This window comes from Heloderma suspectum, chromosome 5 (assembly GCF_057233095.1).
Source record: "Heloderma suspectum isolate Gila_16-S chromosome 5, 16-S_ref, whole genome shotgun sequence".
NCBI classification, from domain to species: Eukaryota; Metazoa; Chordata; class Lepidosauria; order Squamata; family Helodermatidae; genus Heloderma; species Heloderma suspectum.
Window position 1 is genome coordinate 50,920,854 of NC_139462.1, and position 60,948 is coordinate 50,981,801.

A 60,948-nucleotide genomic window follows, 5' to 3' on the forward strand; every position below is an offset into this window, starting at 1 on the left:
ACCTGACAGCTATCCACTATTGTTTGTCTCCAGCATGTGGTTTTCAGAGGTATATTGTCCCTGAACATGGAGGTTCCATTTTGCTAACAAGCGTTTAATATAGAGGTGTTGAATCTCTTTCAGCCTGAGGGCAAAATTCAGAGAAGAGTTTCGGAGAAGCTCTCAGGGGCAGCATTCCATTGATGAGCCATGCCAAAGGCAAGGGGGGATGGGGCCAAAGGCGAACAATTGGTTGGGGAAAAGGGAGGGGGGATACCAGCATATTCTGGCTTAAAGCTCCTAGTGCCAGGAACTAAGTCTTAGGAGAAGCATTTCAGCCTTTTAGAATGGGAAAGGCCCACACAAAACCCAGGAAACCACCAAACATTTGGTAGTCAGGAGAAAGGGGGTGGGGCCATCTAAGGACCCCTGGTAGTCTGGATCTGGCCCCCAGGTGGGCTGGATCTGGCCCTGGGCTTGAGGTGCTGCACCCATTTTAATAAGCTCTGTCCATTTCATTTACATAAAGGGCATGTCCCAACTGATGTTTTTGTGCTGTCTGCTACTCATAATCATGCAAGGTGGAGATGCTGTTTCTACCCCATCCATCCACTTGCTCTGACACTGATTGTTCAAATTCCTTCTTTTTTTTTTCCTGTGTGACATATTTCAACATTTGTTTTGGTGGGGACATCCTGCATAAATCCCTCCTCAGCTCTAAACCTCACTGGATAGCTTTGGGCAAATCACTTTTACTCAGCCTTTCCTAGTTCACTGGGTTGCCCTATGGCTAAAACACCGCTCTGAGCCCCTTGGAGAAAGGACACAATACAAAATGAAATAAATAATGTCCCCTCCCCCCACCCCACTCCACTCCTGTTTTGGCACACAATGTATCACATTTATTGAGATGATTTGTATAGATCCAGGAAGGCAATTATGCAAATTCAGCTTTTAAAATCTGATGATTGCTGATTTTTTTCTCAGAGCTAAATGCATGCAGCCATTTGTGTAGCATCTCTTCCTCAGCTAGCTGGGGATATGCATGCTAAATAAGTAGACTGGGCTGATAATCTTTGCTGACAGACCCAATGCCATTGTATTAAGAGGCTAATTACTTGTGATAAATTATTCTCTCAGTTACAACATTGGACTTTTACTGAAGTTACAAAAGTTATAACTAAAGGCAAAACTTGTAGGACTTCATACATAAGACCTAGATGGAGATGGTACATTTATGCATCATTAAGTTGAAGAGTGCTGGTTCCCTGCCACAGATCAGGCAACTGATAAATCCAACACTTGCACAACCTGTGTACACCCAATGGAAATATACAGTCACGCACTGCACCCCATACAATACAGTATACATATGTTTCCCTAACTCAGCATACATTTTCTGCGTTAGACAGCTGGAGAACATCAGAATGGGGAGAAAGGAAAATAGAATTGGATGGTCTGGATGGAGTGTGTGTGGGTGTGCATGGATGTTGGGGGTTGGACTCGATGGTCTTATAGCCCCCTTCCAACCCTACTATTCTATGATATGTTTCTCTCTCCGTTCGTGTAGCATCTGTTTGCATGTATGATGTTATTCTGTTTATAAAATCTTTGAATACCTCTTTCCGTTGGCTTCTAAGGCCATACAAGTTACTGCAGTTCCTGCATGAGCTTCATGTACTTTAACTACAAGCTGTCCATTTTTAAGGTTCCACAGTTTTATAACCTAGAAGGAGAAAAAAAGGAGGAAAAACAAGAACTGATCTTTTCCCCCTTTTGCTTAAAAATAGTGGGGGAAGGTGGGGGGAGGAAGCATAAAGCCAAAAAGAAAAGATACCTATGAACTATGGGGGGAGGGGCCTGTGGGGGAGGAATCAGAATAAAATTAGTTTCAATATTAATGACCCCAAAGCCTCAGCTGGGACAGCAGAACTAGGAATACAGTGAAGGCCTCAAGATCAACCCTTGTGCTACACTTGGGTGTGGTAAGAGTCCCCAGAGGGTGATTACCACATGCATTTCTTAGGAGAGCCAGTGCGGTGTAGGGGCTAGAGCGCTGGATCGGGAGTTGGGAGATCCAGGTTCTAGTCCCCACGTGGCCATGGAAGCTCACTAGGTGACTTTGGGCCAGTCACAGACTCTCAGCCCAACCAACCTCACAGGGTTGTTGTTGTGAGGATAAAAGGGAGAGAAGGAGGATCCTTGAGATCCTTGCAAGAGGGAAAAAGGCAGGATATAAATGTTTGTTTATATATATATATATATATATATATATATATATATATATACACACACACACACACACACACACACACACACAATATATATATATTGAACTAGTTTTCAACTGCTTAATCTTGCATGGTAAATCTCATTCTCTGACCTGGTTCACACGATTGTAGGGTGGTTAATAAGCCATGGTGGCTTGTTAACCACCCTGCATATTCCAGTTGCATGCTACCTGATTTATATAATTACCCTCTCTGGACATGGCTTGTCATGATGTCTAAACCAAGTGAGGGTGGATGGCTGGGGTGGTTAATAAACCATCCAGAACCCACGGCCTGTTGTAAGGTTCTGAGATGGTTTCTTAACCACCCCATCCAACCACTCTCACTGGGTTTGGACATTATGACAGGCCACACCTGGCGAGGGTAATTATGTAAATCGGGCCACCACAAAACCAGCATGCACCAGGTGGTTAACAAGCCACCGGGGCTTATTAACCACCCTGCAATCATGCAAACTAGCCTCTGATCTGGTTTGCGCAGTGGGTTATCATCTTGGGTGGTTGTAGGGTGGCTTAGCTAGATGTCTGAACCCTTTTTCTATGGTGGATCATTTTTTGCAAATAAGCCACCTTGAGGACCCATGGCTTGTAATAGGGTTGTTTAGGGTGGCTTGTTGTGACAGCTGAACCAGGCAGAGCAATTTTATTGAGGGTTTCGGGAATGGCTAGAAAACTGCCCAGTAAAAGCGTCAAAAACCTCTGCCGCTCCTTGCAATCTTGTGAGTGCTGCTGCCATTACACCTGAAATGGGGAGCTGTGGTTTACAGTTGGTTTTCTAAACAGGATCTCAAATCATAGTTTGATTCTGGTTTAAAATGCTAATTAGCACACTAATATTGAACTGTACTTTCCCATTTTTGACAAATGGGGACTGTAGTTTAACAGACCTGGATCAAAGCTCTGAAACTGGCACACCCTGGAAGCAATGGGAAGAATGAGGAAAGAGTGTAATAAGGTATGCTTTAAGCCAGGAATGTTACATCCAAGCTGGGCCACAGTCTCAGTATTACTTACAGAATCTTCTGAGCAACTAACCACATGCTGCAACTGCTTGTTATACTGGCAGCAAAAGACAGGTTCATTATGGGACATGTCTGAATCATGGATCTGATTCTCCCTGAAAAAGAAAATAACATGAGAGGAGGATCAGACTATGGCTACGTGTGGACAATTGTCTAAGGCTTCATAAAAAAGCACTCTGCCTGCACACTTTTCCCTAGCCCCTCTGCTTCCCTCTTTCCACTGCATACCAGCTTTTGTGCAAAAAACCTGGCTTGCATTTCCCAGTTACATGCAAACTGGGGAATTCTGGCTTAATGATGGTTAACAAACCAGGAAAATAAGTCAGGATCACATCCTAGATTATTTTCCTGGTTTGTAAACTGACATTAAGCCAGAGTTTCCTGGCTCAAACATAATGGTGAATTCTGGCTTAATGTAAACCAGGGATCTTCAACAGGAATAAAGGAGGAGAGTTGAGGGAGGAGTTCATAACTGTGGTGTTAGTCCATGATCATCCACATGTGGCTTGGATGTGTGAATATGTTATAATTTCAGTGTATTTGCAGGATATACATTTACAATCCTTTTAGGGTCATGTCTGTCATGCCCCCACCCACAGAGGAATCCTCATCTGAAGATGATCTGGAGCCTTTTTGCCCATTTGCTGACTTGCTATCAGATTTGCCTCATAGTTGGCCTTAGAGCTGAGCTTGACCCAGCCATAGCAGAACAATGGCTTGGGTAACTACATGTGAAGATCTCTCTCTTTTTTTTATCAAAATGCAAGTGAAATATCTTTAGGGATATAATAATCAGCACTTCGTAGTTTCTTATGATTAATAGTTTTGAGTGAAATTCTCTGTGGTGAAATTAGAATTGCGTATGTATCTTTATTCTAGGGTAAAGTGTGATTTACATAATGATGTTGGAATTCCCCCTTGACTAAGGTATGTGTATTTGATCCCTCTTCTAGATGGAGCAATGTATTGTTCACCCATTCAAGTTTATGTGGTGAGACTGCCAATATGGGATGCTCTGTCTAGACTGTACTTCACTCAATGCCAACAGAAGAGCAATAGATTTTTTTCACCCACCTATGTTGGAATTGCAGGAGACCAAAGTTTTCAGCTGCAATGTAGAGGGCTCGCAAGTCCGGTGAAAAGTAACAAGTTTCCATCTCCCCTCTGATTTGACTGACTTTGGGTATGACTGTGAGGAGACAGGAGTGGTCTTCAATATCCCAAACCTGTGTGTGTGTGGGACAGAAGGATTGAGAAAAGCCATCACTCACATATCCATTATCTTGATAAGCAAGAAAACATGACAAATGATGTTCCATGGCAAATGATTACGCATAAAAATACCACTGTCATCTCTTGAGGTTGTCAGTATTTCCCTCTGCTGCTTCTTGCCTAAATATTGGGACATTAAGATTTTTAGTTCTATGATGAGGCAGAACTTCAAAGAAAAGTGAAATGGTGCAACTGTCAACAAACGTTGGACCTCCTTCATGACTGACAAGCACTGATCAGCACTTAGAAGCTGTTCAACAGCACATGTGAAAATAATTGTGAGAGAAAAGTATAGATTCACCAAACACTTTAGGTTGCTTCCACCTGTTGCTTTCCTCCAAGCAATCAGAGCAGCGATCACATTGCCACACTGGAAGTGGATGATTGTATCTCCAGGAAGAGGTACCTACCAGTGCAGGGGTTTCATGCTACAGCTAGGGATGTTGGAGGCATGTATTTGGGGGGTGGGGGTGGAGCTTGACGACCTTACCTTGGTTTTTCCCCTCCCACCCCTTGCACTTTGGTCCATTTTCCATGAACTGGACCAACTTGATCTGCATCGAGTTGGGCCAGTTTGTAGATTTTCCATATTTTCTTTATTTGCATGAATAGAGATCTGCTCAAATTGCAGTCACAATTTGCTCAAATTATGCAAACTGTGGTCAAAATTTGCGCAGATCTCTATTTGCGCGAATTTAAAAAAATACAGGAAATGTTCCCAGATTTTGGGAAAAACCCATGGGTCAGGCCACAAATGCGAGCCAAGTCAGGCATGCCGGGAAACTCCATCAAGCCAAAAATGAAACAGATTTCCCAGCAACAGACATCCCTAGCTATGGCTACTGTTCTTCCTGCCCCTTCTTGTCTTCCTACTGCAGCTGCTGATCACCCTCTCTGAATGCTACTAAACTTTGGCAATAAGCAGAAGGGATCACCACTGATTCTGTATGGCCTGAGGATATTAGGTGCACTGATTAAGCTGCTGTATTCTATGTCTAACTATGCCACAAACACTTGCAAAACCTTACATTTGTCACCATGCAAGCCATGTGGAAGTTGCTTTTATAGGGAACAGCACATGCCTTACATGCACAAGGTCCCAGATTCAGTCCCCACAATCTCCAGTTAAAGGATCTCAGCAAGGCTGTGAATGACCCCTGCTAAAGACATTGGAGAATTGCTGCCTGTCAGAGTAGTCAATATTGGGCTAAATAGATCATGACACGACTCAGTATAAGATAGCTTCCTATGTTCAGGGAGGTAGGGCCTTCTCAGTAGTAGCCCCTACCTTATGGAATGCCCTGCTGGGAAATATTACTGCTGGCTCATCTGTGGCTGCTTTTAAAGGGGCTTTAAAAACATACTTTCTTGCTCAAACCTAACTGAAAAGGTTTTATGGTATTTGCTGTGGTAAGATATTTGAAATTGTATTTTATTTTAACTGGCTTATTTTTAAATTATTTGAATTTTATAATTCAAACTTTTATAATTTGATACTGAATTTTATGGTTTAATTTTGTAAGTTGCCTTGGGAAGATCAGTCTTGAAAGGCAGCTGAGAAATATATTTAATAAGTACTTCTTAAAAAAATGAAAGTTCGTATTTGCAAAACACTGAATGTTGTGCCTAAGATCAAATTCCTCACTTCTCACAATTGGTCTATACGTTTATATGTACCAAATGACTACATTTGGTCTTCTAACATCTCAGAGTTCCTTGCAGATGAGAAAGTGAACATCCTTGCCTTGATGGTGCTGTCCAGAGACACTGAGAAAATCTTTGTACTTCTGTGAGCAATGCATACGAAGCCAATTGGAGAAGTATGTCCTCGCAGTATGCCAAGAGCCCATCTAGTGTAGTGGCAAAAATATCTATGATTAGAAGTCATTTTCTCAGCTGCCAATTTCTTCAGCAAAATAAAACACTTCTGTTCACAGTAAGGGTGAAATGCAGTTGTAAATACACTTTCCTGCATTGCTGTCTATCAGTTTTAAAAGCCTGTCACAAGTGCATTTAAAACTGCATTTCTGCCAGTCACACATCCGCATGAAGAGGAGGAGAGAAGCTCAAAAGCACTTTAGGTTGCATGTGTGAAATCCATCTAAAAACACTTGGTCACAAGGAAGGTTTTAATTGCAATGGAAACAATCACATATTGCTCCCTTTCTGTTTACTCCAGCCTCCATTTCCCTCCCTTCTCTGTTGTTTCCCCTGTGTTGAAGTTTAGATTGTAAGTTCCTCTGGGCAGGGACTTTGTCCTCTTGCACACCGTAAAGCGCTATACACATTGATGGGGCTAAACAAATAAATAAACATCAGAAGGCCTTATTTTCATTTTTACATTTGTTTAAGACTGTAACATAAGAGACTGCAGCTGCAGACATTTGCACACATATACAATACTATCTTTAAAGTCTTGTTCTTCCGGGGAGAAAATGGAGGTGTGTACTGAAACATCACAATGATAGTTTAAAAAATGCATACACAACAGCAAGAACCCCCAAACCATTAGCCAGAAAATTAATAGAAAAAAGCTATTTTTGTCCTGTTTTGGAGTTCTTACCCAGGGACATATGGATTCCATAGACGAATATTGCGGTCCAAACCACCAGTCACAAGAATATTACTTTCTGTGCAGAAGTCAAAGGTCTTAACTCCCTTGTGCATTTTAAAAATGGATTCATCACAGGGAAAACGTCTTGGTGGACAAGAAGTAGCTGGTATGGGGAATTTATTCTGGTTAACACTGGTGGGACCCATCAGAGTTTTCAAGCGATGCTTCAAATTTTTGGTTCCACTAACACAACCTGTGTCATAGGAAAATGGAAGAGGTGCGTGAGAAGGGAAGAAGAAAGGGAAAGACAATAAACTGAAAACCCTTGAGGTAAAGACTAGGTTGTTTCCGTGTTCCTAGCATACTGTTTTAAATAACTATTAAGCAGCAGTAATAGAACATGTTTTTCATTGATAGTGAACCACCATCACTGCTTAGTGAAGATTAGCACAAGAGACCCTGCTCCAAATCTCTTTGTTGGTAGAGGTGCCATCTAGTATGAGCAGGACCTTTTCAGTAGTTGCCCCCAACTGGCCCCTTCATAGCTAGGACAGAGGGAAACAGAAACCTGCATTATAGTAAGACTGTATGGGCTCCCTGCTCCCCACTTCCCCCCCTTCAAATCTTGGGATGTTGCTTCAAGACCCAGTCTAGCTTAGGGGCTGGCATGCCTTTGACACACCCAGGATTCAAGGTTGTCCTACACGAGTGGTGCAGAACCTCAGGCTTGGGGGCCAAATGTGGCCCTCCAGGGATCCCAATCCAGTGCTCCAGGCTTCCCCAGATGGCCATGCTCCCCTTTCTCCAGCCACCTATTGTTTAGCGATTTCCCAGCTTTTGTGTAGTTTTTTCCCCATTCTAAAAGGTTGAAATGTTTCTCCTAAGGCTTAGTTACTGGCAGTATGTATGTATGTATGTATGTATGTATTTATATACTGCCCGATAGCCAAAGCTGTCTGGCAGTAAGTTGTTGTTGTTGTTGTTGTTCAGTCGTGTCCGACTCTTTGTGACCCCATGGACCATAGCACGCCAGGCCTTCCTGTCCTGCACTCTCTCCCGCAGCGTGCTCAAGTTCATATTCATTGCATCGGTGATGCTATCTAGCCATCTCATCCTCTGCCGTCCCTTTCTCCTTTTGCCTTCAGTCTTTCCCAGCATCAGGGTCTTTTCCAGAGAGTTTTCTCTTCACATTAGGTGGCCAAAATATTTCAGCTTCAGCTTCAGTATCTGTCCTTCCAATGAGCACTCAGGTTTGATTTCCTTTAGGATGGACTGATTTGACCTTCTTGCAGTCCAGGGGACTCATAAGAGTCTTCTCCAGCACCACAGTTCGAAAGCATCAATTCTTCGGCGCTCAGCCTTCCTTATAGTCCAGCTCTCACAGCCATACATTACTACTGGGAAAACCATAGCTTTGATCTATAAGCTAAAACATGCTGGTATATTTTGAATTTTTGGTTTGTTGGCCCTGCCCCTTTTGCCTTTAGCCCCACGCACCACTGGAATGTGGACCCTGAGAGCTTCTCTGAAATGGGGTTCATCCCTTTGGCTGAAAGAGGTTCTGCACCCCTGGCCTATCGTATTGGTCAACATGGTGGTGGGTCTTAGCAACTGATGTACATAGGCATACTGCCTGTGATATTGGAGGTAGCATATAACCATCAGGAGTAGTAGGTATTGATAGCCTTATCCTCCATGAATTTGTCCAGTCCCCTTTTAAAATCATCCAAATTGGTGGCCATCACTACATCTTGTGGAAGTGAATTCCATAGTTTAACTATGCACTTTGGGAAGAAGTACTTCATTTTATTTGTCCTGAATCTCCCACCAATCAGTTTCATGGGATGACCCTGGGCTATAGCATTATGAGAGAGGGAGAAAAATGTCTCCCTATCCACTTTTTCCACATCATGCAAAATGTTGTAGGCCTCTACCATGTCTCCCCTTACTTGCCTCTTTTCTAAGCTCAGCTCTCCTCCTAACCTATATTATAGGGATTTTGCAAAAATAAAATGGGGACAGGGGAGAGAAGAAACCATGTACTGCCCCAAACTCCTTGCAGGAAAGGTTGGATGATGTAATAAATAAAAATAAATGTTCATCTTTCAAAAGTAAAGGGGAAATGCCATCCCTCTTATTAAATGTTATTTCAACTTCTAATTCTGATATATTTGTTCTGCTAGAGCAGTCTACTCCAGCACAGTGCCCTCCAGATGTGTTGGACTGCAACTCCCATTGGCCATGTTGGCTGGGAATGATGGGAATTGCAATCTAACACATCTGGAGGGCACCAGGTTGGGGAAGGCTGTGCTAGAGAGCTGCCACTTACCTATAACCAGTGCAGTACAATCATCATTTGAACTAGAGATGATGGATTCCATAGAATGGATATATTTGATCTGCAATGACAAATGCACAATGAAAAATCCCTGTGAAGGGCTCCTTGGAGGGCTCTCTCAGTCTAATCCAGTAGCCAAGTCCAGACACAGACAAAGGGATTCTTTTCAAAGCTTTATTCTTCTTTTACAACCTACAACTCTACAGGTAGCAACTAGATCTGAGCAGCAGCATCCCTATGCCCTAAGTTGGAACAGTTGGTCCCCGTTTGAAAAGCAGTTACTGGCAGACCCCTGAATATAAGGACTAGGGAGAATCCCTCCCCTTTTCCCTTGGATCCTCTGGGCGCAACCGTTCTTTGAGCGCCAACCGGGCGCTACGCCTCCTTTCTGCGCTCTCCATTTGGCGCCGCTCTCTGCGTCTGCGCCGCGCATCCAACCAGTCTGCTATCGGTGCTGGGTCACTCCCTGGACTGCTTTCTAATCTAGGAATGTGGGTGGGAGGAATCTCTGTCAGCTGCGGGCCCTGGGAAAAAGGGGCACGCTCCTCTCCCAGGAGCGACTGCTCTTCCTCCGAATCAGAACTACTCTGGGATTCTATGGGCTCAGTGTCCACCCTGACAATCCCATGAAATTCAGAGTGTCTGCAAGATACCCAATATAACCTTTATATTAACCTCTAGAACCTTAACTCAAAGGAAGTGAGGTAAACTGTATTGCAGATGTGACCATAACAAGTAATATGGTGGGTTCTTAACATGAGAGTGTTTCTCACAAGTGTCTTGAAGCCTGATGCAAACAATCACAGTGCTTGTGGTTTTATGTGTTTGCTCATAGAACATGATTGTCTGATTCCTCCACAACGAGCAGAAGGATAGTTATGGTAGAAGACACCAATGTCTAAAATTTGCTTACCTTTGTCACCCAGTCACTGTGAACCTTCCAGCGAATGAAGGTGATATTGTCACTGTCAATAATAGCATTTATGGAGACTGTCGGGATTTCTTCCACAGATGGATATTTTGACCAGTTCCTATCACCATGAAATATTGTTAGGATGACTAGATGAAAGGATAGATGGATGGATGGCCAGACAATATCAGATTCCCCTAATATGTTCTTCAGGAATGTATACATTATTCTGGATGAGCAATGCATGCCTTGTTATAAAAACACCCCAATAGAAATGTTTGTTTTAAAGGACCTTTAAGAAAGTGTGTCATCAAATGTACTTAGGGGGGCACAAAAGAAACCCAGATATGGTTTTTCATACTTCACTCAAGTGAGCATGAAGAACTTTTGTCAACTGAGACAGGTTCATGGACTAGAAACCAATGATGAACTGAATCATCATGGTCTAACATATGTTAACATCCTCTTGCCAGAATGATGTGCATAAGAATATCTGAGATTTGTCTTAATCCTTAAACTTCATTTTTAGAATTGGACTACAAGGAGAGTTCCTGTAAACTAAGCAAATAAAAAAAAAAGTTGGAACATTGGTAACTGCCTTCATAAGCCACTTAGGGCTGCTGAAACTGTCACATACCTTAGTGTTTCTGCCACAGAATTGATCAACAGGATATTAATACAGCCCTATCAGACAGAATTGCATCATATCAGCATCCAAACTTAAGGGGTATAATACAAATTCCCAGTATTACAATACACCTTCCAAGTGCATACTTGGTTTCAACTACTGGTTGAAAAGAAAGGAGGAGGGTACATTTCCTGCACTGAATGCCCAAGTGCAAAATGATTGTATTTATGCAAAATGATTATATTTATAGCTATATTTCAAGTCAATCCAAGGAATATAAATTCTAGCTCAATATTTAGCTATTGCAAATCATGGATAACTTTTATGGATAACAAACAGCAACATTCACTTATTTAAGAGTTTTGTATTAGGTTTAAGAGACAGATGTGCCATTGTCTTAGTTTATACCTGAATTAAAATATACTGGACAATGGCATTAACATACCTGTTCATCACCATATGATATTGCACATTCACCTTCTCCCCGAACACTTTAAAGAAGGACAAAAATAATTATGTAAGCTGGCATTTGAGAAACCAGCCATTCCCACAATAGCCAAGATTCTGTATGTTAAAATATTAATTATAAGTAATACTCTGTATCTACAGTCTGAAAATTACTGTGTGTGAGAGAGATTACATATGTGCTTTAAAAGCTGCCTGTGACTGGGGCTTAGGATAACTCTCTTCTAAAAGTGATATCCTTTTAAGAAACTGTGATGATCCTGGCGAGGAGGGGTATGAGTGATGGAGAAGCTGGAATTCTTACTCTGAATATGCCAGTACCCTGCATTCCTGAAACTGAGTGCCAGTTTCTATCTACAGCAGCCTTCCCCAACCTGGAGCCCCCCCTCCGATATTTTAGACTACAGCTCCCATCATTCCTGACCATTGGCCATGCTGGCTGAGGATGATGGGAATTGGAATCCAAAACATCTGGCAGGCGCCAGGTTGGGGAAGGCTGATCTTCAGCTGAACATAATATGTTTGCTGTTCACTGTTCTTGCACCATTCCTCTATACCTTCCAACATTTCACAGATAAAACATTGGTATATGCTCGTAACACCGCAGTTCTCATACCAAGGGTCACTGCCTGAGCCCTCCCCACAACTCACCTTCCATTTCAGAACATTTAAAGCCCTGCTCCACCTTCTGTATACCATATTTATATTTACTCTGGTATTGCCTGTCTTCCACCATTTAAAAACAGGAGAGTAAAAACATAAGAAGAGCCATGCTGGATCAGACCAAGGGTCCATCCAGTCCAGCATTCTGTTCACACAGTGGCCAACCAGCTGTCGACCAGGAACCCACAAGCAGGGCATGAGCACAACAGCACCCTCCCACCCATGTTCACCAGCAACTGTTGTACATAGGCTCACTGCCTCTGGTACTGGAGGTGGCACATAGCCATCAGGACCAGTAGCCATTGATAGTCTTCTGGCTACTAGTCCTGATGTCTATATGCACTTGTGTTCTGTTTATGTGTGTTCTTTTTGGTTAAAGGTATCTTAGAAAAATACAAGTGTCCTACCATATGTACCAGCAGTTAAAAATATACATCAGCATCTGCAGGGTGTGAAAGAGCTGGCTGTGCACTGCATGAGTGGCGGTGCCTTTGTGTTCATGCATGTACATTTACATCAGGGGCGCAGAACCAATTTTAGTCCAAGGACTGAATCCCATATCAGAGACGTTCTCAAGGGATGCATTCCAGTAGTGAGTGGGGCCAAATGCAAAAGGGGCAGGGCCAAAAATACAAAAACACCCAGCATATTTTAGCTTAAAGTTTTTACTGCCAGTACTTAAGCCTCAGGAGAGGCGTTTCAAACTTTTAGAATGGGGAAAAAACTGCACAAAAACTGGAAAACTACCAGATGACTGGTGGTCAGGGGAAGGGGTGTGGCCATATGGGGAACCCTAGGGGGCCATATGGGGACTCAGAAGGGATGGATTTGGCCCCCGAGCCTGAGGTTCTGCACCCCTGATTTACATGATTGTGCACAAAAGGCAAAGATTAATTCCCCTTCCCCCTCTGAGATTTCTAGAATGCCAAAGAGGGAGCTGCAGACTCTTGGAGAATGACACCAGCAAAACTCCCACTGACCAAATGTTGAACAAGGCATCCCCAGAGGCATAAAAAAGGGACAAAATAAGGACAGTGATTAACCAGGGACCAGAAAATAAGGACCCGCACTGGTAAATAGAGACAGTTGGGGTGTACGTTCTTCACTGATATTAGAACTATAGTTCAGCAGCTTACAGGCCTGACATCAGCACCTGGCATCCTGGAGCAGCTGCTGGGGCCCCAGTGCCCTGGCAGGGCCCACCCACACACCTGCCCCATGCCCTACACATTGGGTAGCTGGGTCTGGGAGACTCCATTTTGATTTCTGACAATGCCCCAGAGTGACACTACTGTCAGGGTGGAAACTGAGCCCATAGAGCCCCAGAGCAGTTCTGATTCTGAGGAGGAACAGCAGTCCGTGGGAGAGGAGCTCGCTCATCTCTCACAAGCACAGCAGCTGGCAGATTCCTCCTGCCAGCATTCCTGGGATAGATAGTGACCCTGGCAGTGAGAGAGTGCTGGAGGGGGGCTTGCTGGACGCTCAGCGCAGACGCAGGGAGCGACGACAGATGGAAGACATGGAAAGGAGGCGTTGCGCTCGTTTGGCGCTCAAACAACGGTCACATCCCAAGGACCCAAGGGAAAGAGGGAGGATCTCTCCATAGCCCATAAGTTCAGAGTCCTCCCGTGGTTCCCCTTCAAACGGGGACCAACTGCCTTACCTGGAGCTTAGGCTACTCTGTTATCATTCCCCAGTGCTGTTCCTTGCTTTGTCGCTAGTGATTAGTATCTGAAAGAGTCATATAGTAATAAAGACATAAAGTCTCAGAAAGAATCCTCGTCGTCTGTGTCCTGAGTTGGCTATTGGTGGGGACTGCAAGAGGCAGTTAGGGCGCTCCCAACAACTACATACACTGGGTGTTCCAGGGCATTGTGGGAAATTAAAATGGCAACTCCTACCCATTAATGGAGTGCTGTTGCTGCTGCCACTGCCAAATAAACCTGAGGGGGGCCATTTACATTAGAAGGGGCCACCAGAAGGCACTTTGCTCAGGAGCCCCTCAAACCTGGAACCAGTCTTCTGCCCTGTTACTTTAGAGGTTAAACTTCAGGCCAGTAGGCAACCCCGCCATAAGAATCATAAGCAGGAACACTCATCACAAATAAAACCAGGCTTTGTTTATCTTTGGCTTTTAAGGGACAATGCTCAAGCAGAGCTCAATAGGTCCAGCGGTGAACAAAACAAGTGTCAGAAATATTTTATTGCCAAGCTGACTCCAGATGCATTTCTAGCAGGATGGTTGTTCCTGAGGGAAAGGTTAAAATAGAGAAGCAAGCTTTTCTCCTGATTTGCTCTCTTCAGAATTCCTGCCAAGTGGATAGACCTGTTTCACAAAAAAGCAAATGCCAACAGAGATTCACAGAAAAGCTGCTACCTCCAAACTTGGCTTAGGTACCGCTGTACGAGAAAATAGGATCAAACAGCTTTAAAAGTGAAACAATGAACAGAATCTTTTGAAAGACTAAAAACTGTAGATAAGCAAATGCTTTTAATGTTATACACTTATTCCCAAATGGATTTTATTCCCTTCTGGTTCCGCCCAGTCCTTACACGATTCTATTTCCACAGGAACAACAACAATACTTGCTTTGGTTATAGGAGTTTGTCTAGACTGTACCTATAATCCAAATGAAGAGGCATTGTTTCGAGGCCAATAATTTGGCAATACGGCTCCAAGTTGGAGAGCTCATAGAGACGTATTTCTCTGTCACTGTAAACACAATTTTAATTAAACACTTTAGAAACCTTGAAGATGCTGAAATAAAAAAGACAATTTAGAACTTTTGTCAAGCCCTTCAGTCATGTTAATGAATTACGATTTTCACTCTCTGGCTATGATTTTTCAAAAAACAAAACAAGATTCTTGCAGGGAACAAAGCTAAATCACCAAGATTCATTTAGGATGAATTCAGATTAACAGTTGTGGTCAAACTACAATGAATTATTTTCTTTAGACATGCTGACCATATGTGATGTGTCACATACCACTGTTTGCTCTCCCCACATATCTAGCGGTTCTGGTGACAATTTCATATCAATTTCATTCCCAGGAAAGGGCACTTACAGGGCTCATGGGACATCATTAAAAAGGAGAGTGGAAAATGGACTTCCACACTTCAGGTGAAGCTTGGGGCATATCCACATTATAAACATGGATCAGTTTTATACCAGTTTAACCGTCATGGCTTCGTTCAAAGAATACCGTGAAATGTCATTTGGTAAAGCTCCTAAGAATTATCTGTTCGACATTCCTCAACATAGAGACACTCACGCAGGACTATATTTCCAGAGTTCCCTGTGAAAAAGGCAATTACTATTAAACAAGCTTAAAGGTGTAGCACAGATATGGGGTTCATTCTTCTCAATGAGATACCATGAAAGACATCAACATTTATCTTATTACAAAGACAGCCAGAGCTTTTAGGATTGTACTCTCTAGTACCAGATTGCTGCTCCCTCACCCTGTCTTAAAGGCACTGCATCCAGCCCTGCTCAAAAGCAGAAAGCAAGCACAAACCAACTGTATTATAATAAATGTCCATAGGGCAAGGAGCGCATTAGAAAAAAAATTGAGGTGATGAACAGCTAATCCAGATTATTGGTCAGCCATAGGACTCTAAAACCTTCACCCTCTTGAATCTCCAAAGAGACCCAAAGTTATGAAATGGGCACTGCCACCTCAAAATCTACTGTACTAGTAGGAAAATCTGGAACGGCAACACCAAAATAGCAGGCTTGTTCTTGTAGTGAACTAACACTGGAATTCAAGTTTGTGGCTGCAATCCACAGGCCACATCTTCTGCAGTTGACTCATACATTTATATAGGGGTTTAGTGTGGCCACCCTGCAATAGTAGTTTACAGCCTATATATTAAATTAGACTATTTATTTTGTATGAACCACTGGGGAGCAATAGAAAGCAACGTGAGCAAGATTGGTTACTGTCTTCTCATCTTTGCTTGCTATCGGATTTCTTCACATGGAGCTTTTATCCTGCTATTGAGATGGGTTACTCACGGAAATGTGTGGGTCCTTTACATGATGTCGTTAACCTCCAGGAATCTCCCACACTAAATGACCTTCATTCCATTTGTAAAAAGATCAGAGATAATGAGCTATCAATTTACAGTGCTTGAGTTCCCTCCATGAAAAGAGAAAAACCCGTAATAAGAGGAGCTAGACCACAGCAGCATTTAGTGGCTGCATAATGAAACATATGGAAGGCTCTGATAAGGGAGGAAAGGAGGGGGAAAGTGGGGGAAGAAGCACGTGAAAAGGGAGTCCATCGTGGTCCTGCACTGAAAATGGAAGCAGAAAGTCCTGTTTTAAATGTGGGATTTTAGGCTGCTGTAGAGATGCTCTGCATCTTTTAAACAAGGCAACAAAGAGTTGTAAAGTGATAGCTCTGTATTCTGAAGCACTTTCCCCAATAGTAGCACCCTTGTCATACTAAGAAGCCCTACAATGTATTACTTACCAGGTCCCAATAATTAGCTTGTTATAATGAGGCATCAAAATGGAGTCAGAAACCCATTTCATCTTCCTATTTTGTAGCCTGTTTTCATTTTCATCCTAGATTACAAAGAGAACATTATCAAAAGCCTTAAATCTAGATTGAAATACATTTGCTTGGATCTAGGAAAACACTTCCACACCCTCAAGGCACTTCTGCTTACACAAGGGAGTGATCACCAATTTTCACTGACTTTATCCCCCTCCAGTTGCAGCCACCATGCAACATCAAACACCCTTCTGAAGGGTCTCCCACTATTCAGGAATGGCTATTCAGGGCAACAGCAGGAAAGGAGGAGAGGGAACCCTGACTCCACAAGAAAACCTCTGCCCACAATTCTTAGGACCTAAGCCAGGGGTGCAGAGCTGCAAGCCCAGAAGTCAGATCAGTCCTTCCTGGAGTCCCAATCCAGCCCCCGCTCCAGGTTCCCCAGATGGCCTCACCCCTTTCCACCAACCATTGATTGTTTGATGTTTTCTTGGGTTTTGTGCAGTTTTTTCCCATATTGAAAGGCTGAAATGCCTCTCCTAAGGCTTAGTTACCGACAGTAAGAGCTTTAAGCTAAAATATGCTGGTTTTGGTTCTGCCCCCTTTGCCATTACTGGAATACGGCCCCCAGAAGTTTTTCAGAAATGGAATTTGGCCCTCAGGCTGAAAGAGATTCTGCAACCCTGATCCAAGCCATTGTATATAAAAAGAAGATACACAGAATTGTATCATTGTATATAAAATAGAAGATACATTCCGGTGACAGGTAAAGCACTTGACCATATAAACATTCCACACATGCCCTGCCACATATAACCACAGGTATCAGAAAGAGCAAGTGCTCCACTGGCAAGCTAAGTCTTCATGCAATGGGGAAACTCACATGATAAGTCTGTTTATATGTGGTGAGCACATATGGAACACTTACATGGGTAAGTACCTCACCCATCATCTCAGTTTCAGACCGCAGTCATGGACATGCCAAGAATCTAGGAACAGCCTGCCAGGACTGTGTCTGACTGGTAAATGTGGATATGTATATAAATTATTGCTAACTTAGGGCTTTCTTACAAGAATGACACTCAGGAACACTTCTGTGAGTGAAAATAATGACATGAAAATTAGTTCTAAGTTATGACACCTTGGGGAAAAAAATATGTGCAGCCCTGCTAAAATTAATAAAATACAATGATGACAATGGGTGATGTCTTTTCTAAGAACTCCCATGGTATTTTACTTCAGCCTTCCCCAACCTAGTGTCAGGGACTACAGTCCCCATCATCAGCCAGGCACCAGGTTGGAGAATGTTGTTATACTGGGGCGTTAAGCACAACTGAATAGGGCATAGCAGGCACAAGTACATATTTACTCAGGGCCTGATCTGAAGGAAGCAGCAGCAGCAGCAGGGGAGAAGAATGTGTGTTGACTGGCATAGTGGTGATCATCTCTCCAACCTCCCAGTCAAAATGCAATCCTACAGTTGCAAACAATGAGCACATAAAAAGTTAATCCAATGAGGGACTCTCAAACTGTAGTACAACAAATGTTCAGATAAAGAAGAAAATAGCTCAAGGTCTCTCTGGCAATAATTGTTCTTTTGAAGACAGTACATCTTGGAACATAAAGATTTATTTTTATTTATCCAAACTAAGCAGTACCATCTATTCACTTTATGAAGGGTTTATGAAGATATATGTAGAACATTTCACAGTGTGTGGGACCCTGATTAATGTCCCCATGTCTTTTTTTTTTAAGGGTTTGTTTCCTTCTGCCTTGCTTGATAGTTTCCTGTTTACTGTGTCTTTTATTTTTGTCTTTCTGCATTCATTTTTCTCCAGTTTCCTTTCCTACCTTCTTCCTCTTATTAATCCTCCCCTACAAATACCAACTGAGACTTATTGTCCTTTGATCTGTCTGGACCTAGGTAGAGACATTACCAAGTGGATTGTCTGCATTAATTTTATCTTTGTGGCTGACATCATTTTGAGAACTCTCGTGTGTGAATGTGATGATAATGATAATTACAGCAGCAAAACAATCTGCTTTTCATTTTAAGCTCAGTGGGAAGATCTTGCATCTATTACCAATGAATAGCACTTTCTTTAAGCAATGCTTACTTCTTCAACTCACAAGTATAAGAGAGCTTCTCTTCAATTTTAAGTTTGTGGTCCAAATGGAAACCAATCCATCTTGGCCAACAGCTATGATGTTACCGTCCACTGTGGAGGAGATGTAGAGGAGTGGCTCTCTATGTGGTGTTTCTGTCACTCTGGATGGATGGAGAAGTGATGCGTTGTGCTTAGGCCTTAGGTAGCACTCTTCCATCATAGAAATCAGCTAAACAAAGCAGAATTCAAGTTTGGGTAATGCCACCCCAAAATGGAGTAAAGGAACTTTGACAGAATGTGGGCTACTTTTCCTCAGTATACTCCTTGCATACAGATTCACTCAGAGATGCATTCTCCCCCACCCCTCCAAATTCATGCAACCTCCTCCTCATCAGAGACTGAGAAAATAGCTACATGCTTACCGCTTTTGCACCATGTCTGCATGTTTAGTACAATTGCATCTCACGGAAGCTATTTCAAACGTTGATTCCGTTTTCTTATCTACTACTGTCACCCTTTGAAAATCCATCCATACACATGTTTTTGATTGCCTGACTGCTACTAAAACAAATAAACCAAGAGAACCTGGTCATATATTTTAGGCCCAAAACTAGATGAGACACTGGAAAACTCTGCTCAGAATTACAATCTCATGTCTAGTTTGGCTCTAGGGCACAAGCCTATGCAGGTTTAGATAGGAAAATCTCCTACAACTTCCAGCATTCCCCAGTCAGCTATGTTGGCTGGGGAATGATGGGAGTTGTAGGACTTTTTTCTGTCTAAAGCTGCATAGGATTGCGCCCTTAGTTAGTTAAGGCTGCAATCCTATCCACACTTACCTGGGAGTAGGTCCCATTGAACTCCATGGGACTTACTTCCAAGTAAACATGGGTAGGACTGAACTGCAAGAGGAGTTGCTGTCTCACATGGCGCTTTACTTTGACCTAGCAATAAAGATCTTGCAACACATATTTTGCTTATCACAATTGTCAATAACATTGCTTAGAAAAGGTCAGTAAGGCAATACCAACCTGTAACTTTTTTAATGATTAAACGTATCAGAGAAAAGGATAAGACCCCAAGGACAATGTTTAAGCATTCAGAAAGTTTTTATCCCATGTTTTGATTGGATGATCCTCAAGGTAGTTTACCAAGATTGGGAGGGGCTGTGGCTCGGTGGCAGAGCACCTGCTTTGCACCCAGAAGGTCCCAGATTCAATCCCTGGCATCTCCAGGTGGGGCTGGAAAAACTCCTGCTTGAAACCCTGGAGGGCCGCTGCCAGCCAGTGCCAACAATACTGGGCTTGATGGACCAATGGTCTGGCTCAGTATAAGGCAGCTTCCTGTGTTCCTATTGCAACAACACATAAATATACACAAATCTCATACCCACCCAATCTTCCTCCACTAAAATCAGTGGACGTCTGGCTACTAATGTCACTGAGAAGTGGATTGCACTCTCCAGTAGGAAGAAAATTAAAAGATGTAGCTGTTATACTTGTCATCTAACACTGAAACAGGTAGTGCTGACTGGCCCCATATCCTGAATACATTGTTTATATAGCAAGAAATCCCAGTGTGTGCTTTAGCCATAGACTTAATATCGGGTACTTCCAGACAAAAGTTTTTAACATGCAATTGCCCTGCCTCATTCATGGAATTTTATGATCCAGACATTGTTATCATCCACTTGTAGCCCTCCTGTGTTTTCCCACCACTTCATTTGTCTTTTTTCTTACCATGGAAAATCAATTAAGTAAGAAAAGACAGAATAGCTGCACAACGCCTTCCGATGGTTATCACTAGGACTGCTCCATCTGGAACCACCCATCATCTTAGGGTATTCTTAAGACATGATCTAAATTGTGAACTGTACCAGATCTGTATATCCAGAACAGTCAAAGTCCTACACAGAAAAAATAACAGAAAAAGTCCTACACCTCCCAGCATTCCCCAGCCAACATGGCTGGCTGGGGAATGCTGGGAGGTGTAGGACTTATTTCTGTCTAAATATGCATAGGATTGTGCCCTATGTTATTTTTACAAAGTAAAACTCAGGTGTGAAAGGAACATGTAATTCTCCAGGAGTTCTTTTTCTCACTTTCAACTCTTCTCAGTCTTAGGCAACTATAATGACAGTAATTTTTATTCATATTTATACTAAAATTTCTATCCTGCTTTGACTCTCCAATGTAGGTTCTCAAAGTGGCTAACAGGATAAAAATGAACAGTGAAAATAAAAACAAAAACAATCCAATCATTAAAATAACTAAGGGTGCAATCCTATGCATGTTTAGACAGAGAAAAGGCCTACAACTCCCAGCATTCCCCAGCATTTCTTGAAGATACTTCTTATTTTACCATTTTGCTTGGGCAGGGGTTGCAGGTCTATTCAGCCATTTGCCCGCTAAATCTTGGCCATGTGATACAAAAATATAGAAATTTGTTTGATAAAGGTAGGGCTTTGTGCATCCACTCATCTGGAATCTGGTCGAAAATTTAGCATCCTGGAAATCTCAGGCTTCGTTTGTTTTCTAAAAACAGCCATGTTAACTTTGTAAGAGATAAACCTGAAAATATATGGTAAATTCATGGTAATGGTGTAGCGGATAATACCTTTGGTTGGGAAGACCTGGGTTAAACCCCCTGCTGAATTATGAAGCTGATTGGCTTGTGAAAATCACTACTTCTCAGCCTGAACTACCTCACAGGGTTGTTGTGCGAATAAAATACTAATGGATGCTCCCCTGAGTTACCTGAAAGAAGACTGGGACACAGATCTGGTAAATGATGAATAAATCATTGGCACTTGTACAGAGTGTATGCTCATTATACTGGGTTCCTTTAAAATGCCCTGTACCTGAGAATGCAGACTATTCATTTGTCACTCCCTTGATTTTTTCACAGTATTATTTCCCAATTCAAACACAGCCATATATGGGCACAGTCTTACAGCCAACATTAGAGCATATATGAACCAATATTAAGAACATATATGAACCAATATTGACTAAAAAACACAATCAACCATACACTGGAAAAGAAAGATACATTACTTTTCACTTGATATACACATTTGTTAAGTTCCTTCATGCTTAGTTCAAACCCTTCTTTAATAAGCTTTTTAAAAATTACCAAAAACTGTTGCTACAAAAGAGTTCAAACCACTTTGGAACAACATCTACACTGATTTTTAATTGAAATAGAAGCATCAGTACCTGACTGGAAACCAAGCACATCAAGTCAGCTATAAATCTTTCTCTCTGTTCAACACTTAGTACTCCAGGAACAGCCTTGGGTACCTGTACTTAGAAATGTTATGTTGCTATGTGCAAAGAGGTGGGGACAAAATCTTATTTATTCCTCATAAGTAATTTATACACAAGGCTCACTCACTTTCTGGATGTTCTCCCACCTGCTGTAGCTCTTTTGGTAAACAATCAAAGATTTATTTATGAGCACTCCAGTATGTTTTGCCAGCAAAACAATTCAAAAGGTCTATTTAGTAGTGCTGAAGTTGTTATGGTGACATAATTCAGCAGCAGCAAAACAAGGAGCTGTTAATCTTAGTTACAGTTTCAGGCTTCCTTGACGAGGGTGGTTAAGCTGATGCATGCTACTGTTGACTCCAGTCATTCATATGCCCACCAAATGCTGTGAGGATTTTGGCACAGATGAAGTACAAAACTGAAATCACTCCGCGGATCCATGTTTATTTTCATTAACTCAGCAGGGCAGTTCTGCTACATTAACAGCAGAAAATCATTTCTGCTACCATGTTAACTCAATGCATTCTTTTTAAAACCTGGGGTCTCCAATGTGGTGGCCATGGGCATCAGTGTGGCAGCCAACACTTCTCTTGGCGCCCACCACCCCGCTCCTCCTGATTTCTATATTATTTCTTAAGGTTTTTGTTAATGGAAACATGTTTTTAACTGGGAGGCTGGCATGCTACAAATTGAAGCACTGCCCTCCAGCACTACCTTTATTTGGGTTCATAAAAGTGATGTTGTGTTTTGGAGCCTTGTACTTAAGATTCTTGGCCAGGTTACTTTTCTTTTAGTCTTATCAGTTTGCCTTCTGGGAAATGCATGCTCTGTGGCCAGCCATGCGCACCACGGCATTCATTTTGTGAATGGCCAAGTCCCATCTCTATGGCAACCATTTTGTCAGGGTGCCCACAACACTTTCAAAATTCCAAATGTGGCCACCAAGGACCCCTGTTTACCCATCCACTGTCAGCCCCCTTTTCCTCTGTGTACATGGCCTCATAGCTCTGTCTCTCTTAATTACCACAAGTTACAGGTTTCAGAAGTGCATTATCTGTCTCTGTCTCTCTCAACCCTCCCTCCTTCTCTTTTTATACCCTGTAGTGCTCTTTGTCTGCACAGCCTCAGGTCTGTCACTGCTACCTTCCTTTTCTTTTTCTGCACGTTCAGGTCTCTTAGCATGCAATCTGTTACCCTTTATTTTTCCCTTTACAAACCATAGTATGCACTGTTCTTCCTTTACATCACCAGACATCTGTGTACCTCTCTCCTTGTTACCCCCTTCTTTTCCCTTTCCCCAAAGATGTCTCTGCATTCTTATCTCTAAGTTATTAAGCACCCCAACCCCATTTTGCACATATTGCTTGCTTTCCTGCTTGCTTTGTTCTGCACTGATATACATATAGGCAGCAGAAGCCCCCTAGCACAGGGGTATCCAACACAGTGCCCAGGGGCACCATGATACCCACAAGGACCTCCAACGGCACCTGTGAAGCTCTCCACTCCCAGCCCTCTTAAAAAAAATTGTTTTTACTTAAAACTTGAAAACGTTAGGGTGCCAGGTTCTCCTCCTTTTCCTTTAATATATATATATATATATATATATATATATATATATATATATATATATGTAAGGCACCCAGGCAACATTTTTGAAGGATTTAGTTTATTAATTATCTTCACAAATCTTTTATAACTGCCACTTAAACAAAAGAAGAGAAGAATTAACTCTTCTTATAACTTCCCCCTCTATATCTTTACCTTCTCCAGCTGGCCATAAGTAGTGCTTGGATTATTTCTGAGCTGTAGGATGCCTTTGGTTGCTGATAGTGTGGCTCACTTATGAATTTCCAAAAAAGAGGAAATGCATCACCAAATGCGAAGACAGAGTTTTGCATAAAATTTGCATATGCTTATTTATATGTATAGATGCAAATTAAGCAAAAAGTACTCTATTTTAAATAGAAATACAGCACTTCTCATCATATTGGGGAAGACTGCTGACCAGGTGCTACCTGTTGATGGTCAGCTTCAGGGCCCCTGCTCTCCCTTCTTAATACGGTTCTGTATCTGTAAAATCGACGTGGACTATGCAGTAGAAGCCCCTTAGAGCAGGGATCTCCAACACAGCACCCAGGGGCACCATGGTGCCCCCAAGGACCTCCAACAGCACCTGTGAAGCTCTCCACTACCTGCCCTCTTCAAAAAATTATTTTTAATTAAAACTTAAAAACCTTAGGGTGCCAGGTTCTCCTCTTAGTTCCTGAACCTGCCATCAATCAGCTTTTTAGCGAGCAGGAAGAGACGGAAAAAGTTCCTTCCTGACCCCACCCAATCTTCTTCCATCCACACAGACCTTTCCCCTTTGTGCTCCCTCCCTCCCTCCCTCCACTCCCAGCTCCTTTCCCCACTATTTCTCTCCCTTCCCTTCCCTACCCCTAGCCTTGCTCTTTCTCTCCCACTCACCCCTTTATCTTTCTGTTTCTTTCCAATAGCTTCACTATTTCTCTACCCCCATCCTTCTTTTGACTAGCCAGACCCCAACAGCAACCATTATGTGACTAGCCACATCCTCCATTGGAGCCATTTTGTGGTGGTGCCCGCAGTTTCTGAAATTCCCAATGTGCCCCAAAGCCTGGAGATCCCTGCTCCAGAGGCTTCACATGGAAGGTCCACAACAACTTCCTTCAGTTTCCTGTGTATGTTTTTTGTTGTCTCCTCCCTCTGTGCCTTGCCCCTTATCTCTACAGCTCCTTGAATTTGGTGGCTACTGCACCCTCTGGTGATTCACCCAGTGAAAGAATGTCAGATGCAAGTGAGATCCTGCAGTGTGGCTGCAACATGTTGGAAAAAAATGGTGCAAACCCTATTAGAATCTTAGAAGAGGAGGAGAAATGCGGACATAGTGATACAGGCATTCTCCCATTCTTGCCCCACTTTTGCTGGGTAGGCCTTAGCTTTTCCCAGAAAAAGGTTGAGGTCAGAAACAATGGGAAATTTAAATTTCCACACAGGGCTGCAAGTGATGCACTGGTTTTATGTTGTTCAGGACTGGGATTATATCAGGTCAAGGGTTCTACAAGACTCATTAACTATAGTTTCCCAACAAGGTACCCTCTAGATGTACAATTTCAGTCAACATGGCCAATGGCCAAGGATGATGGGAGTTGTAGTCCAAAACATCTGGAGGGCACCAGGCTGGGGAAAGCTGTATGCCCCCCAAATTAATTTGCATCTCAAATGCACTTAGAAATGTGCTTCAGCCAGTGCCAATGAACTTCCATAAATGCGACATCCTTTGAGGTTTGGGTAATGTGGAATTAACAGCATATTTTGTTCTAACAGAGTTGTATTCAATGTTAGACTAAGTCCTGTTCATTTCAATGGGTCTCCTCTAAGTAGGACTAACATTGGCTACAACCCAGAGTTGTTTGTGCTCTGGGAAAGTGGTAAAAAGCATAATTTTTATCTGTTTTTATCACTTACTTGAACTTGTTGCATCAACAGAAAACTTTAGCAAAATGTTCCAACCTGGTATGAAGTAGTATTTGTTAGACACCAGGTTGTATCCAGGATTAGACATGCTTAGAGTAGACCCATAATCAGTGGGACTGAAGTTAGTCATTAATAACTTAAGACCTACTGATTTCTGGTTCTCTTTTTCACCTTGATACATTCGTAGTGGCAGCTGGAGTTGGTTTAATATTACCATCAAGAACATGAGTTGTGAGATAGAAATCCATGATTCAAATTTCAGCTTGGCTGGAGACCATGTCTGCAATATGGAGATAATAATAGCGGGATATCTTAGCAGGATTGCTGTAAAGATTACTGAGCTAATATATGTGAAGTGCTTTCAGCATTTAGGGAAAGCGCTATTTGAATACTGAATATGGTTAAACAGTTGGAGCTGTGGGGGTTCTCCCCACAGAATACATGAGTGCCCATACTGGACCATACGTCTAAAGCCAGGGCCGACCCTACCATTAGGCAGAGTGAAGCACTCGCCTCAGACAGCAGATGTTGAGCGGTGGGGAATGACAGTGAGATCTTGGAGGACAGAACTGTGTACGCTATGCAACCTGCCCTGTGTCCCATAAGCTAGTTTGAGGCCTTCAGGTAAGATGAAAGACGCTGTCCCATTGCCAGTGTTGAAGTAAGATTCAACTGCCAGCCCAGTAGGCTTCTGTACATGAAACTGGGGTGGGGGGATCTTGCCTGTCACCTGAGGCAGCGAAATATCTTGGGCCAGCCTTGCTTAAAGCTGCCTCTGTTTGGAAGCAGCTTCTGCAAAAGCTAGCAGAACCTTAAATTAAACGTAACAGTTGTACTAATACCAATGCAACTTAGTTCTCAGAGACACGAAAACATTGGTACCTTTTCCACTTTCACAAACATCTTGCTAATTAACCCATCTCAACATAATTGCTGATATATCTGACAGACCATAAAAGAGGAAGGCCACATTCTCAATCTCAACATGGATTTCAAATGGAATTATAAGTGATGTACCAGCCCCATGTTGGCCTTCTGCATTTAGCCCTAATTACAAAAGACCGGAATGGCAAAATGTGCATATATTAAAGTGCAAAGATGATATGGCTTGAAAATTATGCATCTCTTTATTAACCTTGGATAAAAATCCTAATCAGCAATGAACAACATCTGACAGGGAGGAAACTTGAACAAATGCATTTATGGCAAGGAAATAGTTGTGTATAATCTTAGCAAGGAAGGGCACAGATTGAGGCGCTATGCTATTTCATATTGATAGTTTGACATTATGCACTGAAAATTAACTGAGAAAAATAAAGAATACAGGTTGCATAGAGAAATGGCAGAGTGCTTAAGAAATCATATGTATGAAGAAAGATGCTCTTCATCATCTGTTCTATTAAACACATCTGAAAAGGGCACCAGATTCTAGATTAAAGGTCAAACTGAGCATTGTATGAAAGATGCTACTCTGTCCTGTGCAGCAAATGAGGGAGAAATGAATATGCCCAGTAGTCACTTCGTCCAGTTGTCTCATTGCTTTATTCAATATGCTACATTTTTTGAAGAAAAATATATCCTCCAATATTTTCCAGATAAAAATAGATACACTGGGTTGGGGCCAGGAACTGCCTTCCTTGAGAGGAAGGGATCTGCTAACAGAAGGTTCCTCCACCTGATTTTGGGGATCCCCACACCACAGCTCACCCCATTCAGCAGGATCTCCTGACTCTCTGTGTAGCATTTTCAGGGGGGCTGGAAAGGCTGCCATGGGGAGGAAGTCCACTTCCACCAGCACAGTTGTTCCAGCTTAAACCTGGATCCAACCCACTAATTTTCATTCTGTGTGGAAAGGAAGTTGTTAAAATAATAGTATTGGCTTCAAGCAGAATCATAGTCTGGGGTGAGGGAGGTGGCAGTACCATAATGATTTTCAAAGGGTTGAAATTACTAAAGTGTTTTAGTAATATAACTGAATTAAGGGTACAATCCTACCCAAGTTTAGACAGAAAAAAGTCCAACAACTCCTAGAATTTGCAAGCCAGCCATGCTGGCGGGGGGATGCTGTGAGTTGTAAGACTTTTTTTCTGTCCAAACATGCATAGGACTGAACCCCAAGAGTGCAAACCTATTCATGTCTACTCAGAAGTAAGCCCAGTTGTGTTAAATGGGGCTTACTCTCAGGAAAGTGTATATAGGATTGCCCTTTAAGGCTGCAATCCCTATGCAAACCTACCTGAGGGAAAGCCCAACTAAGGGCACAATCCAATGTATGTTTTTAGGCAATTTCTCTGTCTAAACATGCATAGGATTGTACCCTAAAAATAGTGGGACTTATTTCTGAGTTAACATGCATAGGTTTGTGTTGTAACTTTTTATAATTCTGTCAACCACTGGCTCAAAGGTTTATTTTTAAATGCTCAGGCATAATATACACACATCTCTGAGCTCATGCAGACACATGAACATTCACACACCCATCTCTCCTATGAGCCAGGTTAATTACGGCTGCAAGCCTAAGCATATTCGTTAAGTTCCTGATTTTTAAAAGAAGGCAGAATCTGCTCACTTTTGTACACCCAAATCATAAGTGATCAAAGAACAAGCAAAATGAACTGAATAGGAACATGTAAGTAAAGCATAGAACAGTTTGAGGATGGAGTCTTTAGCTCCAACCCAATAGAGCAATTTTTTTGAATAATTTTTTTTTTACTACAGTATAGCCTGTCCATACCATAATTCCTCAAAATTCAAGGGAACTTAATCCCAAGTAAGCATAGATAGGACTTACAGTGTAGGTTGGAAGGAAATGCCACTGAAATCAACTGTGTTTAACGCGATGAAAACATGGCTAGGAGTGGGGCCACCTCCTGAGCACAACACCAGTTGAGGTTTAATTCATTCACTCTTCCCATAAAGAGGGGTCAACCTTCTCATAAAGGCCAACATTCAAATATATTAATGAATTAATTAGTTCAGAACATTCAGGACAGTCAAAAAGAAATACTTCATCATATAACACAGAGTTAACCCACATAATTCATTTCCACAGGATGTGGCGAGTTATTTATTGCATTTATATTCTGCCATTCCACCAAGAAGCTCAAGGCAACTTGCATAGAGAGATGTTTATAGGCTGGTATATCCCTGGTATATAAAACCAGCTACTGGGGGACACCAATGGAGGAGGGCTATTATGTTACTTTTATGCCCTGCGCTTGTGGGTTTCCCAGAAGCATCTAACTGGCCACTGCGGGAAGCAAGGTGCTGGACAAGATACCTCCAGTAGGGCTCTTATGCATTGAACAAATGACAATGAGAATAAATAACAACATGGGAGTTCTGAATCCTTGCCACTAGAGGGCCTCTCGCCTCAATAGAGCGAATACACCCGCGCGACAACTCACGGTGCGCACGCGCTTTTATATTGCTGTTCTCATGAACGTCATAAACTGCCTACCGCGCATGCGCCGTCCCCGGGGAGCAAGAGCATGGGAGAGAAAACGCGACGCGATGACGTCAGGCGCAACCTTTCTCGGGGCGAAGCTGCAACGGCGCGATTTTTCAAAATGGAGCCTCGGACGGAGGGAGTTTCTCCCCGACCCCCGTAGCGGGGAGGGAGAGGCCTGTGGATCGGCAGCGCTACCGAGGGAGACGCAGATTAGCCGGCCATGCGACAGTGATAATAAAGCCGTACAGTAACGCGGAGGAGCCAGCGCCGCCGCCGCCATGGCGAGCTGCATCGGCGAGAAGATCGAGGTGCGGAAACGGCCATTACGCCCCGGGGCGGGGGGAGGACGCGCCCATTCCGGGGGGGCCCGGGCCCAACCATGTCTCAGCCGAGGGGAGGCAGGAGTCGCTGCTCGTCTACTTGGCCCGGCCCAGCCTGTCTTGACAGGTGTGGCGGCACAGGGCGTTGGGCGGAGCCCCGCCCTGCCGGGATGCACACTGCACGTCTTGCACGACGCGCTCGGCCTCTGCCAGCTTCCCCGCGTAGGGCTCCCACGCCTTTCCCTTGCAAGAGGATTTTCCTCCCGCCCAGCCCCGTACAGAGGGGGGATGAGCACCGTGCAGCGCGGTCCTGTGCCTTTTTACTGGGAAGCAAGCCCCACCATGTTCAAGGGTGTGTGCACGGGATCGTGGCCCCGGAATGCCTGAGGGTGCGGTCCTGTAGCTTAAACTACAATGCTCTGCACGCTTTCCTGGGAGTAAGCCCCCTTGAAAATGCTAGGGCTGACTTCTGAGTAAACGTGCTCAAGATTATAGAAACTAAAGTATTACTAAGCCTCAACTCGCTTAAAGAGTATTGCTACCGTTCTCTGCCACTGTTTTAGTGGCTTTTAACAGCTGAATGGCAGGCAGAAATCCAACAGAAGCTTTTTATGCCCGTGTGTTTTTATGCAACTAGTGCCATTACCTGTTGAACGTCTAGCTGTCATGCAGCTTTAAATATGTAAGGAGCCATGCCAGAAAACAGTGGTAAATTTGCACAGGATTGGGTTGGGGGACGGATGGACTTGCCTCCAGGCTCTGGCTAAACATGGCCCCCTAGCTCAGCTCCTGTGTATACCGTTGGCCTCTGCCACATCGCTCACCAGAGTCCTGCATATGCATGGATGGTGGTGGTGGCAGAGCCCTGAACCCCACACCTGCCACAGACTCCATAAACTCTCTGACTCTGCACTTTAAGCCTGATGTGTTTAAAGTGGTAAAATTGTCTTCATAACTTCGATGTTTGCCATTCTTTGAGTATATTTGGAATTGATTAGAATCCCCACCTCAATGTACAGAACTAGGGAGTGTTAGCTGTTCTGGATTGGATAACAAGGCTTACCCAAGGATGACTTTGGGTACATAGTAACCCTCCCACCCTCTCAAGCCTATTCTTTGTATCCATATTGCCATGTTTCTTCCTGGCTTGTTGCTGTCCCTGAAAGCAGAGTTGTAGTATGATGTTCTCCCTGAAAGAAGTCAGAAAGAAACATTGGCTGAAGCAACAACAATAAAAACCCTCCACAAAAATCTGCAAAATCTTCCTAATCTTCAGGTTGCCTGAAGATTTTTTTATTAGGAACAGGTGACCAGGCAAATGGCTTTTTCCCAGCCTGTGCTAAGGACAGCTTTTCCCCCCAATTTTGTTCCAGCTTATAGTGTCTGGGGTGTGTGCGTGAGAAAGAAAGCTCCTCCATTGTATGATTAAGTATTACTGTGGGACACCTGTTCATGTAATATTAATACTATCCTTGGTAATGCTCATCTGTGCAGTCTGTAATTTTAGAAGCAGCTTGCATATAGCCCTGGCAGATTCTCATTTATGTTTAGTAAACAATTACTACAATAAATAGGTGGTCTAACGTGCTTGCAGAAACCAGTAGGAATGGTTCATAGCATTACCAAATTCCACAGTATTATCCTTTTGTTCACAAAGTCCAGAGAAAAGGGCTACAATTAGGTGGAGACTGGCTAAGTGGCACTATGGGAAAGCTTTGTTTACATTCAAGGTCTGACTGGTTGCCACATTGGGTTTGGAGCATCACCTCTCAATCTGATTTCCCAGATTGTGGGAGCGCTCCTATAAGTATACATTGAAGTCTGGGGAGGCATGTGTTTACTAGACTTAGGAAGCAATCCTATGCATGTTGAGACAAAAAAAAGCCCTACAACTCCCAGCATGCCCCAGCCAGCATTACTGGCTGGGGAGGGCTGAGAGTTGTAGGACTTTTTTTCTGTCTAAACATTCATAGGATTGCACTCCTAGCCCCTGAATTGTGTGACCAAATAGGGTACTTCTGAGTACTTTGAGAGCCGCATTCCTGTGCATGCTTTCCTGGGTGTATACTCCGCTGAAGTTAGTGGGGCTTACTTCTGAATAGACATGTATAGGATTGTACTGTAAGGCTGCACAGCTTGGAAATAAGCACTGAGTAAATATGAATAGGATCTGCCTGCATGACTGCAATCCTGGGCACACTTACTAAAGAGTAAGACTTATTGAGCTAAATGGACTTTCAAGTAAATATGAACAGGATCGAGCTGTAATATAGGGGTTGGGAACATGTGGCCCTCCAGATGTTGTTGGACTGTTGTTTTAATCTTGGTTTTATTATTGTTACTTGCCCTGAGCACCATTTTTTTGGTGGAAACATGGGATATAAATCTAATAAATAAATGCACACAGCAAAGGATCTGAGATAGGAAGAACTCTCCAGTGAGAGTTTTCCAGTGCTGTTTGTTTGAGAATTGTATGATTTTCAAGTAGGTATACTTGTATTTTCTGCCAATTTGAGTTTCAGTGAGCAATTCTTTTGGAAACTGTCTCATATATCCAGGTAAGGAGAGCAACTGTAACATGCCTGAAAAAAATTGAATGGTGGTTAAAGGAATTAATGTTTGAGAAAAGTTAGCATCAGCAGCTACAGTAGCATTTCTGAGATCTCACTGTCACTTATCAAATCAGAGCCTTGCAACCATTGTTGGGCAACTTTTACTTGCAAGATCATGTACGCTGATGCCACATATCCACCAGCCAATACTAGTAAGATTCTGGCAATTGTACAGTGATGGTTGGGAGTATATAGACACCCAAGACAGTTAATAATGCAGAAGCCCTTTCCCTGCTTCTTTACTGGAACAAGCAACTATTTGGGCTGTATTCTCATTAGTCAAATTTTTCTGTAGAGAAGTTAGGTCAAGGCTATACTTTGAGAATGCTGGGTGACTTGGAATGTCGTTAGTGCTTACTAGACGCTTTGATTTAGGTAGTTGTGTGGGCCTTGCAACTAAAAGTCGTGGGTGGAGTATGTGTGTTCTCAGTGTGAATTTGGAATAGTTCTTGTCAGTCATCCCAAAGTGTGTACTACCGATGGCAGGAGGATTTGAAAGAATTCTTCATCATGCTGTTAAGAGCAGGAGGCTTGAGTAAAAAACGGAAGTATGAAAAATATTGTATTGCTTTCTGACTTGTATTCGAGATCACCCTGTCCAGAAGTCTTGGGTATTTTGTAGCCTACCTCTATCACTAGCGTTGGGTATGGGTTACAATTTAAAGCACATACAAATCCAATTTAATGGAAAACCCCAAGATACTTCCATTAACCTTCCCCCAAACAAAACAAAAAAAACTTTAGCCACGAAAGATGACCCCACCGAACAAAAATATCTTAAAATTCTTCACAAAATACTCGGGTTTTGTCAAGTCCTTATAAAGTTTCTGTTCGAAATGCGTTTAGGGTCCCGCTTATACACTGGAGAACCATCTCTGTTTCAGACTGTCGGTGTTTCTCAAAGTGGGGGGAAGCCTCTGCAGACTAGGCTACCACCACACAGGTGCGTGTCTTGTCGGCGCAATGCTATGCCGGTTTGCTCGGAAGCGTGTCCCGCTCTGCTCAGCGGGGTTTACCGCCACAGAAGGGTGAATAGGGTTAGAGGTTTCGGGACCGTACCGCCCGGCGGCAGTAGCGGGATCGCCCGCGGGACTCCGGAGTGGCGGGGGGGGGGGGCTAGTTTGGCGTCCCTCGGGAGTATTTCCTTGGCTGCTGCTATGGCAGCGGCTGATGGAAGCCGCGTCTCCCCTGGGAGCGGGAGAAAGGGCGGCAAGGCTGGCCGGCCGCTAGCGCCGTGGGAGTCTTTAGACTCCTCAGTGGGTGCGAGTCCCCGGCAGGATGCCGCAGTGGCTTCTCAGCCTCCTGCTCTCTCCCCTGCCGCGCGACGGCACAGCCTGCGCCGCCATGCCCCAACCCTTGCCTTGGGAGAGCTCCATTCAGGTAAAGGCGCCCCCTGGCCTCAGCCGCCGGAGCGTAACTCGCCCCGCTGAGGCGCGACTCGTACCTCCGCGCGTCAGCGCGCCCGGTCTGTCCGAGCAGGCGTGGCTCAAGCCGCCAGCTCCGCGAGCGGCGGAAAGGCTTCCCCCAGAAGGGGGGCGGGCGAGAGGGGAGGACGGGCATTGTGCAGGGGGAAGAGGTGCAACTGGGTAAACCTGAAACGTGTGGAAGAAAGAGCCCGTGTTTTAGGATTGGGAAGGAGTCAGGAATTGTATGAAAGCTAGCAAGACTGACCATGCACTCCGCTGACGCTTCTCCTGTGTTCGCAGGCTTTGTCCTGCCCCCCTCATGCGCTGTAATGGATTCTTACCCCTAGCCTAGGCCAGAGGGATGGAGGGACTTGGCGCACACTCAAATAGCTCATAGCGTTATTGACTGGAAGTGTTGCAGAGACAAATGGAGAAAAAAGGTGTGAAGGGAGCAAAGCGTACATCAGGGTTGCTGAGGGAGCACCTGGGGTATGGGAGAAGGGCTGACCATGGTATGAATGGGATGCATTTTTAATGCAGCTTTCTTGGAGGGGAGGGAGTAGCCAACCCTACTTACTTACTTCTAGCTGCATCCTCTTCTACTAACCCATTGCAATGGGAAACAGAAGCAATTCTTTCCTCCCACCTTATACTGTACTTCAAGCTGGCCTCACAGTTTTCTATGTAAAAACCTTTCCTTGAGACTTCCTTGCTTTGGAGCAGGGATTCATTTAACTCAAGGTGACTGAAATCAATTATTTAAGACACAAGAAAAAGAAGATCACAACAGATGGGATTTTCTTACATTTTATCTACAGACATCTACCACATAGTGGGCATGTAGCATATTAAAACTGTTTCAGTGGCTGATACCTGTCTATGCAAACAATGTGAGGAGACAGTAACAGTCGCAACCTCTCTCTCTCTCTCACTCTCAGGATTTCAAGGTGGGGAACCTTCTGGGCAAGGGCTCCTTTGCAGGAGTCTACAGAGCGGTATCCCTTAAAACAGGCCTAGAAGTGGCCATCAAAATGGTAAGTGGCCATTGAACCAGCAACTTGCATAACTATAGAGCCTGTAGGCTAGACAAAATATAGGATGCCAAACAACTGGAGAGAAGGGGATGAGACTTAGCCACACATTTTCATGCTCAGTAAATGAACTAATGCCCTCCTGCACTCCCAAACTTTTCCCTTCTGTGGACCCCACTTCAGTTTTGAGTGGTAGTTTACCTGGCAATTTGGATCCCAGGCTGCATAGACTGTTTTGTAACATCTGTATAATTCAGTGCTTTCCACATACTTAGTTGTGCAAGAACATAAGCGATCGCTGATACCCTAAGATACCAACCCAGACCTGTTGGCTCTTCACATCTGAAGGCCTTGATCTTGCAAACTGCTCTCTGTGAGGGTTTTTCTATAAGAGTTCTTAATTTAGAGTACCTTTCAGGTTCAGGACTGTTCATAATCTGAAATAAGAGGGGTTCTTCTGCACGTTAAATGTGTTGTTTGGCCTTTAAAAACACACACAAAATAGCAGCCACTGAAGAGATTGGGTTAGGACCTTGGCATGAGTGGAGTTTTTAACCCTTTACACTGCGCTGTGATCCCAGTGAAAACAGTGTATGCCCCCAGTTTCTATTTGCATTTGGAGGAAAGCTGCCATCGGCACCATGGATGCCAAACTACTGGGGAGAAAGGGAGGAGACTTAGCTACACATTTTCATGACCATTAGTTCATTCTCCTGACGTAACTAGCAGTTTGGGGGCTGGGAATTATTGAGATGGCAGCACAAGGGTTAAGGGTTAAAATACCCTCCATCTGCACCACAGTCCAAATATGATTCCCCTCCCAGTGGCTGCTGTTTAAGTTAAAAGCAAAACAAAATGCAAGGCTGAACCATGCTTTGAATATAATATGTAATTTGGTTGTTAGCCTGCATTACTTAGGATTTACTAGGGATACAGAAGAATATTTAGACTCCAATCCTAAGCATGTTTACCTGGAAGTAAGTCTCATTTTATTTGATGGGGCTTTCTTCCTAGTAACTGTATGTAGGATTAGACTAACACTCTCATCCTAAGGTTTCATAGTAAAAAAAAAACACAAAATAACAGGCTGTATTTGATATAATGGCATTAATGTGCACTGTAGTGCTAAACATGAGTGTTTGCCAGTACTATTCCTAACCCTTGTTCAACTTATGGTGCAATCCAATGTATGTTTAGACAGAAAAAAATCCTACAACTCCTCACATGCCACAACTAGCCATGCTGGCTAGGGAATGCTGGGAGCTGTAGGACTTTTTTTGTCAAAACGTGCATAGGATTGTGCCTGTAGTTAAATCGTAAGATAGAATGTAAAGACATTTTTAACTTCTTGGTATGATCTTAAAGGGGGAATTTGATTTCTTTGTAGATTGACAAAAAGGCCATGCACAAAGTTGGAATGGTTCAGAGAGTTCAAAATGAAGTGAAGATACATTGTCAGCTAAAACATCCTTCTATACTTGAGGTAAGAATTTGCACAAAGAGTTTGAAACATGGATAATTATGCTTCAGTCTGTTTTAACATTTAATTTTTCTTTTTTAGCTATATAACTACTTTGAAGATAGCAATTATGTGTACCTGATATTAGAGATGTGCCATAATGGAGAAATGAGCAGATATTTAAAGAACAGAAAGAACTGTTTCTCTGAAGAAGAAGGTAGGGTTGAAATATGCTTATTTCCACTTTGAATCAGCCTTTTGAACAAGTAAATATGTTGGGATCCAAACAATTGCTTCATGTCCACTCAGAGGCTTGGACATAGCCATGGGACTACTTTTTTCCCTTTGAACAATGGACTTCTGTGTCTGCAACACAATGCTTTTGAAAGTCATGCTTGCTTTCAAAAGTGGGAGGCTGCTATTTGAGAAAACACTGTCCCCAAATTCTCTCTAGCAAGTGGAGCTCATTGTGAAGTTCTTCGGATCTTGGCCATATAGCTTTGGTCTGCAGTTAACAGAACTTGTAAAATATATTATGCTGCTATCAGTTTTATAGGGGTGTAATATGCATCATAAAAGGTTGATGCAGGTGAAGCTCTTTGCTACATGGGAAGGGGATAAAGTGCAGAAACCATAATAAACCAATACCATATGTAAACAGGAGGACACATGGGAATTTAATGTGATTGAAAAGCAGATTAAAAATAGCCTAGATAAATATAAGTGTTGATAAGGGCTTTAAAAATGCAGAATTCCTCTGTGAAATGTATAAAATTGTGACTTTTAAATCAGAAAGGATTCACGCAGAACAATAAGTCAGGATTCCAGAGAATCTTGGCTTATCATAAATAAGTTGTTGTTGTTGTTGTTGTTGTTGTTGTTCAGTCGTTCAGTCGTGTCCGACTCTTCGTGACCCCATGGACCATAGCACGCCAGGCCTTCCTGTCCTGCACTCTTTCCCGGAGCGTGCTCAAGTTCATATTCATTGCATCCGTGATGCTATCTAGCCATCTCATCCTCTGCCGTCCCCTTCTCCTTTTGCCTTCAGTCTTTCCCAGCATCAGGGTCTTTTCCAGGGAGTTTTCTCTTCGCATTAGGTGGCCAAAATATTTCAACTTCAGCTTCAGTATCTGTCCTTCCAATGAGCAGTCAGGGTTGATTTCCTTTAGGATGGACTGATTTGACCTCCTTGCAGTCCAGGGGACTCGTAAGAGTCTTCTCCAGCACCACAGCTCGAAAGCATCAATTCTTCGGCGCTCAGCCTTCCTTATAGTCCAGCTCTCACAGCCATACATTACTACTGGGAAAACCATAGCTTTGATTAGACGGACCTTTGTCGGCAAGGTGATGTCTCTGCTTCTTACTATGCTGTCTAGGTTTGCCATAGCTTTCCTCCCAAGGAGCAAGCGTCTTTTAATTTCATGGCTACAGTCACCATCTGTGGTGATCTTGGAGCCCAAGAAAGTAAAATCTGTCACTGCTTCCATTTCTTCCCCTTCTATATGCCAGGAAGTGATAGGGCCAGATGACATGATCTTAGTTTTTTTAATGTTGAGTTTCAAACCAGCTTTTGCACTCTCCTCTTTCACCCTCAACAAGGGGCTCTTGAGATCCTCTTTGCTTTCTGCCATTAGGGTGGTATCGTCTGCATATCGAAGGTTGTTGATAATTCTCCCGGCAATCTTAATTCCGACCTCTGATTCATCCAACCCGGCATTTCTCATGATGTACTCTGCATATAAGTTAAATAAGCAGGGTGACAATATGCAGCCTTGTCGTACTCCTTTCCCAATTTTGAACCAATCGGTTGTTCCATCTCTGGTTCTTACTGTTGCTTCTTGACCCTCATACAGGTTTCTCAGGAGACAGGTAAGGTGGTCTGGTACTCCCATCACTTTAAGAATTTGCCACAGTTTGTTGTGATCCACACAATCAAAGGCTTTAGCGTAGTCAATGAAGCAGAAATAGACGTTTTTCTGGAATTCTCTTGCTTTCTCCATGATGCAGCGAATGTTGGCGATTTGATGTCTAGTTCCTCTGCCTCTTCTAAACCCAACTTGTACTTCTGGTAGTTCTCGGTTCGCATACTGCTGAAGCCTAGCTTGTAGGATTTTGAGCATCACCTTGCTGGCATGTGAAATGAGCGCAATTGTGCGGTAGTTTGAACACTCTTTGGCGTTGCCCTTCTTTGGAATTGGAATGTAAACTGACCTTTTCCAGTCTTGTGGCCACTGTTGAGTGTTCCAGATTTGTTGGCATATTGAATGCAGCACTTTAACAGCATCATCTTTTAGGATTTTAAATAGCTCGGCTGGAATACTGTCATCTCCACTAGCTTTGTTGTTACTAATGCTTCCTAAGGCCCACTTGACTTCACTCTCTAGGATGTCCGGCTCAAGTTCAGTGACCGCACTATCATGGCTATCAGGGACATTCAGATCTTTCCTGTATAGTTCTTCTGTGTATTCTTGCCACCTCTTCTTAATCTCATCTGCTTCTGTTAGGTCCCTGCCTTCTTTGTCCTTTATCATGCCCGTCTTTGCACAAAACGTTCCCTTGAGATCTCCAATTTTCTTGAAGAGATCTCTAGTCTTTCCCATTCTGTTGTTTTCCTCGATTTCTTTGCATTGTTCATTTAAGAAGGCCTTCTTGTCTCTCCTTGCTATTCTCTGGAACTCTGCATTCAGTTGGGTATATCTTCCCCTTTCTCCCTTGCTTTTCGCTTCCCTTCTTTCGTGAGCTACTTGTAAAGCCTCATCAGACAGCCACTTGGCTTTCTTGCATTTCTTTTTCTTTGGGACGGATTTCGTTGCTGCCTCCTGAACAATGTTACGGACCTCCGTCCATAGTTCCTCAGGCACTCTGTCTATCAGGTCTAATCCCTGAAATCTATTCCTCACCTCCACTGTATATTCATCAGGGATATGATTTAGGTCATACCTGAACGGTTTAGTGGTTTTCCCGACGTTCTTCAATTTAAGCCGAAATTTTGCAAGAAGCAGCTCATGATCTGAGCCACAGTCAGCTCCAGGTCTTGTTTTTACTGACCGTATGGAGCTTCTCCATCTTTGGCTGCAAAGGACATAATCCATCTGATTTCGATATTGACCATCTGGTGACGTCCATGTGTAGAGTCGCCTCTTGTGCTGTTGGAAAAGAGTGTTTGCTATGATCAGCATGTTCTCTTGGCAAAACTCTATTAGCTTTTGTCCTGCTTCATTTTGTACACCAAGGCCATGCCTGCCTGTTATCCCGGTGATTTCTTGACTTCCTACTTTAGCATTCCAATCCCCTATGATGAAGAGGACATCTTTTTTGGGTGTTAGTTCTAGAAGGTGTTGTAGGTCTTCATAGAACCGATCAACCTCAGCTTCTTCGGCCTCAGTGGTTGGGGCATAGACTTGAATTACTGTGATGTTGAATGGTTTGCCTTGGATTCGTACTGAGATCATTCTATCATTTTTAAGATTGTACCCCAGTACTGCTTTTCCCACCCTTTTGTTGACTATGAGTGCTACTCCATTTCTTCTAAGGGATTCTTGGCCACAATAGTAGATATGATGGTCACCTGAATTAAATTCGCCCATGCCTGTCCATTTTAGTTCGCTGATTCCCAAGATGTCGATGTTCAATCTTGCCATCTCATGTTTGACCACCTCCAGCTTACCTTGATTCATTGATCTGACATTCCAGGTTCCTAAACAGTATTGTTCTTTACAGCATCGGATTTTCTTTTCACCGCCAGACACATCCACAGCTGAGTGTCCTTTCGGGTTTGGCCCAGCCGCTTCACTCTTTCTGGCGCTACTTGGAAATACCCTCTGCTCTTCCCCAGTAGCATATTGGACACCTTCTGACCTGAGGGGCTCATCTTCCGGCGTCATATCTTTTAGCCTTGTGATACGTTCCATGGGGTTTTCTTGGCAAGAATACTGGAGTGGGTTGCCATTTCCTTCTCCAGTGGACCACATTTTGTCAGAACTCTCTGCCATGACCTGTCCGTCTTGGGTGGCCCTGCACGGCATAGCTTATGGCTTCACTGAGTTACGCAAGCCCCTTCGCCACAGCAAGGCAGTGATCCATGAAGGGGCATAAATAAGTACATACATATAATCTCCTTGCCTCCCACTAGTATGATTGGCTAAACAAACCAAGAATGGTTTGTTAAGCTTATTGTCCGAACTGGAGATCCTGCTTTGTCATTCCCTTTACAAGCCAGGATTTGTAAACCAAGAACAAACAGCTTTGCAATCCTGGCTTGTAAAGGGGGTGAAAAACCAGGATTCTCAGTTCAGATGACATTCTAAACAAACCATTCCTGTTTAGCTGGTCATGCTAGTCGGAGAAGCCACATGGAAGCGAATGGACTGTGTGCACCACCGTGCAGCTTATTCATAATAATCCAGGATTTTCATGATAATCCAGAATTTTCCATTCCTTGTGAATGCTGCTAATATTTTATTGAATGTCTTAGGGCGCAATTCTATGCATGTTTAAACAGAAAAAGTCCTACAAATCCATGCTGGCTGGGTAATGCTGGTAGCTGTAAGACTTTTCTGTCTAAGCATGAACAGGATTGCACCTTTAATTATAAGAAACAGATTTGATGAGCAAAGTCAAAAGCAAAAATGCTTTTTTAACTGCTCTCCCATCGTATTCTATGCAGTTCGGCACTTCATGCATCAGATTATTACAGGGATGCTATATCTTCATTCCCATGGAATATTACACCGGGACCTCACACTTTCAAATCTCTTACTCACCAACAACATGAACATCAAGATTGCTGATTTTGGACTTGCAACCCAACTGAAAATGCCTCATGAAAAGCATTACACAATGTGTGGGACTCCTAATTACATTTCTCCAGAAATAGCCACAAGAAGCGCACATGGACTTGAATCTGATGTCTGGTCTTTGGGGTGTATGTTCTTTACTCTTCTGGCTGGAAAACCACCTTTTGATACCGATACAGTAAAGAATACCTTGAACAAAGTGGTGCTGGCAGATTATGAAATGCCAATGTTTTTGTCAGGAGAGGCTCAAGATCTTATTCACCAGTTACTTCGCAAAAATCCAGCAGATCGTTTAAGCCTTTCATCTGTATTGGATCATCCTTTTATGTCCAAGTGTAAGTCAGCAAGAAGTAAAGATCTGGGAAATGTAGAAGATTCAATAGATAGTGGAAATTCCACAATTTCTACAGCTTTTACCACCTCTCCCAGCGTCAGTACAAGTGGCTGCTTAAAAGAAAAGACAAGACTTTTAGTTGGGCAGCCGCTTCCCAACAAAATGAAAATTCCTCCTAAAAATAAGAATTCCAGTGATGTCTCATCTGGGTATGGAAGCAGTTCTCATAACAACTGGGAACTTCCAGCAAAAGAAATTGGCAATGTTGGTAGGGGAAGAGCAATGCTCATTGAAGAAAGGCCACATTCACGCTATCTCAGGAGGGCGCACTCCTCTGAAAGATCAGGCACATCCCACAGTCAGAGCCAAGGAGTACCAAGTTATGTGGAGAGATGCCATTCCATGGAGATCCTCTCAAAACCCAGAGAAGGATTAATAGAAAACATGAAGGATTTTTCACCTGCAAATAGTCATGGTGATATTCCTACCATATTTCAAGACAAGCTTCCCACTAGTTCTGGTTCAATGGAAAAACATCTTTCTCCACCTGTGAAAGATCAAACCTGGTAAGAGTCAATCTCTTATAGCAGCTTTTTAAAAGTGTATCATGAAATTGGGTTCCTTACTACATAATGGCCTTGGTGGGATGTAACGTTAAAACTACAGTTAAGTGTTATATGAACTAGCCTCAGGTTCATCAGCTCTCCTCTCTTCCAGTGCAGCTGTGAGATCACAAGTGTTCACTTCTTTTTTTAACTGACGCAGTTTAGCTTTATGTACAAACTTGGACAAACGCTAGTTAATCTTTAATAACTATGGTTTAGGGAAACAAGCTCAGTTCTTTAGGGCTCAATCCTACGCATGTTTAAACAGAAAAAAGTGCTACAACTCCCAGCATTCCCCAGCCAGGTAGGAGTTGTAGGACTTTTTTTTTTTGTCTAAACATGCTTGGGATTGCACTGTTGGTAACTTAAAATACTGGGATGATCTCTAGCTGAAATAAATGTTATATATATCATATGGTGGTAATACATCTGTTCCATGAAGCAAATATCCTGTATTTTAGTGATCAATAAGTTATTTGTATCCATGTTTATGAAGAGTACTTACAAATGCTTCTTTGTCTTTAGTTCAAATTATCTCTGCCCAATGAAGCCCAGTGTTGGTTTATTAGAACTGAAGTCCCAAGCTAAAACAATGCAGCAGTGGCTTGGAAATATGCAGCTAAATGGTATGGATTTATTTAATCTGAATGTTTTAGTGTCCAAGTGGAGACACTGGATCTCTCTAAAACAGACCATTCTTATAAGCAGAAATCACATAGGTACTTTGTGCCCATCCAAAGGCAATGACATAGGTCAAAAGATTAAAGTCACTTTTTGAAGGTGTTCCATATGGACAGAAAGTTACTGTAGATGATAAAGTGTTATGGAATTTGGAGTGGTTGTGTGAAGGCTAAATCCATCTGGGAAAGTTGCTGTTCTGGGATCTGTGCATTTTCATTTGGGACTTATTCTATGATGAAGGCTTGCAGTAATTCAAGTCCAGCTTGGCTTAGCATAAATGTAAGTGCAGCCAACATTTAGTACTTACAGGAGTTGTTTTGGCTCCCACCTGTACTTTGCAAGTCCCTCTGCTTTCTTAACAATACTGTGGCGAAGCAAAACAATTCCACCTTAAGAAATAGGCTGTGGAGATGGACATTGCTGCAGAACCTCTAATGCACACTACTTTTCTCCCAAGGCCATATCACCTATTATCTAATGGCAAGCCCATGTTTGACACCAAATGTACATGGAGATGCAGCTAAACTCATCTTCTGGTCAGGTGTACCTGTATAATAAATGTGATTGTATTCAGGCATTCCATTTTTATGTACACATATTAAATTTTTTATAGATGGACCTTAGTTGTAATCTGTGAAATAGTCCTGTGAAAGCGGATGTTTCCTTGTAGACGAATAATTGTATCTGACTTGGCTCATGTCATTTCAAATTCCTACAGTTGAGGTTAGCACTTAACTTGACTGATAAACATAAGAGGAAGCTCCTGTGTTGTTCTTTGTGAAGGCACTTTGATTAAGACGCATTGGGCCAGTTCACATGACATGGCAGCCCCTTATGGGTTAATTTACCCTTGAGGAGCTATGGTGTGCGCCAGCCACCATTATGAATACGCAGCCCCCGACTGGGGGATTGTTGTGTTGTGTGAACCCAGTTGATGGGGGTTATTTGAAGGCTAAACAAGCCTCATATAACCCACAGGTTGTTGTAGGGTTATGCAAGGGTTGTTTAGCCCTCAACTAAGCCCTGCTGGCTGGGTTCACACTAGTTGGGGGTTGCATATTCATAATGGTGGCCAGCGCACACTACAGCTCCTTAAGGGTTAATAAGCCCAGGGTGGGCTGCCATGTTGTCTGAACCAAGTCATACTTTGCTCAGTCTGTTAGAAATTTAATTTGCTAAGTTGCCTTAGGTCCATCTGCCCTTATTGTGAGGGTACAATTGCCCTATGAAGACATTGACCTGGTTCTCACAATCAAAATAACCCACTGTGGGTTGTTTCACCCACAGTGAGCTGCGGTATGTGCCTGCTGGCAGTTTGCATATTCAGCCCCTGATCATGGGTTGTTGTGTCATGCGAACTCAGCTGGCAGGGGTTATGTGAGGGTTGTTTATTGATACAAAATATGGCTTTTTTGAAATAAATTAATGCAGACATCCTTAATAAGGTACCCATTATAAAGTTAAAATAGTTAATATGCTATTTTATTACCTGCTATAAAAACAAAACTTTAGAACACAATATACTATCCATTCTTAACAGCTGTTTTGATATTTTTCACTTTTTGGAAAGTATGTTTTCTTGAAACAGCTTAACTATCTGTGTAGAGATATAAAGGATGAAAATAGCAGGTGACTATTAGTATTGCTGGAAAAGGGAAGGGGGAAAGAAGATTAACAAGAACAGAAGGGAAGGAGGAGCTTTCTTTTCTCCTGCATCGTATTACATCATGTACTGAAAGAGTACAGAATGCAGCTGTAATTTAACCTAGGACTAATTAAATCTTCTCAGACATTTCCTTCTGTTTTGAATAATCAAGAATGCCTTGGGGAATTGTAACCATAGGACAGAGGTGGGATTATCTGAATCCTCAGACAATTTTCTTATTTCTTGTTTTTAATTGCTTATGTAGTTTGACAGAAGGGGTGGATGTGATAATGCATACTTTACCTGTACAGCAGTGGTGCTGCTGTTTTGATAATCCCCCGAATGCTTTATTCCATCACTCCCAATCCATCTGTTCATACTGAAGGCAAGAACACTTAATATAATGCTTAATCTTTTCCAGTGCAGACTTTGGAAGAAAAGATTGTGACTACTGTACATAGATGGTGAACTTAAGGAGAAATCAAATTCCCAGTAAATATTTACAGATGCTGTTGCCGTTCTTTGTCTTTGAAATTATTCAGAAAAATAGGTCATGTGACACAATACCTGGTTTATCAAACATACAATTATAAATGATATCTTGATCAGTTGGCCTATTTCAAATGGAATAGAAGTTCAGTAAATACTTTCGATTTATTAGATGCTTAAAATAGACTAAACTGGCATACTGCTTCAGTCTTGAAAGGCTTAACTATCCTCACTTACCCTTAGAAACGAAACTTTTTCCCCTCTTTTGTAAGAACAGTTGGGAAGAATCCTGTAATACATATTCTAAATGATTAAAATACTCTTGCCGCTTCAGCTCAGATGTTGGAACCTTCATATAACACAAATGGAGATTTTCAGTTCCATCTTGGTGTGCCTCAAGAGATGCTGAAAAATGCATGGAATGGCTTAAAAGGCAAAAAATCTGACTATGCACAATCAACTGCGGTACCGCTGGACACGAGGAAATACACCACTGGACTTCCATGTAAAGTTGAGAAGCCTTTGCCAGAACCTGCATTTGGTCTCCATCTGGTGTCTGAAGTCAGAAAAAACAGAGGCAAGGAGCCACAACATGAACACCCTAAACCTGTGCTGCGAAGTATTGTATCTCCTCTGAGTGCTGATAGACTAAAACCAATCAGACAAAAAACAAAGAATGCAGTGGTATGTATTATGTTATATAGCTGTTCAGGTATCGCAGTAAAAACTAAATTTATAAAAAAAGTGATTACTTTAGCATTTTAAATAGTTGCAAAGTATTACAATATAATTTGCATAATTAACATTAACCTTCTCTACTAGCATTGATATTCAACCTCTGCAAACTTTTTAATCAGCAAGAACTGTAACTTTGTTCCATTTTTAAAACTCCAACCTTGACCAGTCCTCCATAAGGGGACTCGGACCCAGCTTCTTATGACAAATCATATGGAGGATTGGTTTTCTAAAAATCTGATGAGAACTGGCTAGTTCTGCCTTGCTTTCCCATAACAGGAATGGACTTTAGCCGCAGCAGCTCAAGTCACCGCTTGCAGCAATACAGCTTAAACTGATGCAGAGGATCGGGCTTGTTTGTAGGGTGGTTGCGCTGTAATGAAGGCAGGGGGTGACTGTCAAGACAAGGACTGATGGCTACTTCTGCATCAGCAGTGATGTTGCAGTTGTGCTTTAATGCACTCTGTCCTTTAGTGACAATCCTGTACCCAACTTCACTTGAACAATGCTTGATCAGCTCAGTCCCTTATGAAGTTTTAACGAAATGTAAAATATTTTGTCTAGTTTGATACAGACTGTTGCTCTTTTGGTTCCATTGACTGACAGAGGAAATAACAGTGATATCTTCTGTTGGGCTATTTTCTATTGGGAATTGTGTAAGCTGATGTCAAGATCCTATTAATTAACTGGTAAAATGTATTTTGACTGTGTTGTGTGTGTATATCTGTTTTTCCTCATAGCAACATCAAACAAGACTGTATTTAGTCAGTTTCCAACTCATTTATTGGACTTAAATATCTTCTTGTCAACTTTCCATTTTTAACCATACAGGTCTCTGTTCTAGTGCTGCTCCTTTGTTTTCTCTCTCATTCCCTTTTGTTTTCCTCCCTTGCGTTCAGTTTTATGGTATTGTTTTCTCCTCGATCCTCCCCTCTTTATCCCTTGTATTTGTAAATCTAGTAGGGTTGGAACATTCTGATTAGTTGCCTCATAAGTCCTCACCTGCCGAACAGTATTTCTCACTGAAACAAGTATCTCTGTTCAGGTTGATAGTACTTACTAGGAGCACAAAAACAAGTTCTTGACTGCAATACAGTATTTTGGTTAATTTTGCTGTAAATCTGATGAAAGAAAAATGGGGGTCTTTACATAGTATTACTTTCAAAATCCTTTTATCTAGACTGTGTTCTGTTTCAACATATATTCTAGGTGAGTATTCTAGATACAGGAGAAGTGTGTATGGAATTTCTAAAAGAATATAATTCACAAGAGTTTGTAAAAGAAGTTCTGAGGATATCTTGTGATGGAAGTGGGGTGAGTAGCAATTTATATTTCTTTAAACTTGAATGGCAATATTGAAAGAATGTGTTTATTCCAATATTACCAAATTTTAGAGAGCTTGATGTTCTTCATGTGATGAAAGCTCACCGCCACAATAAATTTGTTTGTGGTGTCATAGGAATTTTGCAGTTCTTTTTCTCTCCTGGAAATCAAGTAGACTTTTTTCAGTGCACTATATATATGGCTTAACATTCATACATGGATACTTTTATGATAAATGCGTGTGTGTATCTCCAGTCTAAGCAACTGACTGAATTATTATATCAGCCTTTGCCAACTTGATACCTCCAGATGTTTTGGATCACCACTCTGAACATTTGTGACAATTGGCCATGCTGACTGGGTCTAATGGGAATTGAAGATCAAAAAATTTGGAGAGCACCAGGTTGGAGAAGGCTGTGTTACACTCTGTTGAGCTTTGAGCTATGACCTTGTTCAGTGAATGGCAACTGGCATGTTTAATCAGTTCAGTCTTAAAAATCCAATGAATCTGTACCTGTGAAAGCTGCAGGTAATCTTGGCTACTGAGGATAGCAAATGGTTTGTTCTCTGAAAATGGAGGATTAAGACTGACCACACATGGCAGTTTTAATTAACGGTAACCTGTCTTGCATAACCACTGGTTTACTTTTTAAGAAAGAAACATTAAGCACATAACTCTTAGCTGTGACACTGTTTTTTCTGTGTATTAAGGTCACAATTTATCACCCAGATGAAGGACGAGGCATTCCTTTTAATGATAGACCACCACTACCTCCTCCTGAAGACGTAAATGTATATAGTTTTGACAACCTGCCAGGTAAGGTCATTTCTGTGAGCCTGTTGAGATACAATGGCATAAATTCCATCATGGAACTCCGGAGTAGGCAACAGTTTTTCGTCTTGAGGTCTGCATTCGCTTGGAGGGAATTTGTCAGGGGCCACACAGTGGTGAGCAGGGCTAGAGGCACCCCATACTCTCTTAAGGTCACCACTATTCCACACTGTTTCTCTTGTTTTCTAAAGAGTCTGGAGAGGAAAAGACACACACACACACACACACACACACACTGTATCTTAAGATAATGGCAGACCACACTCTTTCTTCCTCACACACCCCGTCCATTCACTCACTCACACACCACACCCCATTCATTCATATAGTCACACTCTCACATTCACCCCTTCTGAAAGCATGGATTCAAAGGGCTCTTTTCTCTGCTTTTGGAGGAAGGGGTGGTTTCCTCAGGCAGGGAAGGCTGTTGAAAGTATGGATCGGGCTGGACAAACACTTTCAAAGTGCTCTTCTCCCCTTGTTTGGGCAGAGAGGGAGCCCCCTGCTCAGGCAGGGAAGATTTGGGTGGAGCCTGCCAGAGGTGGTCCACCCCTGATGTAACTAGTCCCACACACCAAAGGGGGCTTTAGGCTTATGCTTCTTAGCTACCCTCCCTTGCTACATAGTAAACTACTTCTGAAAATGAGAGGAACACCAAAAATTTGTGATGACATAGGGGTCTGCTGTTCAAACAGTCAAATAAAAAAAAAGCAAGTATTCCATGGGGCATATTCAAGCCCTTTTTATTCTTTGGATTTTTACCAATAATTATACATGCGCCTCTAAAATGTGAAGACAATCTGTGTGAATGCTGTTCTAGATATAATTTTAGTATGGTTTCCTTTGCCATTAGCAAAGCTTGTGGCAGGCATAAATTACATTCAGTATTTAGAAGTCTTTTCTATTTATAAATGGAAAGGTCACTTGTGCTATAACAACTTCCTGTTACATTCATTTTCTTGTTTTAGAGAAATATTGGAAGAAGTATCAGTACGCTGCCAAATTTGTGCAGTTGGTAAGATCTAAAACTCCCAAAGTCACCTTCTATACAAGATATGCCAAGTGCATGTTGATGGAAAATTCTCTTCCTGCAGATGTGGAAATTTGTTTTTATGATGGTATGTATCCTTAACTGTTCTGTACATTTCCCTTCAGCCGTTAAACATGTATTAAATTATTAGCCATCTGTTACGATTCTGTAAAAGCAGGTGTACTTAAGCTAATAAAAAACTAAATTCTGATATTTTAAGGAATCTAGTCAACTGATTCACCATATTTCTCATAAATTTTCTACTTCTAAAAATCCTGGATTTCAAATGTAACACAATGAATGCATATTTGGGTTTTTGCTTCATTATCAATGGCAGCAACAAGAAACATTCTTCTGATAATTTATTTTATTGGTTATTAATTGTAAATATTAAGAGTAAACTGAAAATAAAGCAAATGTTGGTACTTGCATTTATCTTGAGGGCTTGGGGGGGGGGCGTTGTTGTGGCCTATAGGAGTTCCATCTCCCTCTGCAGGCTCCCTATCCATGTGACTACTGGTCTGGAGTGTTTGCACCTTGTGTAGGGGCAAGGACTCTGTTGATGTAGTGCCCACCCCGTTGCTCAACAGACTCCTTATCTGAGCTGATGGAGGTTGTCTCTGGTGCACTGTTGGTTCTGGGGGATGTCAACATTTGCGCTGAGGGCACCTTGTCTGGGGTGGCTCAGGGTTTCATGGCCTCCATGATGACAATGGGACTGTCCCAACATGTCATCGGCCCGATGCATGTGGCGAGGCATACTCTAGACTTGGTTTTCTCAACTGGACAAGGAGAGGGTGGTCTGAAGGTGGAGGACTTTGCATCATTCCCCTTGTCATGGTCAGATCATTACCTGCTGAGGTTTAGACTGACAGCAGCTTTTCCCCTCTGCGAGGGTGAGGGACCTATTAAAATGGTCCGCCCCTGGTGGCTAATGGATCTGGATGGTTTCCAGAGAACTCTGTGGACGTTTCCGGCTGATATGGCAGGCTCTCCTGTCAAAACCCTGCTTGATCTGTGGAATACAGAAGTGACCCAGACAGTTGACATGATTGCTCCTGAGGGCCCTCTCCTGAGTAGAGCTCAAATTGCTCCATGGTATGCCCTAGAGCTGAGAGCGATAAAACAAAATAGGAGATGGCTAGAGTACAGATAGAGAGGAACTCCTAGTGGATGCAATGGAATACTGGTATATGCCTATGGTACAGTATATTCAGGGGCAGTGAGGGCAACCCCCGCCCCCCGGTCATCTTACTGCCTCTATTGAATCTTCTATCTGCTGCCCAGCGGAGCTTTTCAGAGTCATCTGGGTGCTATTACATGCCAGCCCTAAGGACATTGTAGATCCCTCTGAGGCCCACTGTAATGGGTTTGCTAGGCACTTCCAGGATAAGATCTCTTGCATCCACCGGGACTTAGACTCCATTGTTATAGCAGGTGAATCTGGTGAGGTATCTAGCGCACAGCCTTGGCCTGTTCTTCTGGATGAGTTGGTACAGCTCGAGGACGTTGACAAGGTGCTTGGACAGGTTCGTGCAGCCACTTCCGTACTGGATCCTTGCCCCCCTTGGCTGATAAAAACTGGCAGGGAAGGAACAGCTGGCTGGGCCAGGGAGGTGATTAATGCCTCTTTGCAAGAGGGAGTGGTCCCAGGCCGCCTCAAAGAGGCAGTAGTTAGACCACTCCTAAAGAAACCCTCCCTCGACCTGGAAAACCTTAGTAATTTTAGACCGGTGGCAAATGTTCCTTTCCTGGGCAAGGTTCTTGAGCAGGTGTTGCCAAACAGCTCCAGATGCTCTTGGATGAGACCGATTATCTAGATCCATTTCAGTCAGGGTTCAGGCCAGATTTTGACATGGAAACAGCCTTGGTCACCCTGTATGATGATCTATGTCAGGAGAGAGACGGGTGCGTGTGTGTATGTGACCTTGTTGATTCTCCTTGATCTCTTGGTGGCTTTCAATACCATCAACCATGGTATCCTTCTGGGACGATTGTCTGGGCTGGGAGTAGGAGGCACTGCATTGCAGTGGTTTCGCTCCTACTTCGATAGTTGGCTCCAGAAGTCGGTGCTTGGGGAATATTGCTTGGCCCCGTGAGTTCTCCAGTATGGGGTTCCACAGGGGTCAGTTCTGTCCCCCATGCTATTCAACATCTACATGAAACTGTTGAGTGCGGACATCCGGAGTTTGGGGGTGCGTTGTCATCAGTATGCTGATGACTCACAGCTCTATTTCTCCTTTTCATCTTCAGGTGAGGTTGTGGATGTGCTAAATCAGTGCCTAGCTGCAACAATGGACTGGATGAGGGCTAATAAACTGAAGCTCAATCCAGACAAGACTGAGATACTGTTGGTGGGTGCTTCTTCTGGCCGGATGGAGGGCCCTCAACCTGTTCTGGATGGGGTTGCACTCCCCCTGAAGGAGCAGGTTCATAGCTTGGGGGTTCTCTTTGAGCCATCTTTGTCACTTGAGGCTCAGGTGGCCTCAGTGGCATGGAGTGCCTTCTACCAACTTCAGTTGCTAGCCGAGCTGCGCCCCTATCTGGACAGGGATAACCTGGCTTCAGTTTTCTCTGCTCTGGTAATCTCCAAGTTAGATTACTGCAATGCACTCTATGTGGGGCTGCCTTTGAAGACGGTTCAGAAACTGCCGCTCATGCAAAATGTGGCAGCCAGATTGATAACAGGGACCAGAAGGTCTGAACATATAAGAGTGACTCTGGCCCGCTTGCACTGGCTGCCTGTATGTGTAAACTGAGCCCGATTCAAGGTGCTGGTTTTAACCTATAAAGCCTTACATGGCTTGGGACCACAATACCTGATGGTTCATGCCTCTCCCAGCATGAACCTACCCGTATACTACGCTCAACTTCTAAGGCCCTCCTCTGGCTGCTTACATCGAGGGAAGCTTGGAAGACGGCGACAAGGGAGAGGGTATTTTCAGTGGTGGCCCCCAAATTATGGAATGATCTCCCCGACGAGGCCCACCTGGCGCCAACATTGTTATCTTAAGATCTTTCTCTTCTCCGAGGTATTTGGCAGCTTTTGAAGTTTTAATTGATCCTGGAATGTCTTATGGTTATGGTTGTTTGCTTTTGAGATTGTTTGTTTGAAGTCGTTTTAGATATGTTTCTTTTGTGTATATTGCCTGTTCATGTTTTTTTATGTAAATGGTTTTTAATCTCTGTATATTGTATTTTTAATGTTTTTAATCTTTGTAAACCGCGCAGAGAGCTTCAGCTATTGGGCGGTATAGAAATGCAATAAATAATAATAATCTTGACTGACACCTGCATCAGTGCTTGATACGGACTACATCCAATGCTGCGCAAGCAGACTTCTGCTTGCATGATGGGACTTCCCGTTCCCCTGCAACCTTGAATCTGCTCTGGAGGGTCTTCCAACTCTCCCAAGCAGATTTTTGGGGCATGGGGGGGGGGGGAATCCGTTCCGCCAATCATGTCCGTTCTGTTGGCAGATGGTACTTCTGAATGGTACTTGACGGTACTTCTAATTACACTTATATCAGTAATTTTATTTGTAATGGAGGTAGTTGTCAAGTGCCATTTCTTTCGTTTTTTTACTAGTTCATTTCATTTCTACTAGAATGGGATTACAATGTCTATGCTTGTGTAACTGAGGAAACATTTGGCTTTTTATAGGAGCAAAAATACACAAGTCAGCAGGGGTAATTCGAGTAATAGAAAAATCTGGAAAGGCCTACACAATAAAAGAAAGTGAAATTGGATTAGAGAAGGATATAAAAATATATGTGGATCATGCAAATGAGGTAAATACTATTTATATTTTTTTAAATAGGTGTAATGAACAAAGTAGCTTGTTCTTAATGTCAAATTAGCAAACTGGATTCTTTTTCTCTGTGTTGTCCCAAATACATGGCATGACTTTCATTGCAAGGTTCTTATGAAGTCATGATAGTCAATTGTGGACAAAAGATCAAGGAGATTTACTAATTCATCTTTATAGGTAAACATCGTTCTGTCTCAATGCCATGTAGTAGGAACCTAAAGAAATAACTGCCTTTCTTTTAAGTTACTATCAATATTTCTGTAGGTATTACCCTTCTCCATTCTCACAATTCTCTCTCCCTTTTAAAGGGGTCAGCATGTTTTAATGTTGTTCATTTTATTTTTTTAATACAGGGGCATCGCATTTGCCTCGCACTGGAATCTGCCATTTTGGCAGAAGAAAGAAGTGAAAGTGTCCCATTTTTCCCCATTATTGTTGGACGGTAAGTGTCCTCTTGTGGATTTTTTTCAGTTGTACATGTTCCCCAAAACACTTAATTTTTCTTAGGGAAATTTCAGTTTGTGCCTTTTTGTACTCTTAATGGAGGTAGGAAAGTTAAACACATGAACATAATTTCTTCCATTATCAGGAAACCAGGAAATCCTGAGTCTCCAAAGGCTTTGGTACCACCTCCTGCTTTACCAGATACAAGCCCTTCTTTTGTGGATACAGCCATGGTGAAGAGAGATACTGTTGCCAGATCTGAATCTCCCAGTCAAACACCTAACGTAAATCCACCTGTAAGTAAACAAGCGTGTAGATCAGGGGTCTCCAAACTCTTTCGGCCTGTGGGCACGTTTGACATTTTGAGAAAGTGCCCTGGGTATCACCACAAATTAGCTGCTGTAGGGGGGCACAGGGCCAATCACAAAAATGTTAGGAGCACCCTTCCCCATTATATGTGTGTGTATGTGTGCTACTCACTCTGGCTTCTTTCTCTCGCTGGTTCCTCTCTCTCTCTCTCTCTCTCTGGTTGCTCTTCTTTTATCTCTCTCTGGTTGCTCGTCTTTTATCTCTCTCTGTCTCTCTCTCTCTGGCCCTTCCTTCCCTCCCTCCCTCCCTCCCCTAGCTCCCCTTCCTTCCCTCTGGCTTCTCTTTCTATTTTCCCTATTAAAGCCAATGGACCAATTCATCCATTCTTTTTGATAGAGGTAAGAGAAGCCACCCCTGCTGAAAATCAGCTGGGAAGGGTGAAGGTCACTCCCCACCAAGGACCTTGTTGCCCTAAGGGTCCTTGTGGGGGAGGGTGGACTTGGCTCCCCTCTTGCCTTTGTTTGGTGGTGGGGCTTTTTTCTCACTGTGCAAGTGAATGGAGGAATTGCTCAATTCGTTTGCAGAGTGGGGAAATAGCTTTGTGGGTGCCTCAGGGTGGCCTTGTGAGTGCAGTGGCACCTGCGGGTGCTGTGCTGGAGACCCCTCGTGAAGATAATGCTCTTCTTTCATTCATAAAAATCAGTATTCTGCAAAGCTACAAAGTCAACTATTCAAAAAAAGTTGGGGAAGATTTAGAGCCAGTTTTGAGTTCTTGAATATTTTTACAAGGGATGAAACCTTTGTGTAGGTATTATATACCTAGAGGAGACCATTCCTAAACAGTGAAGCCTCTCACAGGGGTGTGACCCATAACTGCAGTATTATATTTCCATGATTGCCTTCCAGGTGTTTTCATATGAAGGATCTGCATTCACAGCAGCTATGACTGAATCAAAGGTCTCCCCTGGCTACCCAAATGAGTGTGCTCCAAATTCAGCTCAACTGCTGAAGTCTATCTTTGTAAAGAATGTTGGCTGGGCTTCTCAGGTGAGTTGATAAAAACTAAACAGAGAAGTTACAACTTCGGACAAAGAGATGAGAGGAAGTTGAGCTGTAATGCAGCAGTTGCCATACTTCTGCTAAAGAGTAGCTGACAATATAGCTCGACGTTTCTGTCAGCTCTGTTCCCTGTACCTAGACCTGTGCTGCAAATCAGGCAGTAGTTAATGGAAGCATATAAAGTAGGTACTTGGTTATTTTCTGCAGTTAAAACTGGAATGGGTCCACAATGGAAAACTGTCGGAATTAATTTGCATGTGAATGTGCTGAAGCTAAATAAAATGCGAACTAGGGTGCACAAACCAATCCCAAATCAGCTAAAAATATGGAATACACATTCATAACTCAATAGGCAAATAGTGTTGTATTCCATGACAGATGCATACAGTTGGTTACATCCAATTTTTCCCTTCCTCTGCAGAAAAGCAACCTTTGGATGCAACGCAGTATGCAGGATTATCAAGTAGAATTTAGGATTCTTATTTGAACTAATAGGTTATACAAATTCTCTTTCATAAGACATAGGATTGGATCCAGAATTTGCCTTCCAGGAAAGGAAGGGCTTTGTTAATGGAAGGTGCATCTACCTGATTTTTGAAGACCCGCCCCCCTCAGCTCATCCCATTCTGCAGGCTCCCCCAAACCTCTGTGTGGCGTTTTCAGGGGGCTGGAAGGGCTGCTGTGGAGAGGAGGGGGTAAGGAAGTCCACTTCTGCCATCCCATTTGCATGTGCCTAAATCTGGATCCAATACACAGGTTAGGCCACGAGCCAGGTCCTGAAATCACAGAGCTCTGCAGTAGTGTGTCTACATGTGGCAATTTATAAAACATAACATCAGTCCTGAGTTGACCCTTTGTCATGACGACACTGTGTAATACCTTGTCAATCCTTGCTAATACAAGGTCTAGAAAGATAAAACATGTGAAGGAGCTGTCTTCCAATACTTCAGTTTGTGAACTAATCTATAATTAACGTTTTTTCTTGCCAGCTGACTAGTGGAGCAGTATGGGTTCAGTTTAATGATGGATCACAGTTGGTAGCTCAGGCTGGCATTTCCTCGATCACATATACATCTCCAGCTGGTAACACAGTTAGGTGAGTGTCCGTCTTGATAGCACCACCACATACCTGCCACTTCAATTACTTTCCTAATTTTTAGTACCTGCACTGTAAGTTTCAGAAGTTGTGTAACCATGCAGTCTGTCTTGTGCCTCACAGCCTTTAGTCCTGCTGGAGATGCTGTACACTGGCAACTCCCACTCTAGCAAAATCAGAGAATGTGGGGAGAGGAATAACCAAGCTACATATAATAAAAGCTAGTAGCACTATATATATATTAAAAATATGACATCCAAACTACAAACACTGCGTTCTTTTTCCCGTTCCCTCCTTGTCCCTTTTTCCTTCTGTGTCATACTTACCAGACTGTAAGCCTATGGGGAGGGAGTATTGTCTTAATCTTTGTGCAGTGCCTAGAACACTTGAGGTACTTTCTAAAAAATAGTAACACAGGAACACTCCAATTATACCGTGATTTCCAGTTCTATGGTGGGCTACTTAATTAATCTATTTGAAGAGTCTTAATCATGCAGAGAGCCAGAGCTACAGAAAATTCCAATATTTAGTTTAATCCAGTTAGCGGCCACATTCGCATGTAATAGTAAACCAGGGGTCCCCAACACAGCACCCACAGGCACTTCCAATAGTGCCTTTGAATGTGTCCCCAGTGTGGTGCCCGTGTGGTGCCCATTTTTAAAATATACCTACATAGATGTGTATGAAATCCATACAGCTTTCTAGCAATTATACATGAGCGTCAACAAAAGTGGACCGAACATCCAAATAAGTATCCATTTGAAGGTGGTGTCTATATGTTACCCTTTCAAATATTGAAAACACTGCAAGGTCCTCAGTCCATTACATTATTTGAGGGGGGGAGTGTTTATCCTTTCAATGTTGTAATATCAGTATTTTATCTATCAAAAGAGTGTAGGAAACCCATTTACGCTGACCATTTGATAATTTCCATGATGCCTGTAAATAATTTAAAAGAGCATGTACATCTGTGAATATTAAAGACTATTCCAGTACAAAATTTATCTGTGTAATAACCTCCCTGCAAAAAGAAGCAACTACTGGACACTGTCAAAATATATGGTTAAAAGAAGCATTAGCTGTATTTCACTGCCAACAATTAGCTGAATTAGACAATCCCATCTTAAAGAGATGTTGCAGTGTCCAATAGACATGAAACAAACATGTTTGTTGAATAGGATGCAGACTAAGACTATAGACGTGAAAGGGAGACACCAAAGTGGCGATCCACTGATTCGGCATTTTGTGGTGGTGTCCACAGCAGTATCTCCAATTCCCAAATGTGCCCATGGGTCCAAAAAGTTTGGAGACTGTTGTGGTAAACCGTAACTTAGGGCAGCCTTCTTCAAATTGATGCCCTCTGGATTTTTAGATTACACCTCCCAGCATTCCTAACCATTAGTCATGCTGGCTAGGGCTGCTGGCAGTTGGAAGTCCAAAGCATCTATCAGGCACCAGGTTAGGGAAGGCTGATTTAGGCTTATGTGCACAAGTAGGAATGAATCTGTGTGACGTGCTGGGCTCACATGCTCCTACCTGCCCTTGCAGGACTGTGCAGAACAAACCAAGCATCAGTTTCACTTTAGCAGATTCCTGGCTTGTGAGCCAGAAACTGTGGTTTAAAATAGACTCTAATTCGCTAAACAATTCAGAGTCTGAAGCTGGTTTGTGTAGGAATTGACTAGAAACTATTTTAAACTAGAAGGCCTGGCCTGTATGTAACAAGCCAGGAATCTGTTAAAATGAAAACAAATTCTGGTTTATTCCTCCTGGTCATGCAGCAGGTGGGTGGTGGAGAAGTAGTTGAGCTTGGCACTTCGTGTGGGTATATTCCTGTTCATCATTGTTGCTATTTTATTTGATTTATAGCCCAACCTTCCTCACAAAGAGGCCAGGGTGGCTAGCACTAAATTTACTATTCTGTGCAGATTCATCCAATGTCTCAAATCAGGAGTCACCTTAATTCCAGGAAATTTCCTGTATCTTTTAGAGTTTATTAGCAGAAGTTGAATGTCATGTATAAGCACAATCTAACTCGTGCTCACTTTATTGTGTACATCTTGTTTTTTCCGCCTCACTCCTGAGATAACAAACCTTAAATTAGAACCTCTGATCTATACATTCAGGGAGTGAATTACCACCTAGCAAGGGCAGGGACTGTAGTTCAGCCTTCCCCAACCTGGTGCCCTCCAGATGTTACTAAATTCTCTTCAGCCGTCCTAGGATTCACTTTATAGATGAGCAACTCAAGGTAACCTGTATTGGGTTGGATCCAAATGTTTTGTTCCATCCACAGGACCTGTTCATGGAACAAAGCCTCAGTTCCAACCTGTTGTAAGTGCCACTCAGCCTTTGAGATAAAATACTACTCTAAGACTATACGGTCAATATTCGGAGACTAACATGTCCTAATATTCTCTTGTGTCTAAATCATTAATCAAAGCATAAGGTAGTTAGTTCCTTCTGCATCTGGTCTAAATTGTCCCATCAACTGTTTAGTCCCACATAGTATGATGGCAATGAGAGCTCTTCCTTCATGTTTGTTTCAAGAGTGTTTCCCGACAGATGGTTTCTAGGGCTACCAATCACTGTGCATCTATTCCGCCTTTTCCCGTTAACATTTTTTCTGTAAGAAAAAATATGGGCAAAAAGGTGGGAAAACCTGGGAGAGTTACAAATTGAATACAATGATATCTGGTCCCGCTGTACGCTGTGAATGGGGGGTGATTCCCAATAAAAGCCTTAACTTTTATTAGTTAAGTTAACAAGTACACCAAGTCAGTAGCAAAAAAATACAACAAACCCTCTGTCAGGACTAGCCCCTCCATAACAGAACCTAGTATTTAAAGAAATAGCATGTTCATTAGTTTTATGTTGATGGTTGTTATTGGGATTTTATATGTACTTTGTGTTACTATGCTTACTGCAAGGTCTAGAGAAATTTGAGGTATTTAAACAAGAAGTGGGAATAGTGTGTACAGGTGGCACAGTAGGATGCATAAGTAAATGGTCACCTAATCTTATACCCAAGGAATATACCCTCCTCAACTCTGGATCAGTCTAATAACACTGGCAGTGAACTATAAATTCCATTGAGATACAGAAGAAATGTCTTGGTGGAACACAAACAAATGAATACCTCAATTAAACAAAACAAAATTTTAGTAGACTTGTAGTTTACATCAAAACATAGACACTGACTTAGCTAACCACATGGACATGTTAGTTTTTAAATGAAAAATATTGTAGCCATTAGTTGGAAACTGTTAACATTTAACAAAGAGCCAGTTAAGAGAAATGTGTGCACCAATATTAAAGGTAACTAGGGTTCTTGTTTTAACCTAGGATCTAATGCTCTCTTTCTACTTTAGAAGAATAGGCTTTACCACTTTAGACTGCAGGAGAGGATAACACTTTTCAATACTTCTGTGCATAAAATAACTCTGGAAGTAAAAAAAAAAAAAAAGCTAGCAGAGCAAGAAGCTGATTCAGATTATTACTGCTTGATGTACTTGTTCTTGGAGGATTTTTTTGACATCCAGAAAAATGGTATTTCTCATCTGTATTGGTACTATCTTTTTCTACGAACTGAAGATTCTATTATCTAATTCTGCTGCACGTGTAGACCAGTCCTGAAACCCATTTTCAAAACAGGATTGGTTCCTTGTTAAATAACACTGATTAAACTTAATGAAATAACTGCAGTTAACGGAAATGTCTATACTAACCTTAAGAGCCTGGGTGGAAGACTGTATCTAAGCACTGTTTAGATGGAGTAAGTGTAAATTGGCACTAACCCAGAATGTTAGAACTTGCTGAAATTAGCTGTCATTGCAGCAATCTTCTGTGTGCTCTTACATGTACTTATTTGAAACTGTTTGCTAGGTATGGAGAAAATGAGAAATTGCCAGAATACATCAAGGAGAAGCTGCATTGTTTATCTTCCATTCTGGCAATGTTTACAAATCCAGTTGGTCCCCACTGACAAACTGTTTGGATACAAGGACTTAATACATAACTTTGTGGTAATGGAGAAATTACTACCATACATGAAGAAGCAGAGCTTCCTCAATGAAGTCATACCTTCTTTCTGGCTGGAGTTAACATATGATAAAGTTGCTGTGTTCTGTTTAGCTGAGCATTTGTATAACTTTTAAAAGCATGATCAGTCAAGGCAAGATTACTTGCATTTTATATAATGGATTGTTAGAAATTGCTGTGGCCACCAGTTCTCCAATTACTTTTCATGAAGGGAATCTGAATTGTACGTGTGTGCGTGTTCATATGTGTGTGTTCTCCCTTATTCTTTCAACTGTCATCAAGAAGTACATCTCTGCTGTTGCAGTATTTGTGCCTGTAAATACCTTGTATTTTACTTTCAACTATATGTAAAGTGTATTGTTTTATAATTTTTATATTTTTGTAACTTTCTAATGAAATATCCCTGCAAGAGCTTTAAAAAATAAATGCAGTGGTAACTCTTCAGCTCCTTTGCTTTGTTTAGCACAGATGTCTGGGTACACTACATTAGGATACTCATAGTGGTTTGAACAATAAAACTGTACTTCTACAGTAGAAATATAATGTGTACACTCTGGCTTTGATATATTGAGTAAAGGAAGGAAGAGGTTCAGTTCACACGTATTGCTAAACCTTGGTTTGGTGTTACATGAATAGCTCTTGTAGCTACAGATGTCTGCTAGCTCTACTCTTTAGTGACACAACCTATATAGCTTTGTTGGATCATTAGGAAAAATCCAAAAACTGCAATACCTTTATTAGGACTAATTAAAGTGGCAAAGTGATGAGCAATATTAGTTACTATTTTGACATTTTAGTTGGCCCTAATAAAGGTCTATTATGACTTCTGCTTCTACAGTAGAATTGTAGATCAGGGTCAAACAGTGACTTGGCATTACATGTGAACTAATCCAGAGACATATGAATACATGTTAAGACCACAGTTACACTCTAGTATTGTCATTCTAGTGTAGGCTAGTGGATAGCCTACACTAGAATGCTTTGCAATTCCTTGGACAATTCACTCTAATAAGCCCTCCTCTAGTTTTTCCCTCCAGCGAGGGGGGAAAGGCTTGTTTTCACCTTCTAAACCAAAGACAAACAATATATAGGTTCAGCAGAGAAAAATATGTTTGTAGCATGTTATTCCCTTTGGAACTTATATCTGCAAGCAAAAAACAGGTTAGTATAACTAACATGGAATGTGTTGGCAAAGAAACCAGTTTGAATGAGCTGAGGTTTATGCTGAAGAGGGAAGTTCACATGCTTCCCAATCAAGGAGGCCTAGAGGGAGACAGCTTACCAGTGTAGCAGATACTCTCCACTGAGAAGTTGTTCCAAAGAAGAGGGGATTATTGCTTTACTACTTCAAAGCAGATGAGAGATAGAAAAGTGTGAACTAGGCCAACATTCCCCACAACAATCTCTTGTAGCTTCACTATCAAGCAAACAGCCCTTTGAAAGAGGGGAGTTACAAAAAGCCAGTGACCTTTTCCATTAGACATGTATAGAAACAAACTGTTTTCTAAAGAGATTATTGGCTTTAGGCCTGCCACAATGCTTAATACAAAGATTTTCCACTGACCCAGCTGGGTAAATGAGGAACTTGGTGCAACTATTGACAGCCATTCCTCCTGCTGGAAGCTGAGGGAGAGGCAATACAACTGAATCAGCTTAACTGGGACCAACTACCATTTGGCTCTTCCTGTCTATAACTTATCTCCTCAGAGGCAATTTTATCTGGCCATAATGTAACTAAATGTTTGGTATATGCACATCCTTGTTTGGTATATGTGCTTCTCTTCCTCATATTTCCCTTTCTATATCATGTCTTTAGGATGTGTACACTTGTGGGCAGGGCTTGTCATTTTTTCATCTTTGTACAACACTAAGGAAATGTTAGGCACTCTAAATAGTATGAAGAACCAGTGCCTTCCACTTTTATCTACCGCTATTTATTTCT

General features: G+C 42.4%; 1 protein-coding gene across 2 annotated transcripts; it reads left to right on the forward strand.

The window, feature by feature from the left end:
• Positions 1 to 29,050: 29,050 nt before the first annotated feature.
• PLK4 (polo like kinase 4) lies at positions 29,051 to 59,541 on the forward strand. 2 transcript variants are annotated; one of them, XM_084856001.1, is made up of 16 exons: positions 29,051 to 29,256; positions 34,225 to 34,320; positions 35,705 to 35,800; positions 35,879 to 35,993; positions 40,443 to 41,472; positions 42,037 to 42,137; positions 44,661 to 45,010; positions 46,271 to 46,375; positions 47,096 to 47,201; positions 48,185 to 48,334; positions 51,910 to 52,037; positions 52,411 to 52,499; positions 52,647 to 52,797; positions 53,717 to 53,857; positions 54,859 to 54,965; positions 58,851 to 59,541. In XM_084856001.1, exons 1-16 carry the CDS (start codon positions 29,227 to 29,229, stop codon positions 58,948 to 58,950), a joined length of 2,895 nt encoding a protein of 964 aa, XP_084712127.1. In that variant the 5' UTR covers positions 29,051 to 29,226; the 3' UTR covers positions 58,951 to 59,541. The 2 variants fall into 2 exon arrangements, with proteins under 2 accessions (XP_084712127.1, XP_084712128.1); XM_084856002.1 differs by lacking the exon at positions 54,859 to 54,965 and having other exon boundaries at positions 58,851 to 59,443.
• Positions 59,542 to 60,948: the final 1,407 nt, after the last annotated feature.

Coding starts and splice junctions, on each gene's coding strand:
- PLK4 (XM_084856001.1), top strand. CDS start 29,227: ATGGCGAGCTGCATCGGCGAGAAGATCGAG. Junction 35,994..40,442: donor CTGTTTCTCTGAAGAAGAAG/GTAGGGTTGAAA, acceptor TATTCTATGCAG/TTCGGCACTTCATGCATCAG. Junction 42,138..44,660: donor TGGAAATATGCAGCTAAATG/GTATGGATTTAT, acceptor TTGCCGCTTCAG/CTCAGATGTTGGAACCTTCA.